Source organism: Vigna unguiculata, unplaced genomic scaffold, assembly GCF_004118075.2.
Source record: "Vigna unguiculata cultivar IT97K-499-35 unplaced genomic scaffold, ASM411807v1 contig_481, whole genome shotgun sequence".
Lineage (NCBI taxonomy): Eukaryota > Viridiplantae > Streptophyta > Magnoliopsida > Fabales > Fabaceae > Vigna > Vigna unguiculata.
The window spans coordinates 12617-84705 of record NW_021011195.1 but is presented as its reverse complement, the minus strand read 5'-3'; the positions used below and the strand labels follow the sequence as shown (position 1 = coordinate 84705).

At 31.5% G+C, this 72089-nt stretch overlaps 3 protein-coding genes across 4 annotated transcripts in view; 2 read left to right on the top strand and 1 right to left on the bottom strand.

The window, feature by feature from the left end:
- Positions 1 to 14168: 14168 nt before the first annotated feature.
- Positions 14169 to 14997, bottom strand: LOC114172057 (ethylene-responsive transcription factor CRF4-like). Its single transcript, XM_028056787.1, has one exon. The coding sequence runs from the start codon at positions 14967 to 14969 to the stop codon at positions 14187 to 14189; it is 783 nt and encodes a 260-aa protein (XP_027912588.1). The 5' UTR covers positions 14970 to 14997; the 3' UTR covers positions 14169 to 14186.
- Positions 14998 to 34487: 19490 nt separating this feature from the next.
- Positions 34488 to 54205, top strand: LOC114172061. The gene is made up of 20 exons (XM_028056790.1): positions 34488 to 34628; positions 35661 to 35774; positions 36951 to 37041; positions 37191 to 37268; positions 37348 to 37407; positions 37496 to 37600; positions 41409 to 41519; positions 44780 to 44821; positions 45305 to 45418; positions 45528 to 45682; positions 46123 to 46253; positions 46352 to 46458; positions 46559 to 46601; positions 46731 to 46822; positions 48939 to 48987; positions 51394 to 51464; positions 51880 to 51999; positions 52399 to 52484; positions 52889 to 52934; positions 53813 to 54205. The coding sequence occupies exons 2-20, from the start codon at positions 35695 to 35697 to the stop codon at positions 53843 to 53845; spliced, it is 1614 nt and encodes a 537-aa protein (XP_027912591.1). The 5' UTR covers positions 34488 to 34628; positions 35661 to 35694; the 3' UTR covers positions 53846 to 54205.
- Positions 54206 to 68973: 14768 nt separating this feature from the next.
- LOC114172059 (chromo domain protein LHP1-like) overlaps positions 68974 to 72089 on the top strand; it is an 11762-nt gene continuing 8646 nt past the window's right edge. The window contains exons 1-5 of one of the 2 annotated variants that reach the window (XM_028056789.1): positions 68974 to 69571; positions 70520 to 70545; positions 70711 to 70797; positions 71048 to 71803; positions 71924 to 72089. The exon at positions 71924 to 72089 is cut by the window's right edge and continues 2387 nt beyond it. In XM_028056789.1, the coding sequence (XP_027912590.1) occupies positions 69227 to 69571; positions 70520 to 70545; positions 70711 to 70797; positions 71048 to 71803; positions 71924 to 72014 (1305 nt within the window). In that variant the 5' untranslated portion in view covers positions 68974 to 69226 and the 3' untranslated portion in view covers positions 72015 to 72089. The remainder of the gene's footprint in view (positions 69572 to 70519; positions 70546 to 70710; positions 70798 to 71047; positions 71804 to 71923) is intronic. The other variant, XM_028056788.1, reaches the window with a different exon arrangement.

The window sequence follows — 72089 nt, the reverse complement described above, 5'->3', positions numbered from 1 at the left end:
GATTTTCAAGATAGAACAGTGCCGAAACATGAATAAAAATTTTAGGGGTAACCAATTTAATTTGTTTTATATATAAATTAATTCTCTAGTTATATAAAAGTTCTCATTTTCTTTACTTAAACCATTTTTATATAGTGATTCACTTATGCACTTTTCATTTCTATATTTCTAAATTATTGAATTCACACACAACAGAGGTATTTCTAATTTCTATTCCAAATAAGGTTTTCCAACTAATTCATTATGTGTAGTAGAATTTGTAATGCAACCCAATATATATCCATAAATTTTACCATTTCAGCAGAAACACAACCTTTAAATTTCATAATTTAAGGTTGTACTAATTTGGGTAAAATATAATTAAGGTTCAGGCCAATTTGATAAAAAAAATTCCTAAATTATAATTAAGGTTCATACTAATTTGGATAAACTTAATTTGGTAGAAACATAATAGGAGAATCATAAATTTAGATACATAAACCATAATAAATATTAATGATTTATGACAAATATTGAGATAATCATTTATCTCCTTACTTTTCTTGTTTACTTTAATACTTTCTTGATGACTTATTGAGAATAATTTTATTATGATCACAGATAGAACCTTAATTTCTTTTATCAACAACATCCCATCAAATTAATTTTTATTTTTAAACAATAAAGATATAAAACTAAAAATATATAAATAAAATTATTAGAAATTTTCTTAAACTTAATATAAATAATATATTATATATAAATATAATTTTAAAATATATAAAAATATATATAAAAAAAATTAAAAACAAAATTGGGGTTACGGCTTTTTAGGAACCGATGTTACCGGCTTTCAGAAACCGGTTTACGACTTTCAGAAACCGGGGGTACCAAATTTCATTCTTGGGGATGCGGGCTACGGAGATATTTAATTTATAATTTATTTTTTTTTTTTGAAGGATATAATGGTCTTCACAGTCAAACTTGGAGGTGTAGGAAGAAAAATTGGGGATGCAAGAAGAAAAATTGGGGGTGCGAGATGCAGAGATATTTAATTTATATTTATTTTTTTTGAAGGATATAATGGTCTTCACAGTCAAACTTGGAAGTGCAGGAAAAAAAATTGGGGGTGCAGGAAGAAAATCCTAAACACTGCCCCCTTTGATTATTATTTTCACTAAGATTGAGTTTAGATGAATTTTAAACTTTTTAAAAAATTTAAATTATTATGATATATATATATATATATATATATATATATATATATATATATATATATATATATATATATTCAAAATTATAATATTTTAAATTTTTATTTTGCACATAATAATTTAACTTATATTTGAAAATGACAAAAATTCTTATCCTCACGAGTATTTAAGAATAAATTCTCTTATAAATACTTCAAATATATATTTACGGATAATGAACAACTGATATTCAATACCTGTCACTAAATAAATAACGTGTGGGTGTCATGTCACTCGACTTAGGATTATCTACTACCTATAAATATTAAAATTGAAATTTAAAATATATGTAATATAATTTATATTATATTTTATTACTTTTTTGTAATTTTATTAAAATTTTATTTTAAAAAAATATAAATAATTTTTTTAAATATCTGCAAGTATGAATATCCATGAATTTTAAAGATATGTGGATATTTTTTAATTGTGTATCTAACGTTCCATCTCCGACTCAATATGTTGTTATTCCTACTTCTATATAATTAACAAAGAAATTAAAACATTAATTAACTTTATATATTTAATGCAACATAAGATACATAATTTAAGAAGGATAAATTAAAAGCATTTCATTTTTGATTTATAATCTTATAAAAATGAAAGTTTACAATTTTATATAGTCAAATATTCTTATAAATTTTGAAAAAAAAAATTTCTTCTTAAAGTACCTACAAAACATTAATGTTTTTCCTCCAAACCACTTATAATAGTCTCTTATATTACCATTGACTAAATTTAATTATGCATCCAATGGTTAGAGTTCAATCTCTCCAAAAAATATTATTAAATATGTTAAATATGATTTACAAGTTCACCACACTTTATTACTATAAAAACTTTCGTGTCTGCATATATAACTTTCCTGGCGAATAAAAAATTATCGATAAAATTTCGATTTTTAAAATTTCTATTATTTTTAAAAGAATTTATTATATCTATAAAATTTGTTGTTAATTTAGTAATGTTATTATCACGAATATTTTTATAAATAATAAATTCGTTAATAATTAAATGTTTTAATAATTTGTCAGTAAAATTAGTGTCAAATTTCTGTCATTTATTTTAGACTTTGACTATTTCAATAATAAATATTTTTTTTTGTAATTGAATGTTTTTATAAATTTGTATGTAACTTAAACATTAAATTTCCAGCAAAATTTGACGTAATATTCTATTAAATCCATTAAAGATGGATGAGAGGAAGAAAAAAGAAGGAGGAGGAAAGTCAAAGGAAGAGGAGAAGTTGAAGAAGTAAAAGAAGGAAAAAAAAGAACACTCAAATCGCTAAATTATTTATAGATACATAATTGTTAATACATACATATTTACCGATGAACTTTTTAGTGCCGCTTTTTTATTAGAAAATTCATTTTATTAACGGAATTCCACTATTATCGATAGAATCTTCCATTTGATAATTTCTTTTTTTTTTCTTGTAAACCGTATTAATTATTTTCTATTTATTAAATATATAATTATGAATTTGAGTTCTAAACTATAAAATTCAACAATATTTAAAAATAAATAAATAAATTTATTAGTTTAAAATTTAAAATAGAAAATAATGTCGCAATATTTTATATGGATTATTCCGTATTAATATTGATTTTTTTATATACATCTTTTTGAAATATTCAACATTCATAAGTGTGTCGTTGACATGGCATCCAAAGACTTAGTTCACCCGAATCATACACCAAAAAGAATCACAATTTTTTCTTCAATTTCCTTTTTTTGAATAAAAGATGTCAAATATAAGAAGAGTGCATTAATGTCAAACGTAATAAAAAGCTTGAAAATAAAGCACACCTACCCATGTTTTGGGTTATAAATTAGAATGTGTTGAATACATTGTGGTACGAACAAAAGTAATAATGGCTTCTAATAGAGTCTCTTTTATTTGGGTTCTTCTCTTTGTTTTTGTGTTAGGTTTGTTATTTGCTAGGGCATCAACACTTAAGTTAAGGTAGCTGATGCCTCCGGGTTTCATGCAAGTAAGTGAACTCTTTCATTCTTCTGGTTTTTTAATGTTGTTGTCTTTCCATAGACAAATATATATGTGTTAAATATAAATTGATTTCTACATTTTTTTCAATAAGTGATTGTTTTATACACGACTATTTAATCATATGCATGGAATGAAAATTCTTTCCATAAATATTTTTAAAGGTAAAAATAATTATTTGATAAACTAATTTTATTTTATGTATAAGTTAATTAACTTTGATGGAGATCTCATATTGACCAGAGATACAAGACAAATTTACTCTATGTAATTGAGTGTAAATCTTACCTCCCAAGTCAATATTTTATAATTGAATTATGTTTGTAGTTCATTACTTAAGATGGTAACAAAATTATCCAAAGTTTATTATAACAGAATTTATTTTTTGTTGGATATATTGTCTTATCTATTATCGAGTCATTATCATATCATCGTTAATATCATGTTGAAGATGTGTATGTTTCAACGTGAAGGAAATGTGTTAGAGATCTACATCAACTAAAATTAAAGTAGATGACTAAAACTTTTTAATAAGTAATTCTAAGGTAAATAAAAATAACAATACAAGAATAGTAAAGTTTTTTAATTTATATTAAGTTAAAATCTAATTTCAGAGATTGTAAATACCACGCAAAGAAGATAATACCATTTTGCATTTTTCTCCAAAAATATAATTTGTTTTTTCTATTCCAGGTAGTTATTCTAGTTTTAATAATCACAAACTTGCTCTTCTTACTTATTTAGTTCTAGAAGTTAAATATAATTTAAGTGACAAACAAAGACTTTTTTTATTCTTCTGGTACAAGATTTCATTCAATCCAACGTTGATAACTAATGATGGTTTTTTCTAGCTATCATTTATGTTGTGTTTGGATGAGGCAATTTAATGAAGTAATTAATTTATTTGAAGAAATTGAAATGCTTTGAAGTAAGATGACATGTTTGGATGAAGAAATTAAAAGGAAATTGAAACTAATGAATTTCAAAAAGGTATTTTAAATAACTAAAATAATAGAATTTGAAATTCACTCAAAAAAGAAGAAAATTGAAATTCCACTCCTAGAACGAGTCGGTCTAGAACGAAGGTCGAGCCAAGTCAGCACGAGCGGATGGTCAAGCCAAATCGACCTGGGCCAAAGGTACAGTCAAGTCAGCCTAGGCCGAAGGTTGAGCCATGTGGTTCGGGTCGAAGGTTAACTCGAGTTGGTCTAGGCTGAAGTCGAGCTGAGTTGATCCAAGCTAAAGTCAAGCCAAGTCGGCCTAGGTCAAAGGTCGAATCGAAGGTCAAACCGAGTCGATTAGGGTCGAAGGTCAAGCTGAGTTGGCCTAAGCCAAAGGTTGAGTCGAATTGGCCTGTACCGAAGGTCGAGTCTGTAACATCCCTATTTTTTTTAATAAACTATATTATTTATTTTAAATAAAACATTTAGAAAATATTCTATTTTTACTAACGTTTTGTATTTTATTATGATGTAGTTTAAACATTAAAAATATTATTAAATAGGTGTGTGTAAAAAAAAATATATATGGAGAATTTTCTAAAAGAGAAAAAAATAATAATAATAATATAGAAAAAAAAAGAAAAAAAAAAGAAGAAGAAGAAGAAGAAGAAGATAAGATTAGAAGAAAAGATAAGAAGAAGAAAAAAAATAAAAAAAAAATAATAAAAAGAAGATAAGATTAAGAGATAAGCATTATCTCTTTATTAATGTAGGTAATGATAGTTTTGAAAGAAAAAGCACATGGCTTGCTTATATATATATATACATATGAATGTTACGTAAAGGGAGGTGAGAAAGTGAGAAAGAAAGAAAGAAAGGAAGGAAGGAAGGAAGAAAGAGAAAGAAAGGAGAGAGAGAAAGAAGAGAGAGAAAGAGAAAGAGAAAGAAGAGAGGGAAAGAGAAAAATAGGAAAGAAAATTTAGAGCAAAGATTCAAAGAGATCCTAGTCTTCTACAACTATTAGTGTGCTCTTCAATCAATAAGGTAAGGGGGAGTGAGGTTAAGCTCTTATATATTAATCTTGATAAGCTCATGGGTTTTATATTAATCTTTTATTTATTTTGACTCATATATTATTCTTTTTACTTTCATTCAACTTATTTTCATTTATTATCCTCTTATATGTATTTTATTTAATCTCTAATTATATACTGATCCTGTTTATTTAGTTTATTTTATTTATCTCCAGTTACGCACTGGTCCTGTTTATTTATTTTATTTATTTTATTTATCTCCAGTTACGCACTGGTCCTGTTTATTTTATTTATTTTATTTATCTCCAGTTACGCACTGGTCCTGTTTATTTAGTTTATTTTATTTATCTCCAGTTACGCATTGGTCCTGTTTATTTATTTTATTTATTTTATTTATCTCCAGTTACGCACTGGTCCTGTTTATTTATTTTATTTTATTTACCTCCAGTCACGCACTGGTCCTGTTTATTTTATTTTATTTATTTATCTCCAGTTACGCACTGGTCCTGTTTATTTTATTTTATTTTATTTATCTCCAGTTACGCACTGGTCCTGTTTATTTTATTTTATTTTATTTATCTCCAGTTATGCACTGGTCCTGTTTAATTATTTTATTTTATTTAATCTCTAATTACGTACTGGTTCTGTTTAATTTATATTTTTGTTTATTTATAACGTTCTTACCCTTATCTAATTATTTACTTAAAGTTCTTGCTTTGATTCTTATTTTATCATTATTTTATAATTAAAAATAAAAATAAATGTGAAGTGAAGTGAAAGTAAATATTATTTTATTTAGTGAGCTTGGATAGAAGAAAATTGCATATCCATTTTATCGTTGTTTTATATCCTTTGTATATTGTTTATACAATGACATGGACTGATAGTCATCACATTTTATGACCTTTGAAAATACCCAAGAGTGTGTCAGTTAAGTAAGAGTTAAGTCTGGTTTCAATAAGTTGAGATTAAACCAGTGTCAAAGTGTTTGTATTTGGGAAGTCACAGTTTGGTACACTGCGGGATGAAAGGCAGGGACCATGGTGGGGTCTAAGGAAGTTTTACCAAGTAGGTGAATATCTGGATAGTTCAGAATAGCGCCCTGGACTAGGATATTCATAGGCCAAACTTGGGACTGTCCGATACTTGCTCGGCATCGCCAAGGTTAGGTAGTGAGTATATATCTCTTTTGTGAGCCGATGAATGGCCAGTATTCTCGAGAAAGAAATAATTATGATTGTACCAATGTTTTATGAGAAATACTCAACTACCTAATCACTTCCCAAAGCAACTTTTGATGTTCAGATTGGATCATCAGAAGTGGAATATGGATCCATATGTCTGGTAAAACAAGATCAAGTTTGGTGGTTATAGGTCCAAATCTAGGCCCCGGTGTCTGCATTGTTTGTTGAGTTTATTAAGATTGATATTTAAGGCTTATAAAGACCTCACTCCTTTCATATTTTTCTTTCATATGTACCTGTTGCATGAGCAGAAGAGGAACCTGCTCAGTGAGAGTTGTTCGGGATATTATTGGTGGATCTTCTGAAGATTGACTCATGGATAATTTCTATTAATATCTTCAGGAGATGTTAAAAATATAGAAAATCTTCTATTCTGATGTAGGACTCTTAATATTTAACAAATATATATTTTTGTAATATTTTATGAACAATTACATAGATGCAAACTACATATATGAATATGAAGTTATGTTATTATTAATATTCTCTCAAGGATAATCTTATGGAAAAAAAAAATTTGATTCCATATCTTTTTATCAAATAATAATTATTTAGTATAGTAGTCGGGGCGTCACAGAGTCGAGTTGGTCCAAGTCGATGGGCAAGCCGAGTCAGCCCGAGTTGAAGGTCAAACCAAGTCAGACCAAGACGAAATTGAGTTGAGTCAGTCTGGTCAAAATTGAGCTGAGTCTGGCTACCGAAGTCAAGTTGAGTCCACCTGAGCTAAAGTTAAGTCAATTCGGCTCAAGCTAAAGGTCGAAATGAGTCAACCCGGGTAGAAGGTCGAATCGAGCTGACCCAGACCGAAGATCGAGCCAAGTCGGCCAAGCCGAGTTGGTCCAAGTCAAAAGTGGAGTAGAGTCGAGATGAGTCATTCTAGATTGAAAGTCGAGAACTCAAGCGAAAGGATAAAGTTGAGTTTATCTTAAAATAGAAATTAAATTGCTTTATCCAAACAAGAAAATTAAAATCTAAAATATTTCAATTACTCAATAAAACAAACTATTTAATAAATGAAGGAATTCAACTGAAATATACATTTCAAATTTTTGAAATCTCTCATTCAAACACATGAATAGGATTTGCTTAAATGATCCAAGAATGTCCTGTTTTGGTTTTACTTTTCTAGTCATTTTAGATTCAATCATTGGACCTTTTTTCTTTTTTTCGATAAGTATTTATTGAAATTATTTATCCAATTAGAAATGCTTGCTTTACTTAGAAGTAAATTTCTTTGATAAAATAAATCCTTAACTATATTTTTCTTCACAGGTTCATATGAAAAATTTCAGAGTAGAAGGTTAGTGGACCAGAAACGAGCAGATATTCCTCGTGATGGAAATTATTATCCATGATTTGGATGTTGCATGTCTTGTGTTTGAAAGAATATTAAGAAATAAAAAGGTGTATTAGATAGCATGGTTATGCATATTTATAATTGGTTGGAATGTTCTATATGTTAAAATTTAAGTTATTTCTTTTATCTTGATAATTTTATTAGCAGAGAAGGTGAACTTATCATCTATCTTACTCTGCTTTTCAAACCCTTTAAATGAATTATCTTATATATTTCAAATATTAGTGTAAGAGTTGAATCCAAGGTCTCTCCAACCCTCCATTTCAAACAATGTGAAATCTTGTTTAAAATAGTGCTGAGTTTATGCTTTTATGTTTTAAATTTTACTTTGTAATTATATTTCAAATTCTATGAAAGAAAGACAATATATATTACAATCTTTATCTTTAAATTTTTTTTCTCTTATTTACTGTATTAAATATTAGTTTAAATACATCAAAATTTTGTAAGAAAAACTTAAAACGTAGAAACAACTTTTTCAAATATCAAGAGTGCGAAAAATGTTTACTTTTTGAAAGATAATAATAATTCAGGTAACGTTTAAAATGAATTCATATTATTTCGTCTCAGCTCTCATCTTAAAAAGTAATTGACGAGAGAAGTAAAAGATGGGTTTAGTCTTTCAAGAATTTTAAGTTAAAATTGAAAAATAAATTTTCATCTTGAAGTAATATTTAATATAAAATAAATTAGTCACAATTTTCATGATATTTGAAAGACTAGATAAACAGTTCTTTAAATTTTTTACTTGATATAATTTAAATTTTTTACTTGCTATATAATTATTAGTTCTTTAATTTTTTTTTGGTTCATTATTTTTTTGTCTTTTTATTATTTGTCGGTTCAATTTAGTGTTTCAATTATTTAAAAAGATTTAATTTGGTCATCTCTGTTAAGCTGAACTTGACATTCTGTCAATACATCACACATGTCAAATCGTGGAATTTTCAATTTTCTTTTAATTATTCATTAATTATTTTTTTCTAAAAATATATAAACTGTCACATTTCAGATTACAGTCAAGCCACGTGGTAGGTTATAGTTGTGCCACTTGCCACGTGGCAGTTGTAGTAGTTGTTTTCAATTTAGTCTCTAATTTAAATTTTTTATTCAATTTAGTCCTCTATTCTTTGAAACAATCCAATTTGATTCTCTGCTATTTGAGAACAAATTAGTAATTAAGTTTAATTACAAGTTATCTATACATGTTAAAATAATTTTTAAAATTCATACATCAAATTACTCCACCTAAATACTCAAATTATTTTAATTTTTACATTTTTACCCTTGTAATTTTTTACACTTGAAATTTTTTACACTTTAAAAAATAAAATAATTTGAATATTTAGGTGTAGTGATTTGATGTATAAATTAAAAAAAAAATATTTTAACATGTATATATAGTTGTAATTAAGCTTATTTACTAATTTGATATCAGATTGGAGGAGACAAAGTTAGATGGTTTTAAAGATTAGGGGACTAAGTTGAACCAAAAATTTAAATAAAGGACAAAATTATAAATAACTACTACTACTGTCACGTGACACGACTGTAATCTGTCACGAGGCACAATTGTAACCTACAACGTGGCACGATTGTACATGACACGTGACAGTTTATATATTTTAAAAAAAAATAAAAAACTTTTAAAAAAATTAAAATTTCCACGAATTGACACGTGGGATGTTAACTAATTGGAGGACTAAATTGAACAAACAAATAATAAGATACCAAAATAAACCAAACAAAAAATTAGAAGATTAAATCGATAATTATACCTTTTTTACTACTAAAGAAGTTGGATTTTTTTTTTAATTCTAAATCAATATTTATATTTTATAAACCAATAACAATATTGGTATATATTAAAATTAACGTTAATGGTAGAAGAATTTAAAATAATACAAAATAAATAAAAGAAAATACATTCTTTTTGTCTTGAATAGGTTTTATGGTAAATAAATTACTTGTAAATATCCAGAAAGTAGATAGCATGATGAAGGTTCATTGGATTGTATGACGATGAATAATTACCGTAATTATTTTCGTTTTGCTTTTTTAAAGAATGAATGAATTGTACGAATCTTCATATATAAATGTAATAAAAAAATGTTTAGCTTTTATAATATAGAAGATGGTTTATTCAGTTTAGACTTTGTTTTGTTTTCTTATTTTCATTTCAGTATGATATCTAATTCACTTTACACAAGAGTTTTATTATTCTTGGTGTAAGGCCCAGTTTTCTGCCCTAATGTTTTAAGGACTACCTTAAAACTGTTGGGCCTAAGGGTTGGTCCAAAGGATAAAACCCACTCCTAAGCCTGTCCTAACTCACACTTTCTATTCACTTTCAGAAAACCTTGAGCTGCAGCTGTCAATCCCTCTGCTAGGGTTCCAAAGTTCCCTCAGATTCACGTTTAGCTTGGCCTTGATTTTGCTCGCCTTGCAAGTCTTGTTCTAAAGCTGTTGTGCTCTGTGGTTCAATGTCAAAGTTTCGTACAAACCCCTTTCCAGGTAAAGGAAGTTAGGGTTTGCTAAATCGTTGGTTTCCAAGTTTGCTTTGTTGATATTTTCGTGATTTGATGGATTGTTTACTGCTCTAAGCTTATGAAATGTATTATTGCATGGTTTGGATTGGACTTTTGGTAAGCAGAGACTCGCCCAGGTTTTTTCACGCGAATGGTCGCTCAGGCGACCAGCTCAGTTTTAAGCGAGCAAGCGTCTCGCTCAGGCGAGGAGAGACTCGCTTAAGCGAGAATGCGTGGAGGCTACTGTTTCTTGTGTCGAGCTCTCGCCTAGGCGAAGGGAGCTCGCCTGAGCGAGGCCCTTCAGCCTGAGCGAAGAGCTGGGCGAGTGTGCGCTCTGATTTGATGTTTCTCTTTCTGTTTTTGGATGTTTGGCATGTAAGTGAATGGATTGTTGTATAATGGCATAAGGGGGATGAATATGCATGAGCAGGAGGGTGCACGGGTTATGAATGATGAACTTGGATAAATTCTTGGCATGTAATGAATATGAGATTGGTTGGTTATGAATATGGCATGGTAATGAGATGAGTTGAAACCCTATATTCATGGGTGAAGTATGACGAGTTAGTATGGATTTGACCTGGAACATGAAAGGGTTTGATTATAAGGGTTGACATGATACATATACATGCATGATAAATATTACTTGGTTGTTTGAATATATTTGGTGTGTGGTCAGTGCGTAATTCCTTGAAATCTCTAGGTGAGATTTCAGGGTCGTGCTTCAGTGGTCGGGATGTAATTCCATGACCCTTGTTAGTGGGTGTCCATGGTGGTGCCCTATCTATATAATTCGGTAAGGATTGCATCTTGACACTCTAAGGAGTCAGTTAGTCTCACTTAGAGCGGACTGACTCTTGTGGTAAGAGTAGCCGGAGGCCTAAACTCACTAAGGGCTAACCTTGTGTGGGAAGGATTGATTCATGGTAACACTTGTAACACATAGCTCGGGGGTGAGCAGAGGTATCCACCACAAGTGCAAGCATCCGCTGAATCCGACCAGATTATAAGTATCCGGATGAGTCGAGTCTTAGTGTATTGATTGAAAGGTCATAACATGCTTGGATGGTATATGTATATTGGAGTGTGAAGGTATGTCTGATTGCATGATAAAATCTTTTTGGCTCTAGCTTACCCTTTGCTTGTTTGATTGCTCTGTATGTTGTTCTTCTACTCTTGCGATGATCATCAATTTATTGATGGGAGCATATGCGAGAGGTACTCGTGGTCAACAGAGGTGAGATGATCCCACTGCTTAGTCTACATGGGTTGGACTTCATATTCTTAATGGGCTTTTCTTTAGGGCTATGGCCCATATACTTGTTTGTCTTTTGATTTCTATATATTATGTTAAACTTTTTAACTAGTTTCCTTTCGGACATCGTGGTGTGCCTTAGGTTGTAAGGAGTTAAGTTTTAAACTCCAGGACTACGCTGTTATGTTATCTTTATGTGACACTTCCTTTAGTTTTGTTTATTAAATTAAATGGGATGTTACACTTGGACTCAAACTATAGCTAGGTTCAAAACATATTCTATTAAATTATAACAAGGTTAATCTACAAATTACATTTTTCTAGTATATTATTTATATAAAAAAAATATTTTATCTATCGAATAATTTCATCAAGACACGATGAAAAAAAAAACACCACCATATGAAAACCAAATATTGGATTAAAAATAAAATAAAATCAAGACACATAGTGATAATATAGAACTGGTATTCTTGAATATCTTGTTGCTGATTCCGCAAATTGTGGTGTTCTTTAACACTCATATTTTGATATTTTCTTGGGACATTTTTCACTAGTCATTGACATTGTTATTCGATTTTAGACCAACCAAGCACTAACTAGGTTTAATGTTGAGTCCATGTTTGAAGTTCAATGTCAGCCACACATATATACCGGATGTTGAACTTTTAGCATTTTTGGGTACTTTTTTAGTCAACCCAATACATTTTCATCAACAATTAAATAAGTCAAATGTTTTCTTTAATATTAAAAGTAAATATAAATAATTTTTAAAATTTTTATTAAAAGTTCTTATTTTAGTTTAAAAGTGATTAATTTAAAAAAAAAAAGTTAAATGAAATTTTTTTAAAATTTAACAGTTACTTAAAAAATAAAAATCATAAAATAATTATTTAATTTAAAAAAAATATTTATTAAAAAGTATAATTGAAAATAAAAATGTGCATACAAAATTCCATGTGTATGTTCTTTTTTCAAAAGACAAAGAGTGGAAGTACATACAAAAGGTGTGCTATGTGAATTAGAACCAAAACCAATCTCCCAAGTAGAAATTTTGTCTAATGTGAATGAATAATTTGGGAAAAATATGATTCCTACACATGGCCTTTGGCGAAGTACTTAATTGAAAACATTAAAAATATTGTAACTAATTCCTTGACTTGATCCTTAAATAGTCACTGCTCATTCTTGATTCTAGCATACCCATGTGTTCTAGAAACCATGAATCTTAATTTCTTCGGACAAAAACATCGGAAAGGATGATGAGCTAGGAAGGATCATCCTACAAGTAGTTATTGTTTTTATCTAATTCTAGATTAAGAGAAAGGGCAAAAGTTACCTTTTTTCACGAAACTGCAACAACTTGCTTGTTGAATAAATCTTCTGTGAACAAAGGGATTTCAAGATTTCAAAGCTCGGTCAACGTTCTGCAAAAAAAAAATGGATTAGAGTGCAAGAATTAAAGAGGGGACTTTTTCTTTGTCAGATCCATGAACTACCCAAATCAGACCAACTTGCATGCCTGTGTTTCAAAAGAACAAAAAAATCAAAATCAAATTAATGATGGAAGCATGTCATTGGTCCCTTCTTTGAGCACCTTTTCAGAAGAGCCATAGAATTAGAACGTTTCCCATTATTATCTTAGCCATTTGGGTGAGAAAATTTCAAGTTGAAGGAAAAAGGCAAATTATGTTTCTAAGAACTCTATTGGGGTAAAACTCAATCTCTAAATTTCATTAAAAAAATCAAACCTTTCTGTGACCTGTTAATAAATGTTTCAAAAGGGTCTCTATACTTTTAAAGATTTCAACCTTGTGATTTCAAATTCATGTAAAAATCAGACCAACTTGCATGGCTCTGTTTGAAGATGTGATGTTGGAAAGTATCAGATAGAAGCCAAATTGATAATGCAAGGGTATGTAGTGTTTCAAACATGGTAAAGTGGATGAGAAAGTGACTCTAACATAAATTATAAACCTTCAAACATGCCATTGAAATGCTATTTGTAGACCATCACACCACACAAACATTTTAGCAGAAAAAGCTAAGAGTCCAAGATGCAGTATGTGTGGCCCTGAAGCACTAAGGTGGCCAACCATTGAACATGACATGTGGACTCACTTTATGCATAATGCCACATGTTTGGTCCAAAATCTTTGACAATACATGAAAACAAAAATATCTCAACCAAAAAAACTGGGGAGTTAGCATATAACAAAGTTTACTACACCCTAATCTGTTTATATATGAATCTCTTTAGAACAACCAAAAAAATCACCTTTTTGAATAAACTAATTTTTAACACTTATCAGTCCTGCCATGAACACTGAAATTCTCTCTCAGTAACATAAAACAGATTGGTCTTTGAGAAAATAAAATAAAATCTATCACAGTCTGTTATCAATTCATGTTTCATTTACAAGTTTCTTTGTGGAACAAATAAAGAAGCATCTTTTTTTAGTAAACTAAATACAAAGATGCAACTTTTTTGCACTATAGATTAACTCTACTCAGCAACACAAAATGAACTTATCTCAGAAAAAAAAAAAAAATCTAACCGAGTTAGAAACAATTAATCCACATCTCATTATTGAAAAGTATCATCAGTGAAAAAGCTATCTACATCCCATTTACATGATTCAAGATCCTCATCCAACGAAACATCAATGTTAGAAAACACAGTAGGAAGAGGTTGCTCATAAAGAGCATGATCAGAAAACAAGAAACTATCAACTTCATCGTTTAACCCATCAAACACTTCTTCTTTGAATGTTTCTTCCAAAGACAAAGGTTCCATCCAAGGCTGAAACAACAGAACCGAAGTGGGTGAAGCACATGCGCCACAACTCCTCCGTTTAACCCCACTTTCACACTCTTTCAACGGCGGTTTGATGAAATTAGTGACAGCATCGGCACCTCTGAGGTTTATAGCTGCTCTGTCGTAAACCACAGCTGCTTCTTCTGCCGTGTCGAAGGTTCCAAGCCACACTCGTTTCCGCCGTATAGGGTCTCTTATCTCAGCGGCCCACCGTCCCCATGGCCGCTGCCGCACGCCGCGAAACTTGTGCTCTTGTTTTTGTTGGTGGTGTTGCTGTTTCATAGCTTCCTTGTACTTGGTCGAACAACAACTATCGTTGTTATTGTCCATGTTTTTGTTGTGCCCTTTTGTTTTGTTTGCATGCACAATTCTTATCTCACTAACCACTCTCTTAACTCTGTGAAGGTGAATAAGCTTTTCTTCGTCGTCTTCTTCTTCGCTAGAGGAGTCTGTGGCGTTGTGATCCGTTGCTGAAATGCGAATAACTTTGGGGAAGAAGAATTTGGATTTCGCGAACTTGGTGATGATGGTTTTCTCCTCGTGTTCTTCCATGGCAAGAACACTAAAGACAAAGGATTCTTCTTTATAGAGAATGTTCTTTTGGAGAACTATAGTTGTTTTATAGCATGTTTTGTTTCTATTTCCACTCTCCTTTCATTTTTCCTTAAATATATTAATATTAATTCTCTCAGTTTTTTTTTTTTATGGATTATATATTTTTAAGTGTATTTGTTTATTATATTTAATATTGTAAAGTAACAGAGAATTTGTAAGAAGATTTTAATAAAACAAAATACAACATTTCCTCTTTTAATAATTAAAGAATTCAATTATTGTGAGTTCTTGGGATACAAGTAACATGCTTCCTTGGTCACCAAGAAACTCACTCTCCTTGGGTCATCATCAGTTTCTTTTATGGACTACTTTTAAAGCTATTTATTTTTCTGTTAAAAAATATTAAAAAAAATTTAAAATCAGTGTGGAATACCATTATGTTACCTGAAATAAATTATATATATATATTATCAATATTTGAAGAAATGTTAAGAAAAGATTGATAAGAATCTTGATGTTTGACTTATTCAGTTAAACTAAGACAGATAGAAGAGGAACGGTTAAATTTTAAAATATCAGATTTTAAAAATATATACTCTTGAAAGGTTTACATCTTTAATAAACTTCATTAGTGAGTCATAGGAAACTGTGAAGAGGTCAACGTCTTAATTAATATGTGAAAAAAGTTCTTTGGAACGGTGTTGTGTCTGCACAGTATTATATGCCGTTGTTGGTTTGATTTTGGGATCAAGCAAAGAAAACAACATGTTCCGATACTTTAATTTAATGATAAAATAATAATTGGAAACATTTAGTCATTTTAGTGTGTCGAATTGTTTTATTATAATAAAAGACTTTCATGTAATATCTTTAAATGTTTAAAATTCAATTTTAAAAATATTATATATATTATATATATATATATATATATATATATATATATATATATTTAAAAAATTATTTAGTGAAATTAGTATAGATTTTTTTTATCAAGGATAACAATGATAAAACGTATCTAGATAAGAGAGTAATTACATAACACAATTTTTATTAATTATCTTTATAAGGAAAGGAAGCACAAATAGTATATCCCTGTTAATTAATTTTATTCTTTAAATTTTTTATCTATTTTTTTAAATAATTTTTAAAAAAGTCTAAAATTTAATAATCTTTTTATTTTAATAATAATTAAAATAAATAAATTTTTTTATTTATTGTCATTAAATAAAAATGAACACAGGTGCACAAAAACACATATATATTTGCAATAATTAATGGTAAGAATAAATAACTTTCCATTCCAAGACATAAGAAAGTAAAATTTTCCCTCTGTTTTTTCTTTTTTTGTCTGAAAAAAGACAAAGTAAAGATAATGACAAAATGAGTTAGATTTGATTTGACCAACAAATTTAATATATATTTGAAAAACATAAATATTATTGAAAGTTTAAGTTTAATGTTTTCATGATGTATTTTACAGTGGAAGTATTTGTTAAATTATTGTTAATTAGTTTTACAATTTCAATTTCTGCAAAACTATGAGGAAAATTATTCAAATTAAAATGAAGTTAATTTGTTAATATTTTCATTCTTTGACCAAATTTATTTATTACAACTATGAAAAAAAAGCTAAAACTTTTCTTTGGAGGATGTTAACCAATACTCTATAAGACTAATAATTAATACATATTAGATTTATCATTTTTACATTAAAAGTTGAAATAATTAATTTTATTAATTAAAAAAATATAAATATACATAATTTATTTATAAAGATAAAAATATTCTTTAAAATCTATAAACAATAAAAATAAACATTTTGGAAACTCAATTAAATCTCAAATTAATTTTTTTTAATTCTTTTTAAATGTTTAATACTATTTTTTTTAGTTTTTCTGTTAATTTAAATTTTTTATGTTTAATTAAATTTTAATTTTTAATAATATTAAAATATAATTATTTAATTATTTTTTAACTTTTATTAATAAATATTAAATAAAATATTATAATAATTATATAATATTTATGGATATTCTTGTTTTTAAAAAGAAATTATATTAATGGTAATTATGTCTTATTTCATTTAATATTATAATTAATTATGAATATTTGTACATTTTAAAATGTATTAAGGAGACTCTTATTCTTTTTATAATGTTCTTCCTCGATATTTATGTCAGTCTCTTCCCATTCCTTTGTAAAGGACTGAGAGAAAGCAGAGAAAAATGGAAAGTTTTAATAAAGGACATGTCACTCATTTTATAGAAACAAAAATGCATACCAAAACGTATTGTCTAATTGATTTTAAAATAAATGAAAATAAATATATTTTTATTTTAATTATTTGGAAAATGTTTTAGAAAAATTTTTGCAAATAATTTTGAATCTTGAAATAACATGTTTACATTACACAATATCAATATTATGCATTTTCATAAATATATATTCACCAAAATGTTTAGGAAGCAAAACTAGAAAATGTACTGCAAGTTTTCCAAATTCCCCTTATCCAGGAGAGAGTTTCATGTACTGCGCTGATATATAAGATTTTTAAAGATGTAAACATATATTCAATAAAAAAAAAAATATACACGAAAATTGTTAAAATTTTGTAAATTTTATTAAATTATGAATAATTATAAAGATCTGGTGTACATCTTGGGTAGAGAGAACATCTCTAACTATCGAATATGCCTCAGACCAAAGGACCGAGTATACTCCAACCCAAGAAAAATGACACGGACAATGAGCGACTAAGAGGAGCATTGATATATTTGAATCATAGAAATGTACATTACTAACCAATGCTAGAAAGTGAGAGAGAAAACATCGGCCTTGATATATCTGAACAAGAAAGGTGTAGATTACTAAACAACAATAGGAAGTGGGAGAGGAAACCTCAACCTTACGTAGAACGAATGAAGGGCGAGGCAATAACAACCCTGAGGACAATCAGTATCTCTCCACTAAAGTACTGGAAAAGTTGGTTGACGGTACAAATCCTCGCTCGGCAAATTAAAAGATAAAAGAGAGATTTAAGATAATAAGAGTTATTAGGAAAATCTCAAAGCCAATAGTCGTCACAAACCCTGGACACATGAAGCTAGGTCCATACAGGTAGTATAAAAGGCATTGTTCACGAGATAAAAATAGACTATTCATTACTATTACTATTTTATATGTATTGTCTAAAAACTGACTTGGGACGTTGGAGTGGCTTTGCAGGCTCCCCACTGGGACTATCCCATGACATCGAAAGAAGATATTTCGAAAGTAAGGCATATAGTAGAAAAAAAGGAAGATCAGTGGACATGTGTCACCCCTAAACTCCTTGGCTCAGATATACTAAATGTTCCTACCAGATAAATATATACCCAGGTGAACACAAAGTATATCTGAGCCAAAGAGTTTAAGGTTGGATCAGGAGAAGTTGTAGTGAAAACAGTATTAGATATTGACTTTCTAAAGAGTCATCATATTGGGGTCAAGAATTTAGATGTTGAAGTAGTTGATGAAGAAGCATACTTTTATCATTGGTTTGCTGTAAAATACATAGAATATATTACCATGTCACACTACATTAAACAATTTCATGACCTTCGCAATGATATCGAGTATGAAAGAAATGACGGTGCATGCCAAGGTGTTTTTCTTCAACATCTTTTGGGCTTGGGAGGAGAATCACAAGAAACATCCTCAAATCTTCCAAATCCTTTTGCAATTGAATTAGGCAACCCTACAAAACTCAAACATCGATTTAAAGAAAAATGGCTATTTAACATTATGGTTATTGGCACACATGATAGAAAAAGTTTTACAAAGTGCATGTAAGTTTTTCAATCTCCCAAAGGACTTTTACAATGTCACAACGAACATTAATGGTTAGTTATTGTCTAGAAATTATAAAGGAGGATGCTTTTGTTGTCAAGATAATTTCCAATACAAATTAAGAAACAATTTTCAAGGCCTAACTAGAAAGCTTCCCTAAAATACAAAATAAGATGGGTTGATTGGAATGAACACCAAATGTATATTATAATTGTCTGGTAGAAGTTTTATTCTAAGGTATAATATAATTTACAAATGATAAGCAAATTTTTGAAACTCACTTATGTTACAAACAAAAAATTAGTCTATTAAGTTTTTAATGAGTAAGTGAATGACATAAAATTTTTAATTTGTTATAGGCAGAATATACTATTCCAAGAGTTCGTGAGAGTAACTCTCCTCGTGTTAAAAAAGTAAACATTTTAATGACAAAATGTGATTATCTTATATATGGCATTACTCATATAGACACTAGTATTGTCAATATTACTCTATATGAATAGGTAATATTTGATAATTTTTGGTGTTTCTATAAAATCTATATCATATAGATAAACTTATAAAGTTTATGGCGTTCAAATATTCATCCGTAATAAAATTTGTTGATAAATTATATATTGTAACAAATTAACTATTTTAATACATTTTCTTTTTTTTTTTCTTAACTTGGATGGAAGAGTTTTATGCATTTCAAATTCAAAATATGGAACAGAAAAAAAAGCCGAAAAAGAAAATTATGTTGTTGGAATAATGTCAGTTTTTCATCCAATACTTGGTTCTTGGTTCTTGCAAGATTCAAGATGATGAAAATCTAATAGTAGAATTTATGTATGAAAAGGATTTTAACACCAGAGACATTTCTACATTTACTTTAATATTTGATTTGAAACTATTTATTTAGTAGCTTATTTAATTTATAATATAATGGTATTCCGTAATATTATTCTAGATTATCATTATGTATACCAATGTTGTAAGTATTTTTAAACAATTTGCAAGTATTCTTAGATTTTATACATTCGTTATAGGGATAAATATATAATTTATTAGCCTTATATAATTTCTCTAAAACTTAAATTTTTATAAATTTCATATAAATACGTACTTTTTTCCTAAAATTCAATTGCAATTTATTTATTTTTTATTTGTTACAATTTATTTCCTAAAGTTTCATACGATTGAAATGACTAATCTATATTTACAAGTACAAACTAAATGAAATAAATTATTCTACTTTAACTTTAAAATCCAAAACATCAGTTCGTCAATTAAGATGGAAAATTAACTGCAACTAATGCTAAACAATAGAAATAACATTTACATGATAATTTTATCTCAAGAACAAAAAAAAAAGTTGCTTTTTTTCTCGTCAAGTATTGAAAATTTGACTTCTAATAATGAAACCCTTACATAACAGGGATAAACCCTGGAATAACAAGCCCATAATGCCATAAAGTTGTTCACATTATTTCTCAGAAAATCTGAGTTGCTTGGTCTGCATTTCAGGTTAGCGTTATTGTCACCTTCTTAGAGTGAAAAAAAAAAAAAGTGCTTTTCAACAAAACACTTTCTTTTCTTCTTCTTTTTCCATGCACATTCTTCTGATCATCGCCTTTTTCTACTTTTCTACGATATTGAAAAGCCTTTGTTCTTGTTCTTTCTTTTCAAGTACAAGAACTACTTTTCCTTTTTCATTTTTTTTCATTTCAATGGTAGCTGATTCTGCATGTTAAAGTTTTACTTTTGAAATCTTGCGATGATGATGCTATGGTCCGAACAAGATCAGTTCTTTTTCCATGAATGCTTGCCTCAAAGAATCTATAAAACTTCATTGTTCATGAAATTTGAAGCCTTGTTTTGGAAAGATCAAGGGATTCAAAAGCTTTCTTTGAAATGATGTTAGGGTTATTAGATATGGCAGATGAAGAAGCGAGGTTCCACATAGAGGTTAATGACATGATAGGAAGATGGATAGCTGATGTGGTTCGTGGTGTGGATCATTTTATCGGATATCTGAGGTTCACTTTGACACCCCTTGATGAGGTTAGTATTATGGAGGAGGCTCAGAGATTTGAGTTCTATGTATGGTGGACTCAGCCAACCCCGCCATATTATTCTCACACACCATCGTATTCTTCGTCTGATGAGGATTCTGAACGAACTTTCACCGACCCTTTGTGCCCGATTCCTTTTGAGGACAATCTTGCAGAGGTTCACCAGAGGGAGGAGTACCCTAGTGAGAACCCTAAGAAGGATGATCTTGATCACATTTCTTCACAAAGTTCCTGTTCTTAGGGTTATTCTAACCTCTATGGCTTAGTGTTCTTAGGATTCTTAGGGTTCTTAGGGTTTTTGGTGTAGTTTCTGAAGAGGGTTTGTAACTAGTGATAATTGATCCAAGTGTTTTGTCCTATGTGTATGGCAATCTTACTTCAGCCCTTAAGTTGGGTATATCCTTTAATGCAATGGTATTATAGTAACTTTAATAAGTAATTTTTTGTTTATTTTACGATAACTCTGCTAAAAATTTTCATATTACATAGAAATTTTTTTGCAAATTTGTCAAAATAATTTTTTCTTGTTATTTTTTCTAAGAATTTTAATTGACAGGTAATTTTTTCGTGGGTAATTATTTCTTATAAAATTATAAAATTCGTAAATATATCCTACAAAATTTGTTGCGAACAGTGTTTTATACAAAATATTTTTGCAAAAAATTGTAGCAATTTTCTGAAACTTTTTTTTTCATAACAAAATTTATAAACATTTTCTAGAAAAAAATTTCAAAATAAAATTGACAGAAAATATGAATTTTTTTAACGATGAATATCAATTATTACTTTTCACTTTTTTTTTTTTTTACTTTCAAGTAACGTTACCTTAGTCATTTATTATAAACTTTGATATTCCCGTTACACTGATATTTCAAAATTCATCAATTATTTGTTATTACGTACAAAAAAAATCATTAAAAGATATAAAATATGAAGAAACCATACCAAATCAAGATAAAAATTACATTTCATGCAATATAAGCAAACTGAATTTTACAACATTTTTATTCTTTTATTTATATATATATATATATATATATATATATATATATATATATATATATATATATTAAATAGTTGTTAAATGATGTAAATATATATATATATATATATATATATATATATATATATTTTTTTTTTTTTTTTCCTATTTTTTTGTATTGTTTTTTGTGGAATCATTCTAATAGAAGAAGAGAAGAACGATAAGATGAATTCCGTTATATCCTTTTGATTCATTTTGAATTTTCTAGTCCTTGTGTGTTAAACAATAAATGTATATAGAAAAGTTAGGTATGCTCGGAGTGATGTATGTATATGACCAGAACTTCGAAACTATAACTTGAACTTTCCCATATACTAATTATGATTGGGATAATTGAATTATTTTATTATAACAAACATACTTTTTTACAATTATTAATGATTGAGATTTTTCTTTAGACAAATGTACCTATTCTTATATTTACAAAAGACTAATCTTTAGAAAAATTTAGCTTCATATTTTTTACATTTAGCATCAACATCAGTAATGAAAGTAGCACTGGCAAATCTTGATTTATAATTAAAACTCATACATTTCATGGATATTAATTGTGTATTCTATAAAGTTCAAATTTGAGCCTCAATTTGTCTTCTTTTTATTTTTAGATAAGATTGCTTAGATATATTAGATGGATAAACAATGGGAAAATATTTACTAATGATTTATTTAAAAGTACAATAAGAAATATTAATAATAATTAAGATTTCTACTTAAATGTTGGCTTTACCTGAACCTCTTCCATAGTTGTAACTTAAATTAATTATTAATAATTTATTATTGTATATCATCCTCCATTTTAAATAACCTCTAAACACTCCTTCCAAACTTAAATATAAGATTTAAAAAAGTTAGTTGTCAACATAATAAAATATCTTGAACCATCAATAGGAGATTTATTTACGACTCATTTTGCTGACTGTCATTTTGATGAATTAATTTTTCAAACATTAAGGGGAGGAAGAAAATAATTGAAAAATAATATTGGTTGGAATGAATTATCATTATCTCATCTTGATCCTCGCACAAAAGAATATGAACTGGAAGTTCAAAGGATAATTCATTTGCAAAAATTGGCCAATCAATCACCAGATGTTTTTACTAACACAAAAAGGCTAACTAAGTCACATATACCAGCTGCTAATGCTCCAATTAGAATTGATATTTCATATGGACAACCTAATATCTCAAATGAATCCCAAACACACTTGAAGCGTGATAGGCCTATCAGTTCCAAAGATAAAAACCCTTGAATAAGAAAAGAAACAAAAAGGCAAGATGGTCTTATCGAGGAGGTGGAAATCCCAAAAGATTCACTTGACATAATTAATGATTCGGTTCCAGAAGAACCTCAAGTACTTGAAATTATTGAAAAAGATAAGATCTCAATAAATTATTTCATGAATAAGATAATATGGAATTGAAATGAAATCAACATTGACGAGACTTTTTCATATAATATAGTGATGAATGTTATGAGTGGAAACGAGGATCAAGAACCAAAGACCATTGAAGATTGTCGACAAAGAAATGATTGGCCAAAATGGAAAGATGTAATAGAAACATAATTAGATTCGCTTTCTAAACGAAAGGTTTTTGGACCTGTAGTTCACACACCTAAGGGTGTAAAACCCATTGGGTAGAATTAGGTCTTTGTGAAAAAATGAAATGAGAATGGTGAAATTGTTAGATATAAAGCATGATTAGTTGTTCAAGGTTTTTCACAAAGACTTGGTGTTGATTTTGAAGAAACATATTCACCAGTACTAGATGCAACAACATTTCGATATTTGATCAGCTTGGTTGCACAAGAATGTCTGCATTTACATCTAATGGATGTTGTTACAGCCTATTTGTATGGTTCTCTTGAGAATGATATTTATATGAAACTCCTTAAAGGATTTAATTTGCCCAACAATACAAATTATAAAGAGGATTATTCAATAAAATTGAACAAGTCCCTTTATAGAAGTACTTGTTAAAAGAAAGATATAAAAATGATCTTATTTGTCCGTGTATATATATGAAAAGATCAAAAATTGAATTTTTCATAATTGCGGTTTATGTTGATGACATAAACATTGTTGGAACTCCTAATGAGATCACAAAGGCAATTGATTGCTTAAAGAAAGAATTTGAGATGAAAGATCTTGGAAGACCAAAGTTTTGTTTGGGATTAAAAATTTAGTACTTAAATAAAGGTCAAAGGCTTATATAATGAAGGTGCTTAAAAGGTGTTATATGGACAAATCACATTCATTATGCACTTCAATGGTTATAAGGTCGTTAGATGTTGATAAAGACCCTTTTAAACCTCAAGAAAAGGATGAAGAACTTATTGGTCCGGAAGTACCATATCTTAGTGCTATAGGAGTATTAATGTATCTTGCTAATTATACTCGACCTGATATAGCATTTGCTGTAAATTTGTTAGCAAGATATAATTCTTCACCTATAAGAAGATATTGGTCTAGAATAAAACATATATTTTGTTATCTTAAGGGCACTATTGGGTTTATTTTATCCAAATGATTCAAAATCATATCTAATGGGTTATGCAGATGAAGGTTATTTATCAGATCCTTATAATGGTCGATCACAAACAGGATATTTATTCACATGCGGTGGCACAACAATTTCGTGGCGGTCTGTGAAACAAACCATAACAGTTACATCGTCAAATCATGCAGAAATTCTAGCATTATGTAACATCCCGTCAGAATATCACTTATGTTTAATAATAAATAAATAATAGCGCGTCAACTTCATTTATAAATGCATCATTTCCCAAAAACGCGAGAAATTTAAATACTTTTATTAATTCCAATAATAAAACCAAAATCCATAATTTATAAAAATGGAAATAGTCTAAAAGCATCTCATAAGAGTTTACAATTTATTTCAAAATCATAAACTCCCAAGCTATCCCTGCTTCGGCGCTAAGCCTCACGAGAACCACCTGCAACAACATCCTCTGCTCACGTGCACCACGTACACGATCTTCGCCAAACACAAGCAGAAGCAGATATGGTGAGCTTAACAGATAAAACATATAAAAATGCATACACATATACAACACATTTATATATGCAACACAAACATCCCAAATGAATTCCACCCTTTTATTTCATACCACATGGCCACAACCATATGAATCGTGTTCTACATCTTCTAGTGTTTACCTCAAGATGACTTGATGTCATACCTATCGACCACAACCGATAGAGCACGTACGGGAAACCATTGCTATGGATCACAAACCGTAATGTCAGGTGGAGTTCTCAAATATGAAACATAGTTCGCAACGTCCTAAGACTACCAAACTCGTCAGCTAACTACTGAGGAAGGCAATCTATCTGGACTCATCCGTACTTGCCACAACCAGCACACTCACACCGACAACACTTGCCAACCTGAGCTCAACTCAAGGGTTCCTCGTGTTCATCCGCCATCCCGAGCTCAACTCGAAGGATGTCATTCCGAGCTCAACTCGAGGAATGCCACGCGCTTAACCCCTATCCTGAGCTCCACTCAAGGAATAAGTTCCAAGCTCAACTCAAGGAACACCAACAACCCACCTTTGAAGCATCACTAAAATTATGTAGATCACGCATCCATCATTAAAACCCCAACATTGTTACAGTAGAAATCGCCTGGCGGGGGACACATACCGCCAGGCGCAGCCGCTTCCAGACCGCCTGGCAGGAGACACGTATCGTCAGGCGCATGGCACCTCTAACCCATCAATCCTTGCAGACACCGCCTGGCGGAACCACCCTCACCGCCAGGCGCACGAGTTCTAGGTTTCACTAATTTAGCAGCTATCGCTTGGCGGAAAGCTCTCTGTCGCTAGGCGCGAACAATCCAGACTAACCACTGAATCATCTCTATCGCCTGGCGGTTCGTATATTACCGCTAGGCGCCATGACATTATTTGCACAATACTGGTTTCTGCTCTAGTCCAGGCACAATTGCTCGCATACTACTCATTTGGATATTTCCCTAAGGTCCTATAACTTAGTTGGTTACTAACGACAGTGAGGTTTAATTATCACCACCTAACTTGATAACAGTGCATATCCTACTACTACCATCACAAACCAAGTCCAGCTTTCTCCCTTCAAATCATATTATCACTCTTAGAATCCTTGCCTTTAAGTTACTGCTAAGTTTGTTACCACTGATAAGGAGTCTACATCACAGTCAAATGCAAGCATTGCCAAAACCATATTCCTTATTACACAATCCCATTTGCCTCAATGCCTTGTTCTATTCTATAATTACCAACCCATAGTTTATCCTATGAACTCGTACATGCACAAGTCCTTGAGTACCTACTAATTGTCTCACCAATCCATTACAACTCTATTTTTGTTTCTGTATCATCGACTATCCTTCCATCAATACCATTTTACACTCATTTAAGTCCTAATCATTCCAATGCATCACTCTAGACCATATAAGCTTTTAACAACAATTTTCCTATTTAGACCACTCCCAATCAAATTCCCAAAATCACCCTTATATCACACCTGACCCCAAATGACTTTTCCCAACACATCAAAACACCTAGCCCTGCCACTCTGTTACGGCGCCTAGTGACAACCTGCGAGCCCCCAGGCAATTACTGATCAACATATCAACCTGCTGCCTAATATAATTCAATGCTTATATCATTTCGCAATCATGATCAACATATATTAAAAAAAAATATCACACAATTGACATACATAAGACTTAAACCTAAATTCTCTCACACAACCAAGTACTCTCAACCATTTAAGCTATTACTTTTCCACGTCATACAAATTAGAATTTAATGTCATAAAGGCTTCCACTACCCGTATTTATTAATTAATTAATTATTTAATTAATTAATTTCCACGAGTCTTACACATTATAGGAGGCGAGTCGTGAATGTGTTTGGTTAAGATCTATTATTCAACATGTGTGACAAACTTGTGGTTTATCATCTGGAAAAATGGAACCAACAACCATATACAAAGACAATAGTGCATGTATTTCTCAATTGAAAGAAGGATATATTAAAGATGATAGAACAAAACATATTCTTCCAAAATTCTTTTTCACTCATGATCTTCAAAGAAATGGTGATATAGAGATCCAAAAGATTCGTTCATGTGAAAATCTGGCAGATTTTCTACATAGTCTTTGCCAATGAGAACCTTTGAGCAATTGGTTCTCAAGATTGGACTCCATCATCTTAAAGATGTAAGTTTACATGAGAGAGAGAAATAAAAGATGTGATGAATAATATTATATCGAAGAATGAAAAATGATGTTCTCTTTCTCCTTAACTAGGTTTTTATCCCCAAAGGGTTTTTTCCTAGTAAGGTTTTAACGAGGCACATTGTATCAATGGACACCCAAGGAGGAGTGTTATGAAATTTATGGATGTCCATTGAGTTGTTAGCAGTTACATGTTACCTATGATTGATTGTTATTGATGTTATCATTAGTATTGTAACCATTGAGTTGTATCCCTTGGGTTGTCTTTTGTATATATAAATAAGGACTTCTCTTATTGATAATGACATACAGAAAATCGGTATCTACTATTTATTCTCTTTCTCTCCTTTATTTTATAATAGTTACATATTTTAAGAAGGGAAAACATGTTTTCATAATATTTAATTAATATAATAAAGATTTTGCTTAAAATAATAAATATTAAGCTATTGTGGTGTAGTGGTGAGCATTTCCTGACTATCATGTGCACGACCTGGGTTTGATTCCCGGCATAGTTAAAATTTTAGGTATTTTTGAAAATTCTAATAAAAGTCATTGGACAGTAGAGATGTCAAAATGGGTCTCAACTCGTGAGCCAACCCGACTCAGCACGGGTTCGAGTCGGGTTGGGTTGAGAAAAATTCAAAAACTTTTTTGAAAGTGGGTTGAACTCAACCCGGCTCACTTAACCCACGGGTTAAACGGGTTCGAGCCGGGTTGAGGGTGGGTTGACCCACTTAACCCACCAACAATTTTTTACAATATTTTTTTATTTTTTTTAATAATTATTTACTATTTCTAATTATATAGGTTCACAATTTCATATTTTTAAATGTTAGAATGTTGCTCAATAATATTTGAATAGTTTGAATGTTTTATTGAATAGCATGACAGAAAATGTGTAATATTAGCCATGTTTTCTTGGACTATATGGACACTTTCTTGAAAATATTAGTTCTTGATTTTATTGTGATTGTCATCTCATGGATTATTTAAAAAATTATATAAATATTTGAATACTTAAAAATAAATACATAAATAATTTTTTTATGTGCGTTGGTGAGCCAACCCACTTAACCCACCAACCTGTGGTGGGTTGAACCGAGTTGCAAAATTTCTAACTCATCATAAAGTGAGCCGGGTTGGGTTCACTCATTTTCAACTCGGCTCGTGGTGAGCCAACCCGTGTGAGCCAAATTGGCTCACTTCGACATGTCTATTCAACAACAATAACCAAATTAATTTTAATAACCACTATACAAAATAACTAAACTTCATTTCTTTTACTCTTTAATCTGCAGTTTCTAACATTCCAGCTAATTTATTTTATGATAATTAAGAAATTAAGAATATCTAACATAAAAATAGAATATCAAATTATAAAGTTATACAGATACAAGTATGAAAAATTGTCAGAAATTTTTATGGTTATTTGTTAAAAAATGATTGGAATCAAACGCGCTCTTTGATTTGCAGTTTATAACATTCCAGCTAATGTATTTTATGATAATTATGAATATCCAACTTAAAATTATTAGAATCACGCTTAGTATGTATAAACTGAATTTTAATAAAAATTAGAAAAAACACAAAAATTTCACTGTTGCCACAGTTCGAACCCAGTCATACGAGTGACAAGCAGATAATTACCACTTCACTACAATTTGAAAATCAAGAAAATTAATCCAAATTAAATATAGTTGGTTTTTGTAAACTGAATTTTAAAAAAAATTGGAAAAATAAATAACTTCGCCGTTGCCGGGGATCGAACCGGGTCGTCCGCGTGACAGGCGGAAATACTTACCACTATACTACAACGACTTGATGATTAACAATTAAGACTATACATATTTAATAAATATTTAAATTGTTTATCAGCATTCTTAAAAACTGATTTCTGTTTAATTTTTACAGAGAGATCTTTGAGAGATTCTTTCGAACCTGAATTTGGTAATATTCTTGCAGTATTCTGTGTTGTGTATTATACAGATTCTTATAATATTGAAAATTAAATTTTTATTTCTATATTCGTTTTCTCTTCAAAGTTCGACTAATTAAATTTGGTTCTTTCAAGGGTCTAAAATGGGTTGCGTGTTAAAATTTAAAATTCTTTTTAAAGCTTTAGAAAAACATTATTAAATAATATATTTTAATGAATGAAATATATCAATAGTAACCATGTTTGTTCTTTAGAAAATATTTTATACAATTTTACTACACTTTTTCATCTTTATTGTTTTGTGATTAGGTAGTGATTGAAGTTGTGTAAGTGCTCCGTTAAATCTCATGCCAAATTTTTTTTATCATTCTTTCGATTATTTTTAATTTCATCTAGCATGAAAAAAGAGAGTACAAAGGAATAATTTTTCCCATTTTTAGCATAAACTTACTTTTTTTTATTAATAGTAATAAAAATAAATATTAATAAATAAACCTATATTTCATTGTTCATATAATTTTTTTTTTACTTATTCCATCTTTCTTATATTTTATTTCAATAAATCTTAAAATAGTTTCATGTCCCATTTTTAAGTTATTTTCATATTAATATATTAACATATTATCTTTAAAGCAATAAAACATTTTCACACAAAAGATGGCTAGGAACACTAACTCATTCATCGTGATGTCTTAATTTTTTTGTTTATTTACTATTTTTTTTCCACCTTTTGTTGTTTTTATTCGTTTTTTTTTAATTAAGTTCTATTTTGTGTTAAATTAATTTAATCCAATCATTTTGGTTAGTTTTTTTTCACATACTAATGCCATCTTTTTGTAAATATGATTTTTAAATATCATGTGTCACTTTTTATTAGTATTTTTTCTCCTAATTCAATCTCTACCTTTATTTTTTTTACTCAATTGAATCCTAATTTTTTTAATTTTAATTATACCTTATATCAATGTTAGATTTTTTAGAATATATAAATTAAATCATTCTACCTAAATATTATAATTAATTTTTTTAATTTAATTTTTTTTAAAAAGTGCTTATTTGAAATTATAATTTTTAAAAAAAATTAATGAAAATTTTCTCTATCTATTATGTCTACTATGGCAATGAAGATTATTATTGGCCACACAAGCCAACTCACCCTAAACAAAAATATAAATCTTATCACCTAATCACTCATAAGGTAAATTATCTTCGCACGTACTTAGGATTTTATTAAGTTCAATGACTAGGACCTCCTCATCACATAACAAACTTTACTCTACTTGAGCATGAATAGTTATTAGAGAAAATATATCTCCCAATAATGAATCCTTATGACATTGTTGTTGGAAAAAACCCCCGAGAATCATTTTATTATTAGAGAAAAAAAATAAACAAAAGGAAACACATAGACAACTTTCCCATGCCCTTTGACCTCGAGTACATCCACACTATCCAAAGCAATAATTTAACCCAAACCTTACAACACTCTTATTACGAGAGTATAAGAAATAAGAAGATAAGAAGACTTAAATACAAACTTGAAGTGTCTTTGACTCGGGGCGAGGAACATCATGGACTTAGAGCCTCACTAACACCCACCCCTTGGTTGTCCTATGCAATGTGGGACTTTTCAAGGCATGTTATTTTCATCAGTCCAACATTCTCCACCCTGATTAAAATAAACACATCTTCATTGTTTGTACCAGCAATCATACTCCACCATAAGGAATCAAACTATCCCAAGAATTTCCACTTGGAATCAAACCATCCCAATAATTTCCACTTGAAATCAAACTATCCAAAGAATTTCCACTTGGAATCAAACCATCCCAATAATTTCCACTTGAAATCAAATTATCCAAAGAATTTCCACTTGGAATCAAACTATCCAAAGAATTTCCACTCGGAATCAAACCATCCCAAGAATTTCCACTCGGAATCAAACCATCCCAAGAATTTCCACTTGGAATTAAACCATTCAAATAATTTTCACTTGGAAGCAAACCATCCCAAGAATTTTCACTTGGAATCAAACCATCCTAAGAATTTCCACTTGGAATCAAACCATCCAAAGAATTTCCACTTTGAATTAAGTCATCCAAAAAATTTCCATGCATCATGCATCAATGCTAACCAATGCCCGTGTATAATCACCACACACCTTGCATAAATATTAGCCAATGATCGCGCATAAACACCACACACCCTTCGTCTGACGGAACCATGCCGCAACCTATGACGCAAAACCACAAAACATTGCGAAAAGAAACAAATCGCACTTTGCAGCCATCGTGCCATTTGACTCCCTCATTGGAGACGCAATACCTGTCGTCGTAACGCATGTTAATGTAGCACCACCATTGACTCTCGTCGAAATAGATATGTAAACCACAAAGCACTTCCTCCACGCACATGCCGCAAACTGTGACTCCCACAAATCAGATCTCCATCGTACATGACTCACCAAGCCATGCGAGCACCAACTGCGATGTCCTATGCAAATCCAGGAGCATCTTGCAACACGCGAACTCCACTACATATCCAACATGACTCATAGTCCTTGTACCACCACGAATCCAATTACATATTCACCGTGTCAACACAACACCGACAATGATCCTTCCATCTAATTTCTTATTGCAACTTCAACAACCAAGGATGATTCTCCAACAATAAGGAATTAATCTTTTCTGATGTAGAACATCATACTACGCTGCAACCACAAAGCATACTAAGAAAAAATCCTACCGAACCATAACTCTTGATACCATTGTTGGGGAAAACCCCTGAGAATCATTTTATTAATAGAGAAATAAAATAAACAAAAGGAAACACATAGACAACTCTCTCATGCCCTTTGACCCTGAGCACATCCACACTCTCCAAAGCAAATTTAACCCAAACCTCACAACGCTCTTATTACGAGAGTATAAGAAAAATGAAGAGTCAAATACAAGCTTGAAGTATCTTTGACTCGGGGCAAGGAACATCATGAACTTAGAGTCCATTATATAGTCACTAACACCTACCCCCTTGGTTGTCCTAGGCGATGTTGGACTTTTCAAGACATGTTATTTTCATCAGTCCAACAATTGCAAACACTAAAATATCACCATTTATAATTTCTCCTTGAAATTCTTTCATCAACAACACAATTCATGTTCATTATCATATAGTCAACTCAATTTATAGAATTAAGGACTATAAAATCCATTTCAAGTATACACAGAACATCCAAAGCAACCAAAGCAACAAAAATAAGAAAACGGGGCAAATGGTGTTATACATAGAGTACATCCAAAAGGTGAAAATCATTTCTCTAATCACAAACTTCAAAACAAAGATCCCACCAGTCAAAGTGAAAAGTCATGTGTCTAGGATCAATTGTCAAAATTTCAGCTTAATTGAACGGTTAATGAAGCAGAAATCTTCATTTTACCTAGAGGACACAATGCTAAACAACTGGGTAGCGCCCAACCAGAAAGTGGTGCCCAACACTGATTAATTTGTAAAAACTAGCGCTCAACGTTGCCATGGTGAAACGTTGTGTCAGATATCAACAATATCAATTTTAGATTTTTAGAAAATTAGGACCTATTTCATAGCTCAAATTGGTACTCCTCCTTTAGGTATTGGTCTAAAATAGTCTTTAAATCATAAGAGTTTGTGGCAACTTGATCAATAACTCAAATCCTACATTTTCTCAAATTCCTTCTCAATCAATCAACTAATCATACAAAATTCATTAAATAGTTTTATACCAAAATACCCATACAATTAATGATAATTACCAAACTCAATCAATGACAAATGTACACATATCAATCTTTATCAACTCACTCACATAGACAATACAAATTAGTTTCCCTTACCTGACCAAACTACACAAACAACCTTAAGAAAGCTCAACACCTTTAACTCCATAAGATGATATATGTACACATAGACACATCACAAAGATGATCAGGACATACCTATGATCACCGATCATTAGAGAGTCATCTTGATGACTTAAACGACACATGCAACCAAAAAAAATTGCATGCAAACCAAAACAGAGAAAACCCACAAAAAACAAACAGAAGTTCAATTTACACGGTTGAAGAAATTTATCGAACAAAAAAAAAGAACTCACCAAGAGGATCATCATAGTGGTCTCTAATCTTCAAACAAACTAGTTGAGAAAAATAACTCTTAGAGAGAAGTCAAAGAATTTTAGAAAAAATGAATTTTTAAAAATGATATGTTTTAAAATAATAAAACTCGTTTATAACAATTCTATTTATTCTAAATCTTTTAATATTAAAGTAATGCATGCTCAATATTTTTAAACTTTCACTTTTAAAACACTATTTTATAAGTTCTTATAGAAACACGATACAATATTATTTATACAAGATTTTTTTTAAGAGAAGTATTAGAAACATTTTTTTTCTGCAAAATACGCTGAGAAATAATAAGAACACATCTTGTAATGTTGGTCGGAATTTATTAAAAATTACAAAAAGAAAATTTATAGATCCAAAATTGTATTTAATGCATCTGTGTTATTTTTGGTTGTCAATAAATTCTCACCAATAAAAAACGTGTCAGAAAGAGTTTCAAGCATTCCTCTTTTATTTAGTAATAACATAGTATCCGAGACTAAGCAACAATATAAGAATAAAAAAAATATATCGAGTTAAAATAAAATAGACATGGATATTAGTTTTATATTTAGTTTTCAAATAAACTTATTTTTAGCATGCAAATTTCATTTATAATTTATTTTTAAAATGATTAAAAGTATCAATATATCAAAATGAATAAATGTAGAGATTCAGAAAAATTTATAAGGCAACTTCCACATAAATTTTTACTTTCTTCTTTTTATAAGAAGACCGTTGCAATTTAGAACTATAGATTCGGAAACCTATGTTCAATTGTACAATTTAAAACCTACTCTTAGAAAAATCACACTTCTTAATTGTACAATCTAAAAAAAAAAAATACAATTAAAGATATCCAACGTTAATTTTAATTTTTTACATATTCTCATCAAGTACAATTAAGTGCTAAATGAAACATCTTTCTTTTGTTTTAGGCTCTCTATTTTCCGATAATTTTTCTTTTTCTTCAACGCAATTATTTTCCCTGTTTCAAGCATAACATAACCACATTATTAATTTATTCTATATTAAAAAATACTTAAAAAATATTTAAAAAATCTTTAAAATTACTCTTCATCTTTTCTTAATTATCCGTGAAAATTAAATAGCTTGTTAGAATTATTATATTATTAAATAAGTAAATATTTTTTAAATTAACTTGATCCAAACTTTATTTTTATTTTTTATTCATTTATTTATGTATTTTTCTCTGAAAATGTCTCACTTTTACTATTTTCTTTTCTCTAATTCCCTTTGACTTGCATCACAAATCCACATTTCCTCGCTCCTTCTCTCTCTGCCCCGTCATGTACAACTTCTGAGTTCCTTTTCCCATCCCTCAAATTTTCTTACAATCTCTTTTTCTCGGAGGTTGGCGACGTTTTGAACTTGCTGTCGGTGAGTTTCATATTCTGCATACGCGTTTCTCTTCTTCTTCTTCTTAATTTCATTTTCCCAATTTATTGTGTTAGTTTGTTAATTTGGTTTAAATGCTTTGTGTTTGATGCAACTGTGTTTCAAGTTGTTGTAGTTTTCCTTTCTTGTTATTTTTTACATTGTGTTTTTTTTTTTTTTTGCACAGAAAAACGAGTGTTTACAGAGTTCCCGATCTTTGGGAATTGTGGTAGGATGATAGGATGATGTTCATGATTGTGTGAGAAATTTGGGATGTCAGTAATGTGGTGAAATGAAATGGGTTAATTTTGAGAGTTTGTTTTGTGGTGCTAATTCGATGGTTATACTCATAATTGTGTATTGTAATTTGTAACGAAGTTTATGAGCATAGTTCTTATTATACAGAGAAAGTCTGTTTCATTCAAGAGATGAAGGTGAATTCAAATGATAAATGTAACTGCAAAACTAATGATAGTAGCTAAACTAATTATTTATTCTATATAACAGCAAACTTAATATGACAGAAAGAAATTCTGTCATGCGAAAATGTTATTGTGTATACTGCTTTGAGGTTTGTTGTTAGAACAATATACCACTATGTGTAATTGGCTTGATGATAAAAGTGAAAGGGAGGGAGGGATAAGTAGCGGGTTTGAGTATTCCCATTAACAAAATCTAACATATTAATAAATAACATTTAAAAAAGGAAAATTGTGTGCGTGTACTTGGGGTGTATTTGGATTATAGCTTATTGTGGTATATTACTACCTTCTTTTAGTGGTTACTGAGAGAGCTTTTAAGAAAAAAGTTTTGGAACAAAGGATCATGTAGTTATGTGTGAAGTAATGTATTGTGAATTAATAAAGATATGCTTTGCGCATTGAATAAGTTAACTCCTTGGTATTTGTTTCCTCTTGAATCGTTCCCTGGTACGAAGCCGATCATTCAGAAACCTTGATTTGGACCTGAATAAAGGGATCGTATGAAGGAATTTATTGTTAATAATGGATTGAATCAACTATCATTCAATTGCAGGTTATTTTGAAGGGGACCTTGTGCAGGCCATTCTATGTCTTCTGTTACAAATTCTTCACATGTACTACATAAAAATGATGGGGTTCCTGGCCAAGGCTCTAAGATTCTAGGAAGGTAATAAATTGATTCTTATAATACAATTTTTGACAAAAAAATCCATCATTGTCGTACATTGACCCTTTTTAAGATTGTCATTATGTTCTGCAAATGTTGTGTTCATTTTCATACTTTATTTCTACATTTTTTAAAGTTTAAAAAAAAATGATTGTTCTAATCTCTAGTCCAATCAACAGTGAATCAGTAAAATTTTGACCTTAAGTCTCCCAAGCATGGTTACGACCTATCTGGATTTGTTAAAGGTCTTGGACATTCAATGTCATTTTCTTAATAATAAAAGAATACACTTTTAACTCAAAAGTCTCCTAAAGTGACAATTGTTGTTTGGAAGTCCCCTGATATTGGGTATATTAAATGTAATATTGATGGTGCGACTTGTGTGAATCTTGGATTGGTGGCTTGTGCTAGTATTTTCTATGGTAGCAAAGGTGAATTTGTGGGGGGGTTTTATTCCTTTCTTGGCAATGACGTTGCGCTTAAGGCTGAGCTTCTTGGAGCCATGTTAGTCATTGAGCTTGCAGTAATTAGAGGATGGAATTCTTTATGGTTGGAAAGTGATTGACAGTTGACAGTTGGTGGTTGAAGCATTTTGCAATCCTTCCATGGTTCCTCGGTTTAGCTAAGGAAGATGGAAGTGTTGCGTGGCTTTGTGTAATATTTTGAATTTGAAAGTTCCTCACATTTTTAGGGAGGGAAATAGATGTATTGATAATAGACATGCTAATTTGGGGGTTGAGTTTAAGATTGAGATCGTGTGGCCATGAATGCTAGAGTATAGATTTTCTTGTGTAAGTTTTGATTTTTCAGAAATAGGTTTGGACTGCTAGAGTATAGATTTTCTTGATTCATAGGTTTTGTTTAGGTCCTCCCATGACTTTTTTTGTATTGTGGTTCCTTATTCTCTTGTATATACGTATCCTTGGGAGAGCAGGTGATTGGTGAGATGTGAAGTGTCAACCTAGTCGGGATGTCATATTCTCATAGTGATGCTTTCTTGAGTGATACATTATTAGAAGAAAGGTCTACACTTTTAACAATGAGTGTATTTACAAATAATTTGGAGGAAAAGGGTTCCACCTTAAGGAAGGTGATGTGGTGTTTCTGAGCTATCTTGAAAATTACAATCTGTTATGTTCAAGTTGTGATGTAATAAATTTGATGCTTCCATTGTAGGCACAATTTTGAAACACAACTGACTCAAAGAAATTTCAAAAGCAATGATGCACAAAATCACATCCAGGACCAAGATGCCACACCAGCCACGGTAATAAAGTAAACTAGTAAATTTTATACAGGAGATTCTGGCAGAAAAAAAATGCTAGAAGGCGTCACAATGCATTCATGCATTTTTTTTTTCTTTGAAAGATACAAGGTGCTTCATACAATTCCATCATATTTTAAGTTTGTTTGTAGGAACTTTATTCACGAGCAAGGGGGCAAGAAGAGGAGATCCTCTCCCTCCGTGAACAGATTGCTTTTGCCTGCATGAAGGTACAAAATATACACGTGTCAGTTATGTCTATTTACATCTTCAACTTTTGAGGAAATTAACCAAATTTAATGGAAGCAGGAACTGCAGCTGTTGAATGAGAAATGCAAACTGGAGAGGCAATTCTCTGAACTAAGAATGGTTAGTAAATGTCTTTGTAAATAGTTATATTTTAGCATCTTACTTATATAGCATCAGTCTTAAACTTTGAATGTTACATTTCTATTAGGCAGTTGATGAGAAGCAAAGTGAAGCTATTTCATCTGCTTCTAATGATTTGGCTCGAAGAAAAGGTTATCTTGAAGAAAATTTAAAACTTGCTCATGATTTGAAAGTAAGTATTGTTTCATGATGATATCAATATTTTATTGACCCTCTTTTCATTATTTTATTGTGTTGTTGCTACTTTTATGGCTATTTATTATTGGTAGAGATGGAATGCTACCATTACCTATATAATTAAAGTTAGCTGGTGTGTTGATTCTCTACTGTGGTTGTTGATGTCGATTAATGGCTTTCTATTTTTATTTGAATTCATTTTAGAATGGACCCAAAATAATCTCTGCTTAACTTAAAAGTTCCCAATTTGCACACTAATTTTATTTCTGCTGGTGCAAGTATAAATTTTCATTAAAACGCCTAAAAAAGTTAAGTTGAAAGAAATTTTGATATAAGAAACAATTTACATCAAGAAAGATTTAATCAGGTTACACTAATCATTTGGTTGCTGTAGTGACACTCTCATGGACTTGGTTTCAATATGACAAAAACATATGCTGTAGTTCCCGTTAGGGCATATAGGGACTAAAACTTTAAAACCAAAGAATCATAGTTACAGCAGGAACCAATGTGTTAGATGGAGTCAAACTTAATTTTTTCCCATGTAGGGACTGATACCTAAATAAGTGTTACCCATAGGGACCAAATGATTATTTTAACCATTTAAGTACCCCAAAAGTTATACTCATGCGCATTGGTTCTCAGGAGACTGTTATATATTTTTATGTTACATACTCACAAAATTGAAAGCCTGTTAGGCCTGAATAATGCATAAACGGAACAGTAGCTAATCATGATCTATGGCAGCACATTGCCTAGACCTGGGGAGCAGGATTCTGTCACTATGCAAAGAGCGATTCATCTCTGTTTGGTGAAGTGGCAGGGTGAGTGTAATCCACTCCTGGAGCGGTTTCTCATCCACTACAGTGAATATGTCATTTTCTCTATCCCCCTCTTTGTCCCTCTCTCATTGTTCCATGCTATCTATCTCATGCAGTAGCTGCACTTATAAGCCAAAACCACCCACATGTTGACATTGGTCTGTATTATAATTAAAAAATATTAATAAATATATTATAGCATTTAAGGGAGAAATAAAAAAATATTGAAACTGCATATTTCTAAAATTATATGCATCATTCTAGTATTTTTATAAAAGAGAATAGACCACTAAATATTTTTTAATGATCTATTAATTGTGTTTACTTTTTGTACTTTGTTTCTCCATAGTGATGAATACAATGATATTGTAAGATTTTAAAGAAGAAATATGATTTAAATTAATTTTTTAAAAAGTGTTTGCTGATAAAACTTTTAAAATATAATGAAATTTAAAAAGAGTTTGAAAAACAGACTAGTTGTTGAAAACTTTTAAAACTTTTAACAAGAGTTTTGAAAATGCTTTTTGACTTTTAGATGTTGTAAGCACTTTTTCCTGATTATCTACTTTTTGTTTTGTTTAGATATACTATCAGATTTTATTATTAATTATGAACAATGACTAGTACACGAATCTTGAATATTTTTTCTCTTTTTGAGCATATATATGTAGTAATAATTGTTTAGTAGGTATGCAATATATTCAAATTGAAGTCTATCCCATTTTGGGGTCGGGCACTCCATGCTGCATTCCTGGATTGACTACTATGGAAAGGACAAACCATCATTCTTGTGTCGTTGTGTATATGTAAAATGGGATATTAATAATGAAAACATCTTTTCATTTACTAGGTTATCAGGTTAAGGTTAATAAAAACGCATTTATTAGACAATTATCTTCCGTTCACATTTTCTCTCAAATGACAAAAATTATCTGGCCAATTTTTGGGCTTTGAGCATTATGAGCTTTATTATTAGGTTAAGGTATAAAGACAAATTCATAAGGAAACTATCTTCCATCCTCATTTCTCCAAAATTTCCAAAACTTCCTCTCTTTGACAAAATAATCTTGGCCACTTTTTGGGCATTGAGCAATATGATCAAACCTAAGAGGCAAGAGAACATCAAAATATAACTTCCAGAATCCAACTAGAGGCATGATTGACCTCCAGTGTCCATAGATTGGACAGTACATTGTGACTGGCTGGTGCTCAAATTGATATTAATGTGTAAGTGAATAACCTAAAGAATAGGCATAATGTAGGAATTCATCATAGTTTTCCAAACGTTGTAGCATAGTATAGTGTAGTCAGTACAGTTCATTCCTGCAGAAAATAACTAAACAAATTTTAAAGCCAATATTAATGACGCCTTATGGAAAAGAAAGTAAAGTAAGATAGAATAAAATAAAATAAACAAAGTAAAGCAAGATTAGTGAAGGCTCAAACAAAAGACACTAAAGATAAGGTTAAAAAAAGCAGTATAACTCAGTACATGAGAATTCTTTACAGTGGGTTTTGGGAAATGTAGAATTATGCAGCTTTACCTTATGACCAAACAGATTAATTCCTTGATTTGAACCTATGACCTCCGAGTCACTCGGCAAGTACCTGGTTGTGCTGTGCCTTGGAAGTAAAATGCTAATTAGTTTATGGAGATTAGATACAATGTATAAAGACAGACTAGTTGAAGGAGAATGACTGGAACTTTCTTTTTTCTCCTTCTTTCAATGATAAAAAAGGTCAAGCATTATAATGAAGAGAATCAAGTGATTGAAAAATGGAATATTTTATTTAAATGTCTTGAATCTCCGATATCATCCTTTCCTTCACTGTTTTTGTTATAATTATAGAAACAAAGAGTTGATCCTATATAATCAGGAATAACTAGATTATATATGCATTATTAGGAATATTTTTATTTATTTTCGTATCATATCTTTGTTTAGAGGATATTAAATCTTTTCTATTTATTGTATTGATTCTTTTTTCTCAATATAATAAAGCACCCATGCTGTCACAAAAACACAGTTTCAGCTCAATGTTTGTTTCTTAAAATGTAATGATGTTATATATTTTATTATTATTTCTTTTGTGGATACCCAGCTTTAGGGTTAGGGTTTAAGGTAAGGACCTCACCTTACTTTGTAAATCCTGCATATACATCAATAAAAAGCAAAGCACTGAATACACTGTATTTCCTCCATATTATTTATTCAAGTCTGTCTTCCCTAGAGTTTAACAATTTTTATATATGTGGAGGACCCTGCTCTATCCCTAAGACGGCTCATTGATGGCTCTCCCCTTTTGTTCTAGTTCTCCTCTAAATGATTTTATCTTTGATGGCTCCAATTACTAACTTACAAAGGAATGTATTCTCTATTACATTCGTCTTATCATTACTACTAAGTTTCCCCCATACAGTTCTTTAGGCATTGCTTCTTTAGTTTCTGTATTAAGTCCACTGCCAAATATATGTTTGATTGGTCTATTTTTATAATTGGGCCATCTTCTTTTGAGCATAGTTACTCATTTTACTAGTGGTTGTGTGATGATGTTGTACTGTTTATGGTTGAATGTATAGCCTGGCAATGGACGTCATAGCATTTTCTTAGCTTTGCAACAGCTGCCAGAATCACCTTGTTCTCATTTGTAGTTCAAGTTCCCTACATTACTGCCATTTCTGAAACAACAAGGATTTATTTTCTTGGAATCTTTCATTGAGTCTTCACTTAATTGAGCCAAATCTGTTATTAAAAGATCTAAAATAACAATGATCAATTCATTATAGAAAAGATATTTTCTCAAAATATGTGGTTGAAGTCATATATTAATAGAGATTATTTCCTTAATTATACCAAATCAAGCGCTAGTTATATGCTTATTTTGCAATTGATCAAATATTATATGGATTTGATACACACACATAACTTTTCTTTATTCCTGAACTTCTGATTACTATTCTTGATGTACATGTTCTTATAGGCTGTAGATGATGAGAGATATATCTTCATGTCTTCTATGCTGGGGTTGCTTGCTGAATATAGTCTTTGGCCTCGTGTTATGAACGCCTCTTCAATATCTAGCTGTGTAAAGGTATGAAATATGTGGTCTTGTATATGATAGGTTAAACATTATAATGCATTGATCTTTGCATGTCCTGTACTCGTGTCATGTCACTTGTTTCATGAATTCTTAAGTGACCTTTGAATGCCAATTTTTTTTTTGAGCTGACGAAAAATTCTTGGACATGGATTAAGAAGATTGAATGATCCTGAGAGCATAAAGCATTCATCCGCTGACTGTTGATATGTATTTGGTGCAGTGTGTATCTTTTTGTTTCGGAATTTTATATTTTGGTACAATATTTGATTTATAATGGGCAGATTCTGCAATTTAGTTTTTTAACAACAGAGAGAAGAGATGCTCAAGGATTGTGTTAATACATATGCAAGTTGATCATTTGATCCGACAAATTCGATACAAATTTCTATGTGTTATATATTTTTAAGATATTGTTAGTTACAATATCTTATCCTAGTTACAATATTGTGTATTTGGACTTAACCCATATTTTCTGGTATTATTCTTTATTATAAATATATTATCCTATGTGTATTTTCTTCACAAGGGGGAATTAATCCTATACCTAGTTTTCACTATTCTCACACTTTGGATAACAACTTTTCCTGAATAAAATGACAATCAACTTCGATGTGTTTAGTTCTCTCATGGAACACTGGATTGGAAGCAATGTGGAGAGTAGTCTTGTTATCACAATACATTTTCATTAGCTGAATATTACAAAATTCTGATTCTGGTAAGAACGTAAGAACTGTTTTACCCATATAAGCTCACAAGTAAGAGATGACATGCTCTATACTCAACTTCGGTAGATGATCAGACAACAACATTTTGCTCATTACTTTTCCAAGAAATAATATTTCCTCTAAGCAAAACACATTATCTTGTAGTAGAGCATCTATCCATAGGATAACCAACCCAATCAACATCCCAATAACTTAAATTTTGGGTATTCCCTTTATCTTCATAAAGTATTCCTTGCCCTTGAGCTTTTTTGAGATATCTTAGGATGCGAATGACAACATTCGAGTGATCAATATATGGTTTTTGCATGAATTGACACAACACCAGCTGCAAAGGACATTCTGATCTAGTAATAGTGAGATAAATAAGTTTTCTAACCAGTCTTCTATATCTTTCTGGATAAGAAAGCTTGTCCTTGTTCTGCCATTAATTTTTTATTTGGATCCATGGGGTAATTTACTAGTTTACAATCAGACATATATGTTTCTTTCAGGATATGAAGAGCATAATTTCTTTGAGAAATTACCACTCCTTTGATTGAGCTACTTCAATGATTGCATACATGCTCCTTTAACTGATGAATTTTAGGAAACATCATTTCTTGTGATAACTATATCATCCACATACTTTATTAAGTATACACATAGAGTTATGACAATAGAAAACAGAGTGGTCTGCCTCGCTGGATTTCAGTCCAAAGGATTGAACAATGTGGCTGAACTTTATGAACCAAATATGTGGAGATTGCTTGAGACCATAGAGAGAGCGGGATAGCTTACAATTCCTTTAAAACACAATTGAACCTTCCCTTCTTGTGTTTTTCCTATTTTCGAAGCATGTTTCTTTGAGAAAGTTTGGTAACCTAGAGAAGCAAATAACAAGATAGTATCCTATTCTAGTGCAAAAAGATTTATTTTGAGCCCTTGCTCAAGGTGTGTGAAGGTTTGGATGAAAGTTATATTTGATGACCTTAAATTAAAGTTTGACATCCCTATACAATTATATTGTGATAATAATTCAGCCATGAACATTATAGTACAACATGATATGACCAAACATATTAAAATTGACATACATTTCAATAAAGTTAATCTTGATAGAAGTGGTTACAACCTATGTCCCTAAAAGATTTTAGATAGCAGACATACATCTTCACTAAGGGGCTTCTTCAAGGCAGATTTCAAGACCTCTTATTGGGAATGATTGATATTCATTTACCAACTTAAGGGGGAAGTGTTGTAAATTAGTATTATTAGGATAAAAATATCCTCAATATCTCTATAGTAATTGGAAGAAAAATATTTAGAATCTTCCTATTCATTTAACATTTTTATTTCCTTATTTTAGAGTTTAATTGTTACAAATAGAGCTGATGGGAATGTAATTCATGTAATTGTGATCAATGAAATAATTCAGTATTTCCTTACACAGTTTAGGTCCATCAACTCAAATGAATGATGACAATTTATATCTCTTCATTACATTGTTCATAATGATGATGAGCATTGGGGGAATGAGTTGGTTTTTGATGATGATCTCTCTCTTAATTGGGCAATTGTTTATGAAGCTTTAGGTGTTAGTGAGCCAATAATTTATACAAGGAGTAAAGCAAACAATAAAAGAAAGCAACCATCAAGTAATGGTATTGGTATGGGATCTTCTCAAGCTTCCAAAAAAGGAGGTGCAACTTTGGCCTCAAAACAAAGCAAGGGCAAAGAGATGATTCAAGTTGTGGGTTGATGATGAATTGGAATTTGATAGTTCTAACTTTGAGTCTAAAAATATTGAAGAGGACGAGGGATATACGTAGATAACATCGAAGATAATTATGTTGGAATTGAGGAAGAGCTAAATGATTAGAAATCTAAGATATTTATCTTATATTTTGTTATTTTAAGTTTTGAACTTGAAATTTGTGGTGTTTTTGATTTGATGTAATTGTTATTTGAATTTCTGGAAATAATATTATTATTAGTTATGATTGTCTCTTTTATTATTCTTGCTTTACACTTATATTTTTTGTATTTTTTTAAACTATCTATCTATCTGTTCCTATCTCGATTTCAAGGATCAAGATCAAGAACGAAGTACTCTTTCTCACCCTTCAATATCAACAAGTACCCGGTATGATTGATTTAGTATTTGCCTATACTGCTTATGAGAGAAGAAGAGAAAGAATGAGAAAAGTCATTCTTTCTCTTCTCTCAAAAGCAGTATAGGCAAATACTAAATCAATCATACTGGGTACCGATTGATATTGAAGGGTGAGGAAGAGTGCTTTGTTCTTGATCTTGATCCTTGAAATCGAGATAGGAACACTTTCTATCTACCTATATATATATATATATATATATATATATATATATATATATATATATATATATATATATATTGATATAGGATTTTTGGGGTCCCCTAAATTTTCCATTGTTCGATATCTAGTTCTTGATAACACGTTATGGTCCCCTACATTGGGGTCCCCTTAATTCTTTTAGATATTCTAAATTTTTTTATTGGTCCTTGTCCAGCATTTACATGATCAATTACAATGGAGGATTCGAAGTTCACATGTAAGTTTCTGCACTTTTGATGATTCACTACCGGTCTTCAGCATTATAATTTGTGTCACTATCTTGGCTACATCCTTGTGAAAAGCAGTGTTAGAAATCTCTACTGAAAATTATAATATCACATGTTCATAGTGTAGAAACGGATGCTATACATAAAACATTGTTCACATTGTTGATTACATGTTCCTTGCTTCATAAATTTTAGGCAGTCTTCATATCTAGAGGCTTCTTTACATAAATATGTGCTTTTACTGTATTCTCATTTATTTTTCCACCTAGTTATTCATTTTAATATTTGTTTCCATTATATGGGTGATTAAATATTTCTTGACGTGCATACTTTCAGTCGCATAATTGATTTATCATTATAGCTCCTTTTGGTTCATGCTTTGGTTTTAAGTGAAGTCTCTATTTGATTTTGTCAATTTGCAGTCAATGGTTGATTGATTATTTAAAAGATCAGTGGCTACTCTTTTTGGACAGGATAGAATTGGAGAGTTGAGCTCTGTGCTAGAAACCCGTGCTGATAACGGTAATCATGTTGTTGAAAGTCCAGGTTCTGGAAATTTGACAAGTCACAATCATAATGATTTCATGGTACTATTGGCATGTAATTTTCTTTCATGCTTTGTCCTTATATTTTTTGTGTTTGTCATCTTATGTTTTTGTTTTTGTCCTCATTAATTATAATTTAACTTAAATTCAGTTTCAGCATAACTTCTCCCAACAAAATCTTATCGGTAATGAACAAACTCATCAGTCAACAAGCAATATGGCAGGATATATGCACCCAGCACTTAATGCAGATGTAAACTGGTCTATCAAAGCATTCAACTATCAGCAGATTTCTAAGGCTGATAGGTTCGTATTGTTTGTCCACTTGTGATGTTTACTAGTGAATATACCTTAACTGTCAATGGTTAGGAGCAATGTGTAGCATGGCATCTTGAGCTGTAGTTATGGGTCTGCAAACACTCATGGCCATCTCGTATTCTTTTAGTTCCATCGGCAGTCTGAAAAGATTATTGGAAAATGGTCAAGAAATTTCGACTGGTGGTTTTTTGACCTAATATGATGGGAAATGTTTACTTCTATTTTACCATTTGTCTATCTGCACTTTCAACTTTGACAGACACATTTACACACACAATAGAAAAGAGGAACCAACTTGACTATTTGATCTAACTTGAATGTTCGTGATCAGAAGTTTAATTTTAAGGTGACAGCTATTTAGAGAAGTAATGTGACTTTACAATTTTATGTTGATCATACTGTATGATCCTATGGATGGATTTGTTCAGGGAGGTATTCCCGCATGGTTCAATTGATAAAGTTGGAGTGCAGGACAAAAACATGGAAAGAAATTTTGTTAATGTCAACATGTATCAACCTCAACCTGAACTGGATGAGACGGCTTCGTCTGTTTCTGAGGGTAACTCATGTTTTTTATTTTAATATATATATATATATATATATATATATATTATAATAGATAGTATATCTTTTTGTACTGACGACTGATATTTCTAGATGGCCCTGGCATTGAGAATTTTCAAATTTCTGGTGATGCTATTCCGGGAGAAAAGCTTCTTGGATGTGGATATCCAGTTCGTGGAACTTCTCTTTGTATGTTTCAGGTGAATTATCTTTCCATTAATTTTGAAAACTTGGCATATCGTCCATAATTTCCATCTCTATTATTTACTGATATCGCCATTATTCTTGGCTTCAAACCAGTGGGTTCGGCATCTTGAGGATGGCACTAGACACTACATTGAAGGTAGATTGGACTTATACCTCTGGTCATTTATGTTTGGAATTTTATGCCTGTTTTCTTAGTGGACTGTTCTAATAGAAGTTTTAACATAAACATGATAATTGCTTTTCATCTATGTTTTTCTTGAATCAGGAGCCACAAATCCAGAGTATGTAGTTACAGCTGATGATGTTGATAAATTGATAGCAGTTGAGTGTATTCCAATGGATGATAAAGGCCGTCAGGTTTGAAATAAATTAGTTACATGCCCAGTCTATCATATATGTTGTGTATGTTATTTGATATACTTATTGCCATATCTATGGATGCTATAAATGCATCGAGTTTTATTATTTTATATTAGGATATGCTTGTTGGATAAGACTTTGCTATCATGTTGCAAAAGCAAAATATGGAATTTGTGTTTCAATTTTGAACCTATATTAGTCTTCTACGCTAAAGTTTTGTGATTCTATATTTATAGAAGAAAATTACATCAGAAATATTTATATAAGTTAATGCTGACAGCTCATAAGTATAACATATAACAATTTTCCAATACAACTACTAACTACCTACAGTAAATATCCATTCTAACAACTACCTATATTTAATACATATTCTAATTCTAACACTCCCCTTAAACTGAAGCATACAAATTGTATGTATCATGTTAAGAACAAATAAATTCAATTTGAGGTTCCTTTAGAGATTTTGTGAACACGTCTACAAGTGGATCATTGGATCCGACAAATACCGTACAAATTTCTTTGGACTCTTGGATTGAATGGTAGTCAAGTTCTATGTGTTTAGTCTTCTCGAATTGGAAGTAATGCAGAGAGAAACTTGGTTATCACAAAATATCTTCATTTGTTGGATCCACAATTTTAATTCTTGAAGAAATTGTTTCCCTATACAAGTGAGACACGCCATTACCCTATATTTCGCTTTAGCACTAGATTGGGCACCCAAATTTTGTTTCTTGCTTTTCCAAGAAATAATGATTCCTCCAATGAGAACACAATACCTTGTAATGTCTATCCATAGGAGATCTTGCCTTGTAAGTATTACAATACCCAAATATTTGGGTATTCTCTTTATCTTTGTACAACAGACCTTGTCTTGGAACCTTTCTAAGGTATCTTAAGATGCGAATGATAGCATTTCAATGGTCAATACAAAGGTTTTTGCATAAACTAAATATAAACACCCATTACAAAAGATAGATCAAGTTTAGTAATAGTGAGATAAATAAGTTTCCCAACAAGTCTTCTTATCAGAGAGAGGTTCACCTTGATCTGCCATTAACATTTTATTTGGATCCATAGAGTTATCTACTAGTCTGCACTCAGTCATGCATGTTTCTTCCAAGACATCCAAAGCATATTTCCTTTCGCAAACTACAATACCTTTCTTTGATTGAGGCACATTAAAGCCTAGAAAGTGTGAGACTTCCAAGATCTTTTGTCTAACTACTACATATATTTAATGCATATTCTAACAAATGAATAGTAGACTTAAGTATAATGCATAATTGAGCATCAATTTTCAACCAATGAGAAAGTGAAAAACAACCCTAAAAAATGTAAAAAAGTTTTAACCAACTTCGATCACAATGAAAGTTGCTGATATGGGAAGAGGATGGAGAAACAAGTCTAAGAATGGTGGTCAACACTAGAGAGGAGTCCTGACAACCGGGGAAGCAGCAGTGACAAGGGCTTGGGTAGTGTATCGGAGCTTCAATCATCGTGATTTTTGTGGCATAGTGGTCGCTTGTCCAGGATGATCACAACCATGGTGTCATCGGTCCAAACGGTGGTGGCGGCAACAATAGTAGTGACAGCAACATGACAGGGGTACCAAACTGGGTGGTAGTAGTACAGGGGCGGCCAAAATTCCCCTTGGGAAAAAAACCTAAGAATAATGTTGGGAATTAAAAGAAAAGTAGCAATTTCTGGAAAAAACATTTAGCATAGTGGGTTCACCAGAAGCAAGAATTAAACCTATCTCTAGATACAATGTTAAAATAAAAGAGAGAGAGAGAGAGAGAGAGAGAGAGAGAGAGAGAGGCATAGGCTAAATCCCTAATGTGTGTAGAGCACATAGGGTTACACATTTATAAATAGGAAAACACAAAAAGATAGGCCTAAGCCCATTACATCTAACACCTTTGACTTTTCCTCCTCTTTTTAGCATAAATCTAATAGTCTTCTCTTTGAATTTAAGTATGGCTCATTCAAGACTTGATATATTTGAATTTACACTTTTTTATACAAAATATATAATGGAATTTGCATATATGTCTCCTGTTTAGTAGAATGTTATTCTTGACTTACTTTTGTCAATTTTTTTCTTTGTTAGGGGGAACTGGTGAAGCTTTTTGCAAATGATCAAAACAAAATAACGTGTGGTAAGTTCATTTGCAATTTAATGTATAAGACCTACTTTGCACTTTTTTATCTATTTGATGCTCAGTAATATTTTGATGGCCTGAATTAGATTACTACATGTTAGATATTGTAGAGTTGAGTTAGGCTTAAAACCCACTTCTAACATGGTATCAGAGCCAAGTTAGAGCCTATCCTAGCGAACTTTCTTGGACATTTTGTTTCACCCGATATCGGGCCGCTAAAGCGGACCACCCACTAATTTCTTGTCCCATGCACGAGATGAATATACCTCGGCGTAAGGGGATGTGTTGGAAGTCCCACATCAACTAGAGATAAGGTCAATTCACAATATATAAGTGGGTGCAATCCTCACCTTACAAGCCGGTTTTGTAGTGTTGAGTTAGGCTTAAAACTCACTTCTAACATAAGGAATTAAATAATTCTCAAATCCTTTAAAATAAGAAAATAAAAATATGTTGAAATGAATAGAAAGATTCTAAAGAATGTTTTCCTAATTACTATAGGGATATTGAGAATATTTTTATCCCAAGAATATTTTATTTACAACACTCTCCCTCAAGTTGATAAATGAATATCAATTATTTTCAACTTGCCTACAAGATCCTAAAATCTGCCATTAAGAAGCCCTTTCGGTGAAAATGTCCACTATCTGAAATCTTGTAGCAACATGGGTTGTAACCACTAGACCCCTGTCTCAAAACCAATCCAAACCAAATCGCAAAAATTGGTTTGGCTTTGTTTGGTTCGGATTTTTTACGTTCAAACCAAATCATAGTTGTTATGGTTGGTTCAAATGTATTTTTATCCAAAAATTGAACTAAACTGCACCACGAAACACCCCTAGTTCTACCTTCCAACTTACCTATTGAGGAGATTAAGTACATATTTTCCCAAATTTTCCACCCGCATTAGGTGTAGGTTCAGGTGGAGGTTCATGTGCAGGTTCAGGAGGTTCAGGTGCAGTTTCAAATGTCCTATTTGGAAGCTTGAGAGGCTCATCTTCTCTTATATTCTCCCCCTGAAGATAAGGCTGCTTGAAGTAGCTCTCTTATTTATTGTAGGTGACATCTCTTGACATAAAGAATGTTTTGGATGGTGGGTGATAACTGTTGGAAGTCCCACATCGACTAGAGATAAGGCCAATTCACAATATATAAGTGGGTGCAATCCTCACCTTACAAGCCGGTTTTGTGGGGTTGAGTTAGGCTTAAAACTCACTTCTAACAATAACATTTATATCCCTTTTGCATGGTTGAATATCCTTAAAAAACACTGTAGTTCTAGGATCCAATTTTTTCCCCTTCCATTACTATGGACATGCACAATGGATACACACCCAAATATTCTAGGTTGAAGTTTATTTGTAGAGTCTAGGTATGGATAGAAAGAGAATAACTTCCATGGGACTATTTGATTCTAAGTAGTAGTAAGAAGGGCTTCCCCCAAAATTTCTTAGGAAGATGATATTGAAAAAGTAGAGCTTTAGTTTGTTCTAGTAAGTGACTGTTTTTCTTTTGAACAATCTCATTTTGTTCAGGTGTGTTAACACATGAAGATTCACGAATTATCCCCTCTTTATGACAAAAAAGAATTGAACTCAAGATTAAAGTAGTCCTTGGCACTATCAGATTTAATTCTCTTAACATTGACTTCAAATTGATGCTTAATCATTGTGACAAATTGAATGAAAGCAGAACTAAGCTCAGATTTTTGTTTAAATAGGAAACCCCAAGTCACCAGGTACAATCATATATAAAGGTAATAAACAATCATATAAAGGTTAAAAAAGGAAATCATATATAAAGGTTATAAAGCGTTTAGCACTTGACATATTTGGGACATTAGTTGGACTCCATACATCAATATGAACAAGATTAAAAGGGACAAGACTCCTCTTGTTTCTAATGGGAAAATGTACACACTGTGGTTAGCAAAGTCAAACACCTCATGATGGAGACTCTACACATTTAAATTATTAAACAAGTAAGGAAAAATCAATTTTACAACTAGAAATGAAGGATGTCCCAGTTGACAATGGTATAGTTTATCTTTCTCTTTACTGGTCATGGTGGATTCATATGAGGGAGTGGCTCTTGATAGACTGATTAGGATCCTCCATCAAATCCCGGTAGCTAGTCACACACTTAAAATGTCCAATACTCGATAGTGTATTGAAAATTCTACATCAAATTAAGTTATTATATAGAAACAGGTGCAAGCCTTATCTACAAGCTAATTTTATGAAGTTGAGGTAGGCTTAGATTCACTTTCTAATAGAGCCACCAACTCTTGCTAATAAAATTGCATTATATTCATGCAAGTATGGTATAATATTTGTGATATTATTATAGTATGTTCTCCTTTAATGTTCTCTAATCGTAGTTTTCTTTCGGATTACTTTATAGATTCTGAAATGCAACATGAGATTGACACATATCTGTCTAAAGGAGAAGCAATATTCAGTGTTCTACTGTTGGTAGGTCTGGTTTATTTGAAAAACCTTTTATGATCTGATCTTATTCATTATATCTATGCATAATTTGTGGTTCATGATGTACATTAAGAGTTCTTGAGCAATCCAATATATCTCATGAACCAGCTGATCTTATCTTTTACATAACACAAAATATCAAATATTATTAAACAAGGTAGAAGAATACTTAATTGTACACAAACGAAAATCTCCTTTCAAATAACCTGAAACTGTTCCATTTGATAGGTTTGGCATTTCGGATCTTTATTAGTCTGCTAAAATTAAGTTCCAAGAATTTGAAATCTACTCACTTTTTATTTTCTTATTTGGTTCAATAGTATCTCTTGTATAAAAATATTCCATGTTCTCCTTGCATCTTAATATGCATCCTTACTTTTTCTTGAATTATTTGCAATAGATGGATTCATCCGAGAATTGGGAACGAGCAACCCTATACTTAAGACGATCAGGATATCAAATTAGAATTAACGGTACTGAAGCTACAGTAGTTGCTGAGAAATTCTCAAAGGACTTATCGGTATGTCATTCCAACTTCTAGTGGTACAAATAACTATCATAAGTGCCATTAGTGTATTAATTACCAATCATAAATGTATAAAACCATGTACACCACTTCCTAGGAACTTTATTCATATCATATAACAATTTGTGCAAACAAATGTGATTGGAATACCTAGAGTGGAAATCAATCTGCCCGTCATTATATTAATTTTTTTTCTCTATTACTATATCTTCCCGTCATTATAAATAATAATACTCATGTTTCTACATGGAATACAATTACAAAAATCCTTTTTATATATTATATCATTTCTTGGGTTCAATCCCCTCTCTTTTTCCTCTTTTTTTTTTTCTTATTTTGCACAGTCAGTGCTTACGTGACTTACATCACACTTGCTTTATGGATTTTCGTCAGATTAAGGTTCCCTCTGGTCTCTCAGTGCAATTTGTGTTAACATGCTCAGATGGGTCTTCTCATCCTCTAAGCACATATAGTGTCAGGTAATAACATTGTTGTATTTGGCTTTAACATTAGAATGTTTGAAGGATATTGATAAATATCACTGGTCACTCCAAAAGTACCCTTCAGGATGTCTGACTTAAATTTAGTATCCAGTGGATGCTTCATTAGGTAAAAACTGCTACTAGATGTTGTATCTGTGATGTCATTGAAAAAAATTAACAGTATTATAATGCTCTTTCATCTGTCTTATCTCATCGTGTAGCTGATAGTTGTTTTTTTCTTCATACCAATTGTTCCAAAGTTTATTTACTTTCATCTTTGATATTTATTGTGCTCAGCGGTTATGCATCTGGTTTCAATTTCCAGCACGACAAACATAAATAAGAATGTTACTGTATTTTACAAACATGATTAACAGTGTTCATTACCCTTTTCTTTGTAGAATGAGAGACACACTTGTGTTAACTATGCGATTCTTCCAGAGTAAGGTATTCCATCTGCTGCTAACAATTGCCTGGGCATCAATTATCAATGACATGTAATATTAATCCTATTATTGTCAATTTTAGTTGTAAAGATGTAAAGGAGTGGCATCGAAATAGTGTATTCAAATTATATTAGCAATACAATTTATAGCGTCTTTTCTAATGGTTAAACTTAGTTTTCTTTTACATGGTCGAATTTTAGCCTTCCTCCATCCACTGATAACATTGCTCTTTGGTGACCTTTTGAACTATAATTCTCACTGGACCTCCCCAACACATATGCTTGTCTAATTGTCAGTCCCTAATTGATCTACCTCCCCAACACATATGCTTGTCTAATTGTCAGTCCCTAATTGATCTACGTAATGAATTCCTCTTCGTAAGATAAGAATCTTTTTTTTATCCTTCAGAATTTGAAGACTGGTTTTGCATGCAATTCTTCTACATCCCCTAAAAGCTGTGTTATCAGATGATACAAATATGCAACTTTCATGATTTAAATTTGTATCATTTTTAAACACATCGCCAAGTTGGTTGATCATTTTCAACGTGATGAAAATGTGTTACGGCAGGTTCAATGACTTCGTTCTTGCCTTTGACTAAACTGGAGCATCATGCGCACTTCATTTACCAATATACCATAGTGGAACCATTCTGATACACTTTTTTAACAGCTATCTTAAGTACAGTTTGTTTTTTCCTTCTGACTCATTTCGCATTCTCTTGTAGTAACTGCACACTAAGTTTTATCGTGGTTTTCAATTATCCTTTTTTACTGTCATTTTTAACATGTTCTATGCGGAAGTGTTTTAAATAAATTCTGTAATATTGTGTGCTAGCAGTGTTTCTGACAACATTTTGGACCCTGTTTTGGTGGATAGGCATTGGATGACAAAAGGAAAGGGAGAGCATGACCTCAGATTGCACTTCTGTATGGAAGAAAATAGAAATTACTGCGCAGATGAAGATTTTACTGTCATTTATTTATCTATTTTTGTAATGTAATATCCCATGTGTAGTGTACTGTTGTAAAATCATGAGTGTAGAGGCTAAGAAGGTGTATCATGCGAAGAAAGTGAAAACAGTGTTAACATTTGTTTAACCTAAGTTAACAAGATAACATCATGTGCCTGTGATTGTGGGTAGTAGAGGGAGTTTCAGTAGTTAAATAAGTGCTATAGGTTCTGTTTAACCTACCCCGCTCAACTTTTATTTGTTCATGATTTTCTCTTAGTACAGAAACAATAATTTGTAGCTTCAAATTTCTTGAATTATTAAGTCGCATTTTGTTTTATGCACAAGAAATGTGTAATATGATTCATGTTAACAGATCGTTGGAACCATGTTTTACATACACAGGTTTCTTCCTGTACTCTGTAGTCCACACTTTTCTTCTTGCACCCTATAAATGTATTTGATGGACGAAAATAATTACTTGAAATCTTTGACACATTTTGAGAAAAGTTATATGGGATATACTATAAAAAAAATTAAGGATAACGCGTTTTGGATAAGATTTTGTGGGGTGAGAGGCGTTTCATATATATAATTTGAAATAGTGTCAAATAGGTTTTAGATTATCTATTTTAAAATCAAATCAAATATCTTTTTAAATAATTATTCTAAAACAGTAGTAAAGGACGTTTAAGAATGTAAATTTTGAAATTATATAAAATAAGTATAATTTACATAGTTTTAAATAAGGCATTTAGAAAAAGAAAAAAACAATATATTTATAAGAATTACAATAATTGTGAAAAAAATTAGTTATTTTTCTGAGTTTAATACATTAATTAATACACAGAATTAAATTTTTATCTTAAACAATTGTTTTTCTTAAGAACCAAATGTACGTAAAAAATATTAAAATGACAGATGTCAGAATAAAAGACTTTCGACACTTACATTTAGTGTACTTTTGTGTTTCCCCTTAAACAAATCCATCTCTATTAGGATTATTTGTTTTTATCAAATTTACTTTCTGAAATATATATATATATATATATATATATATATATATATATATATATATATATATATATATATATTGAAATGATTAGAAAGGTAAAAATGATTTTCTTTTTCTATAAACATAAGATGCAAAAAGAAACTATTTGTTAAGTCCTAATTTTTATTGTTGTATGTCTATGCATATTAGAAAAGCCTAAATGTAGTCAATAGTATACTTTGGATTAATCCATAATATATTTTCAAATCTAGAAATAGATTATAGATTAGGTTGCATAATGTGAAAATGTATTTTGGATTATCAATCTAAAAGGATTCAAAAATACATTTCATATTATTCGTTTGAAGGATCTGGAAAATAGTTTAAAAAGTAGAAATGGTTTTATATATGATATTAAAATATTTTATTAAAAGGGTATACCATAAGTAAGATTTTTATTATTTGATCTTCATTTTATAAGAATCAACATCTCTCCAAAATTATTTTCTTATTCTTTTATTCTTTGTCTTTTCTCTAGATTTTCTACTTCATCCTTCATTTGTTTAACGATAGGACTATGTCATAGGAGTCTTGGCTAAGAGTGTTGCAATCCTACTCGAATAGAATCTTAAACAGAGTAAGTTTATCTTTTGTCCTTCTTTTGAGTCTTTTAATGAGGTTTGTTGCATTTGAAGCTAATGCCTTGCATGTGAGGTTGAATGACTCAAAATGAATCTCTATTCAGTTAGGATTGTTAGGGTGTGATCAGATCATTGATTTGACTTTTCTATGTGCAGATATTGCACCATGTGTGAGTATGGTCTATAAAGGCAATGGGGGCTCTTTTGGTAGTGGATCAAAATTCAAATAAGGGAAGTTATTTAACACATTTAAATTTGGCTGATTGTGATGAAGTATGATGTGATTGATAATAAAATTGATGATTGAACTAGTATAATCAGATGTTTTAGAACTATTGATAGAAATTGATAGTTTTAAAGTTGTTATGTGTTGCTCATTCTAATTTAACATCTAGTAGTTGTGATGTTTAATCTATTATTGGGATCAAGTAGTACTATCTGAGGTATTTTTGATCTAAAAATTTGAAGTTTTAACATGATAAATAACTAAATTGACCCAGATAGTCCTTACGTAGCATGATATATCAGATTTTGCATATGAAAATTATACAAACTCAATGAACGAGTGATCTGGCCATTAGGTGAAAGTATGTTTTATGAAAATTAGAGAAGCATGGGTGGCCTTACTCGTTGAGAGAAATACGGCTTGTTGAGTGAGTTTGTGAAAAATGCTCCCAATGGTCTTATTTGTTAAGCTAGTGAGATACTCGCTGGATAAAAGGTTTTAACAAAAATTCAGTGAGCCTGGGATAATCATGGTCGTTGGGCAAATCATATTGCTCGTTTAGCGAGCTAATTTATAGGAGGGTCTTGTATGTGAGAGTATGGACATTGAGTGAAAGTAACCAGTTTAAGATTTAGGAACTTCAATTTGTTTTCTTTTAATTATTTGTTAGTGACAATGCTTGAGACGAACTAAGTAATGAATGAATTGTTACAAGAATGATTAAGGGTATGTGGGTGTGATGATAAAAATGGTTTGAGTTGAGATGATAAAAATGTATTGAATGTTGTTTGAATGACAATGTTGTGTCTTTCTGGGGAGGAAGCCCTTCACTCAATCGATTTTAGGGTGTACTGAAAGGGGATTAAGGACATTATTTTGACTCTACTTGTATCTAACTCATGTAGAGAAAGATATCTAGTTGGAAGAGTTGAGGGAGGTTCCTATAATTTGGTGCTTTGGTATGAAATTGGATCAAACCACATGGGTATAAGGAATTTACCTTTTCATAGTTGAGGGGGGCACTGGTCCTAACTTATTGCTCAGTGGGAGTGAGCTCCGATGGAGCATGAGATAGTATGACAGGTGCAAAATCTATGAGTTTACTCAATATGTCTTCTATAGTTAAATGTCTAAGTCTTGAGAGCTAGTGAGTCGTGATTATGTATGCCAATGATGGCGAGTTTTATTTGATTCTTGTTGAAAATGTTGATAAATTATTTGAGTCAATTGATTTGAGTCGTTCGACTCTTAACTGTTTTAGTTATTTATTGTTGGACCATGTGGATTAATTAATGATGGGGTAAATGAGCTATGATGATAGTATATTATATGAGAAGTTGAATGAGTAATTTAGAAGATATAAATTTTTTTTGAGATTGAAAATTATATATATATATATATATATATATATATATATATATATATATATATATATATATATATATATATATATATATATATATAAATTAATTGTACTATTTCTGTCATAGAAATGATTATATGATGTTTATTCTCACTTCCTTCCTTTTCTCTTTTATGATATCTCTTCTTATCAATTAAAATGATAAACAAATTTTGAATGTGTGCATGGCATCCCTATATGTTGAGAAATTTTCCTTAGTTATAAGTGCTACATTCTTAAGACTGCAGCGGAATACAGATACATAAAACAATATATTGACGTTTAAAGGACAACGATCGTTATTTGATAACAATACTAGATTGAACCGTAAACAATTTCTATCGCAAGTCCCATTACTACCATCTTCACTATTTGAGCAACAAAGATGCATGTTAATCCATTTTATATTATACCAGTGGATTAAATTCCTTAGAAATGATGTAGTTAAATTTTAAATTTTGTAAACACACACGTATATGCTTGTGTATAATTATAAATATATGTTTTATGAATGAGACTAGCATAACAAGTGAAATGTGGACCTTTAATATCGTTTAGTAGTTATATTAAACATCAAGGAATATAGAAGCATCTTAAGGTAAACGTCTAGCATACAAAGTTCATCTATTGTCTTTCTAAATAAAAATGTCCATGAGATGAAAAGACTTGTGTGTGAACTTGTTAATGATATTTTGATAGACTCAAGAAAGTGAGATATTGCCTTAATTTGTAATTGTCGAGAATAATCCAAGCATGAGTCAAAAGTCTCATATTGAATAGAATAGACAAAGTTAAACACTATATAAGAATAAAAGCTCATAACATCATTGCCTTATGGTGTGTTTGGATAGGGTATTTTTTTGAAGCAATTCATTTTTTTGAAGCATTTCAAATGCAAACATTTTTTTGAAGTATTTCAATTAGCTAAACTAGTAGTAATTCAAAGACCCTCAAAATAGGTGGAATTTGAAATTCTTCTCACTCAACCTCACACTCTGACTCTCTGGTAGAGTTGTCAATTTGGCCTAGTCCACATACAGGCTCGACGAGCCAAACGAGGCGTGTGGGTATAACGACCCAAATGAACCAGGCTGGCTTGACGACACAAACAGGTCGGGCAGGTCCAATGACCCAAACAAGTCTGGCAGGCCCAACGACCAACACGGGTTTGGCGGGCCCAATGACCCACATAGCTCGTGTCGGCCCGATGACCCATATGTGTCGGGAGAGTATGTTAACCCAGATGTATCGGGCCAGCTCGACGACACAAACGGTTAGGACAAGCCCGACGACCTAAATGGACTCGATGACACAAACGAGACGGGAGAACTCGACGACCAAGACGAGACAAATGGGCTCGACGACCAAGATGGATCGGGAGGGCCCAATGACCCAAACAGGTCAGGCGGGACCTGCAACCCACACGGGTCAGACGACCTAGAGATGTCAAGCGGGTTGGATGATCAAGACATGTCAGACATGCCCAATGACCCCTACAAGATTGACAACCTAAACGAGCCCGACGACCTAGATGGGCCCGATGAACTAGATGGGCTTGATGACCTAGACGGGCCCAACGACCTAGATGGGTCGGACAAGCTTGACGACTTAGTGGAGCCAAGTAGGGCCAATGACCCAAACGGGTTGATCCGGTTAGGTCGACGAACTTGACGGGTACGACCGACCTGTATGGGCCATCATGTTGGTCAGGCCTATTTGGATCGTTGAGCCAACCACGCTCATCGGGCTTTCCTAGTCGGCCCGACCCATCTGGGTCATCGAGCCTATTTCCAAATTTATCATGAATTCAAAACATAACTAAGCATAAAATAAATATTGTTAAAATGAAATTTTATCTCACACGAAATTCAATTGTTTTGTCCAAACAAGAAATTGAAATGTAAGATATTTTATTTCTTTATCCAAACAAGTTATTTAAAAAATGAAGGGAATTTAATTACAAGCAATTCAAATACAATGCATTTCAATTTCTCAGCATTGTTGAAATGCTTCACCAAACACAAGGTTAAGGTTTTGGGGTTAAAAGTGGTGTCAAATGTCTTATATGTGTAAGACAAATGTCATATGTATAGAACCACAATCTCTTTATAATTATAACCATACATATAAGAATAAAGGGTCATAACACCACTCCCTTAAGATTTTGGGGTTAAAAGTGGTGTCAAATGTCTTATATATGTATGACAAATGTCATATATATAGAACCACAATCTCTCTGTAACTATAACCATATATGAAAAATATATAACCCAATACTAATTTAGTTTATATATTTAGTCATGATCCACTTGGTCTCTATTTTTTTTCCTCAATTGAGTTCCAATATTTGTTAAATAAAGTCAATTTTTAGTCCCTTATGTTAAATTAACATTAACACTACTTTGGACCCCTTTGATTTGACACGTTATTATCTTTATAAATCATGCATTGATGATCTTTTAATAAAAGCATAGCATAATTGAATTTTACTGTATTTATATTATTTTGCATAATTTTAGCATTTAGACATACATATATCCATCCACATTACATTTATTCATCCATAATTATTAATATATTATTTTGTTAGCACTAGAAATATAATTAAGGTTAAATCATTCCAGAGGTCCTCATTTTTGTAACAAAATCTTAAGTAGGTCGGTCCCCTTCTTTTTATTTGACTCAATTGGGTCCTATTTTGGAAGATTCGTTGCAATTAGGTCATTTTCGTTAATAATACACTAATAGTGTTAACTATGTGCTACGTGTCAGCACGAGTTTTTTTTTAATTCTTTTTATAATTTAAAAAAATCATAATTGACATGTATCAATATAATGTTGTGCCACATGGCAAAGATAGTGTGATGTGGCAGTGACAATGCCACATGTCACAATTCGATGTGAAAAGTCTTAATGTAGTTCCTGTATTTGTTATTTTGTCACAATGCCACATGTCACTCCAATGTCGCAACTCCTTAGATGTTTTGTAAACAAAAATTTGAAAACTTGGGAAGAGTGGTTACGTCATGTGAAGTTTGCTTATAATAGGGTAGTTCATTCTACTACTTAGATGTCTCCTTTTGAGGTAGTATATGATTTTAATCCTTTAACTCCATTAGATTTGTTACCTTTATCTGATATTGATTCTATGACTAACAAAGATGGACTTGCCAAAGCAACCTTTGTCAAGAACTTGCATAAAGAGGTAAAGGCCCAAATAGAAAAGAAGATGGAGAAGTTAGCCTCTAAGGCTAACCAAGGGAGGAAGCATATCAAGTTTGAACCTAGCTCTAATACCATATGATACAATGTTATCCAGGAAAGAGTATGATTGTTTCTGAATTTGAATCCTCAAGAGGCACAACATGAATTAATCAGAGAAGAATGCGGAATAAGACAGAGATGGAGGATGCCACAATCTAGCACATTGACAAGTCAAGTGAAGATTCGTCACAAAGATGTTAATCTTTGATAAGAACTGGAGGCCTAAACCAAGAACAAAGAGAATCCTCTTTTTAATGAAATCAAATTCAATATATGACTAAAAGTCCCTACATTATTTTTGGTACGTCTATATATAGGCACATAAGTTTAAGGAAACCTGATAACTCAACAAGATGGCCCAAGTCCAAAACATCAAAACATAAACTAATTTATAAAAGAAAGTCCAAAGCCCAAAAACATAAAACATAACTAATTTCTAAGAGGAAACCTAAAGTCTAAAAACATAAACTAATTTTCCTAAAAACTATCTTCAAGTGTGCTTCAAGCCATGACCTTCATATTCTTTGAATTTCAGAGTTCTTGTAGCATTAGGAGCCTTGAATAGTTTTGATCTTTCAATCTCTTGCTCCTTGCCCTTGTCATAGGTCCTTTAAATTGTAAAGGTTCATCTTCAAGTTCTTCTTGTATGGAATCTTGGGATAGTCCTCTATCATTCCCTCCTTCTTGAAGATAATTTGTCCTCAAATTTGTCTCACTTGAAGATTCTTTATCATTCTCTCCTGTTTGGAGAGAATTCGACCCGAATTCTAAAAGGTCCTATGCACAAACACAAACATAAATCAAAGACACAAATCGAAAATAAAATAATAGAAATTCTACTAAAATGAGATTTGGATCATAAAAGAGGTCAATCTCTTATTATAAAAGATTTTGGAGTTTTGCCTCCAGGGTCAAATACCCACTTGCACCAATCATCAAACAATTTTACATTAAAGATAAAATGCTCAAAGAAAAGAAAAGGAATATTGCTCAAACAAGCAACCCAATTATAAGTATGACTTTGATCACCCATAGGTTTGTTAGAAATGGGTAAACAAGCTAATTCATGAGCATATATTTCTAAGCTTGTGTCTTTTTTTATCATCATTTCGTCTTCCCATTGTTGATCTCCTTGTTGCTTGATGAATAAGTCTTCCCTAAGTATCCTTTCGTCTTTCCATTGTTGATGCCATTGCTCTTTGATGAATAAATCGTCCATAGGCAATAAAACAATAAGAGGAAAGTTAGTACCTTTTTTCATTGACAATTCATAATACTCTCTTATTTCTTTTTCTTTTTCTCTCTTTTCTTCCTTCTCTCTTTTTCCACTCTCTTCTTTCTTTACTTTTTCTCGCTCTTCTTTCTCTTTTATCTCTCCTTCTTCTTTCTCCTCTCTCTCGCTCTTTTCTTTCTCTTCTTTTTCTCTCTTTTCTTCCTTCTCTCTTTTTCTACTCTCTTCTTTCTTTACTTTTTCTCGCTCTTCTTTCTCTTTTCTCTCTCCTTCTTCTTTCTCCTCTCTCTCACTCTTTTCTTTCTCTTCTTTTTCTCTCTTTTCTTTCTCATCTCTTTCTCTCTTTTCCTTACTTCATTTTCTATAAGTGTTTCCTTCTGATGGGCTCTTTTTAGCTTTCGCTCTTGCCTTCTTTTCAATACATCTAATTTGTACATTGTCCTTTCTTCCTCCTCTTTCAAGTATGAAATGTTCTTGAGGTCTTCATGAGTCATGGGACTTGCATCCCCATTAGAACATTGATGAGTTTCATGCCCATAGCCTTCACATTTGGAACATCTTAGTGTACTTGTCTTTGGCAATGATTTTCTATCAAGATTGTGCTTTTGTTTAATGCTAGAAATCTTGCCAATTAGCTTTATAATTTTGGATTCCAAGGCATTAATGTCTGCTACCAAGACCTCATAAACACTAGGTGTATCTCTACATGCCACTCTCGTGGTACGTTCAAGTCCTTGAACCAAATGATCTTGGTTAGGAGTAGGATAATTTAAACCATATGTTAAACCAGTCCCAGAAGGATGCCTCTGTGAAAACATGTTTCATTACTCAATATTTGCTAATTCCTGCAAGAAAATGTTAGTATAATAAAATATATTTAGGACCTCACCACTCCGCTAAGTGTTTCACTCAATTTTCCACTCGTGTATCACACTTATAAGTTTTTTCTTGAATGTACTCTCTTGCCTTTTACCACTCAAATTCCCTTTAGGGCTTGGCAAAGAACTCTAGTAACTTAAGCAAAGAGTCAACAAACCATGTGAAAAATGTTGCGAGATCTAAATCTTGACTTTAGAGGACAAAGAAAATCCAAAACTCTAAACAAAACTTCAAGGAATTTTAAACACACAAAACAAGAAAATTAAAATTAGAAAATAATAGGACTACCAAAGAGATTTAAAGGAGACAACATATAGACTCTAAGAGAAAGACTGATTACAAGTAGATATCAATAAACCACAAATAAAATTGTAACAAAAAGTTGTGTTGAACTCCCCATTTTTTTTATCCTTTTTTTTTCAATATATATTGTTTCCTTTTGACTTTGATCAACAATATTTTTTTTTGTATATATATATATATATATATATATATATATATATATATATATATATATATATATATATATATATATATATATTTGCAGTTCAACACAAAAACAAACTAAACAATTTATCCTTCAAACCCTCATACTCATGTAAATCAAAGTAAGTGCATTTAAAAATCCCAAATACAAAACCAAATAATTTCCACGAATCAAATGTAGAAATACACAATTTAAACAGAGAACATAAAAGAAAGAAAAAAAAATACGCCAAATAAAAAAATTCAACCAAATTGGAAACAACCTTAGGGATTTTACTCCTTACAAATGAAACAAACAAAATTTAAAACAAAACACTGAACAAGCAGACATTGAAAAATTGTAGTTTTTTTTTTCATATGACAGAAAAATAACATAGAAGAGGAAATTCAAACCAAAACCTGGCTCTGATACCAGATGATACGATCCTATCCAAGAAAGAGTATGATCGTTTCTGAATTTGAATCCTCAAGAGGCACGACACAAATTAATTAGAGAAGAACGCAGAATAAGACAGAGATGGAGGATGCCACAATCTAGCAGATTGATAAGTCAAGTGAAGATTCACCACAAAGATGTTAATTTTTGATAAGAACCGGAGGCCTAAGCCAAGAACAAAGATAATCCTCTCTTTAATGAAATCAAATTCAATATATGACTGAAAGTCCCTACATTATTCTTGGTACGTCTATATATAGGCACATAAGTTTAAGGAAACTGAGAACCCAACAAGATGGCCCAAGCCCAAAACATCAAAACATAAACTAATTTATAAAAGAAAGCCCAAAAACATAAAACATAACTAATTTCTAAGAGGAAACTTAAAGTCTAAAAACATAAACTAATTTTCCTAAAAACTATCTTCAAATGTGCTTTAAGCCATGATCTTCATATTCTTTGAATTTCAGATTGCTTGTAGCATTATGAGCCTTGAATAGTTTTGATCTTTCAATCTCTTGCTCCTTGTCCTTGTCATAGGTCCTTTAAATTGTAAAGGTTCATCTTCAAGTTCTTCTTGTATGGAATCTTGGGATAGTCATCTATCATTCCCTCCTTCTTAAAGAGAATTTGTCGTCAAATTTGTCTCACTTGAAGATTCTTTACCAAAAGAGTTGCGTCTCCGACGATTTAGAATAATGATATTTTGACAAACTTTTTTCACTTACTTATAACTTATAACTCCAATCATCTTTCAATTATCACAACACACCACTAAAAAAAATAATTGATAAATAGTTACAATAATGGATTAAAAATAAATCAAAATAAGTGGGTTAAAATATTATTATTCAACTATTAATTATAAATTTTGGACCAATAATAAGTGTTTGATCCAAAATTTAGTATTATTTAGTATTTATGAGATCATCATGAATGCTAAGGTGACTTTGAACCACTAATTATATATATATATATATATATATATATATATATATATATATATATATATATATATAAATTAATATAGATTTTAAAATATTTTTATAAATTTTAATATATTTACCCGTCAATATATTTTATATATCTATACAAATATTTTGACACCTTCACAAGATATGCCATTTGTTACAAGTTTATTTCCCAATGTGCAATTATTCCAGGAAAATTATTGCAGTTTAAAATATATAATAACTTATTATTTTCTGTTGTTATTTTTTAATAATTTTTTCAACAAAAGTATTTATTTTACATTTATTATATTTCCGGTGCTAACTAAATAATATATTAATAATTGTGGATGATTATCTACGTTGAGAATTAATTTAGTATTATATTAATCTATCTTGTTCTTATTTGAATTTCAAATTAAAAATAAATAATTGTTTGTTGAATGATGTATTAATTGCCTTATGGTGTTTGTTAGGTAGGTCAAATTACATTGAAATTATGACACTCGAATATTATATTTTGTAGTAAAAAAGTTGTGTTTCTCAGTATTAATTATAAGGTTTAAATACCTTTTTGGTTCTCATTTTCGCAGTGTTTGTTGCGGATGGTCCTCATTTTTACATAATGTTTAAAATGATCCTCATTTTTACCGAATGTTTAAAATGGTCCTCATTTTCACAATTCGTGTTTTATTTGGTCCTTTTTCTGTAACGCCGTTTAAATCATTAACGGAGCATTGTACAGGTGACACGGTCTGTATTAGGGTGTGTTACGTGTACTGTACATATGGCTAATTAACCAGAACACTAAAAAAGACACAGAGAAAGCTAAGCGGACATCCAAGTCCACAAACCTAAGGAATGACCACTCTGATACCATAAATGTAACACCCCATTTAATTAAGTACACGAAATTAAAGGAAGCGTCATAAAATAACATAAAAGCGCAGTCCGGGAGTTTTAAACTCAACTCCTTACAACCCATGGCACACCACGATGCCCGATAGAAAACTAGATAAAGAGTTTAACCAAAAGTACATAAATCTAAGGACGAACAAATACACGGGTCACAACCTTAAAGAAACTCATAAAGGAATTATAAACCAGTCCACGCGGACTATGCAGCGGAATCTCCACCCCTTGTTGCCCACAGGTGTTCCTCGCATCTGCTCACACCAACAAGTTGATGATCATCGCAAAAGAGAGTACCACACAACATATCACACAACAAAGAAAGTAGGGTAAGCTAGAGCACAAAGATTTCGTTCATCGAAACAAATATAATTTCACAATATCATACACTCAAATCAACCAAGCATGTTATTACTTTTCAGGAAATACACTATGACACGACTCAACTCATCTGGATACGTATAGCCTGGTTGAATTCAGCGATTGCTTGCACTTGTGGTGGATACCTCTGCTCACCCCCGAGCTATGTGTTACGAGTGTTACAATGAATCAATTTCCCTCACCACAAGGTTAGCCCTTAATGAATTTCAGGTCTCCTGCTACTCTCACCATAAGAGTCAATCTGCTCTAACTGAGACTAACTGGCTCCTTAGAGTGTCAGGATGCAACCTTACCTTGAATCCTTACCTAGTTATACAGATGGGGCACCACCATGGACTCCCACTAACAAGAGCCATGGAATTACGTCCCAATCCTCATTCGTATCACATGTTGAATCCATACCACTGGTCATTACCACCCCATGAGTCCAGGGCCTCATCTCATATCAATATCATGTCCTTTTAATTCCAACCCACTCATTTATTTCACATGCCAAGTTCTTACCATATCCATCATTCACCATTCATGAATTATGTCACGCATACATGGCAATCCATTATATATATTTCTCATCATAACAATCATACCCAAACAAATACCATTCATCCAAAAGCAACCAAGCAACCAAGCAACCAAACAACGCACTGCCTCGCCCAACCCCTCGCTCAGGCTGAAGGGTCTTGCACAGGCGAGCCCCCTTCGCCTAGGCGAGGGCTCAAAAATGAAACAGGAAACCAACGCGGGATCTCGCTTAGGCGAGACCCCTCTCGCCTAGGCGAGACACTCGCTCGCTCAAAAACTGAGCTAGTCGCCTAGGCAACCTTTCGCGTAAGAAGGGTTTGGGCGAGTCCCTATCCATCTCGCCTAGGCGAGATTGGCTCGCTTGGGCGAGATTGGCTCGCTTGGGCGAGATTAGCAGGTCTCGGCACTATTTTCCTACAACAGTCACCCACACCAAAACCAGAACAAGGCATTCATACATTCACAGTTAACATATCATCGCATCAACCACATGAACTCGAAATAACAACCAACAACATGGAAACCAGTAATATAGTAGTAAGCCAGAGCTTCCCTACCTGGAATTGGGTTCGTACAGGACTTCGACACAGAACCAAGGAGCACAGCAGCTCTAGAACCCGACTCGCAAACTGGAACAGCAGATAAAAACGAGTTATTATAGAGTTTCCACTGTGACTACGAAAGCTATACTAGACCAAGGCGGTAAGGATTAAAAGGTACTTACGTGAGCAAAACAATGGCCAAGCTAAACGTGAATCTGAAGAACTTTGGAACCCTAGCAGAAGACGACAACAACAGCAGCTCTAGGAGGTGTGGTTTCTGTTTACGAAAAGTGAGCATAGGTTAGGGTTTGGGGCGGACTAGGTCCGTTTTCCCTTTCTGGGCCAACCCTAAGGCCCAATAGTTAAGGCAGCCCTAAGAAAAGGGGCAGAATGGAAAGTGGGCCTTACAGAAAACAAATGTGTAATTAAAATTATGATAAAATGAAAAATACCTTAAAGATCTAAGAAAACTTTTCAAATATCAATCTAGAGGGTGCAAAAATTATTTTAGCAAAACAAAATAGTCATTTAGATGAAACAAAAATTAATAATATAATAAAGAAGATAATTTGTTTTTATATAACCTAATAAATAAAATGTTTATGTTATTAAACCCTTAAATTGAGATGTTAAACATTCTCACGTGAAAAAAGAAAAATACTCAATAAATAAAAATATTAAAAAGAGTACAAATATTTAAATGTGAAAAATAAAAAATATTTAATTGACTTACATCCTTAAACATAATTGCATCAAAGTTGTGATAAGACAAAAAATCTCTTAAATATGGAAATAAATTTTATGACAAACTAAACAATTAAAAAGAAATAAAAAATAAAAAAATATGTAGTGTGTATATATAACATTAGATTCGTACAAGTGCTCAATCCAATGATATCTATAATTAAATGAAAATTTATTGAATTTATAAGTAATTTTTAAAAAACAATACGTCTCTTTATTTAATTAATTTTAAAAAAAATTAACAATTTTTCAGTAAAAAGTGTTTAACAATTTTATCATAATAATATACAAAAATTAATTCAAATCAAACTATAAAACATTGGCTTAATAGTTAACCTGCTCAAATAAACACAAAAATTATAATTAATGAAATAAAAAAAGGGTGTGGGTGACTTGTAAGCCACTCTAAAAGAAATTTCTACTCTCTTATTATGTTGACACTTATTTTTTTATTTAAATAAAATCAAACTAAACTATACTTCAGTTTTATATTTAGTTTAAATAACTATTTAATAAATTTATCAACGCCATCCCACCCATTATAATATGATCATAGCATTCTGGATTAAAACTTTTGTATATATAAAATTTCTCTTAATACCTTATTTATAAAAGAAGTTCATGCATTCAATAGTTTATTTGTTTAACGCATAAACATAAATTTTCAATTAATACCTTATTGATGACTCAAAATAAAAGTATAAGCATTAATTAATTTTTTCCTGAACTCATTAAATATATATTTTCCATTCAATGCTTTATTTATAAAACAATACAAAATTATTAAAAGAATATAAGACTTTTTTTATTTATTTACATAAATACTAAAGGAAACGCATGCCACCCACTATGCATTCACAACAATTCAAAAATATAAATAATTTTATAACAATAAAAAGTAAGTTATATAACTTATTTTAAGTTAATTAAAAATGAACAAATTATGTATTTTATCAAATATGAAATGATTTTAATTCAATAAAATATAAAATTGGTTAATAAGAAACACATAAAAATATTTGCATACGAAGTGTATCTTAAAACGTGTCTAATTCATTCTCTTGTAATTCTAAGAAAGTTTTAATTTAATTTAGTTTCAAGTTATTAATAAATTTTCGAATTACATTTTTTGTTGTTTAAATTTTTTAATTGAATAATGTAATTATTTTTCTACATTGCTTATTTGTCTTTATATGATAAAGAAAACTTAATTAAAAATATTTAAACTTACAATACATTTAAAATTTCACTAACCCTTAAAAATAAAGTAATTTATTTTTTCTTACAGAAATATTTAATTTAAATTATATAATCTTGAGTAAAAAATAAAGACCTTAGAACAAGAAAAAGACAAAAAAGAAGAAAAAAAGAAGTTTCATGAAAAAAAAAAAAAAGGCGGGGTAGGGAGGGAAACAAAATTACAAACCCCACCAAGAAATCCAGAGAAGAGAAAAAGACTGAGAAAAAAAAAATTAAAAAGGAAAAAATCTGAATGAAAAAGAAGAAAGAAAGAGGAAAAAGAGGCGAAAGAAGAAAAGCGTTAAATAAAAACCTGAGCGATGGATCACGCTTTCAGGCATAGATACACATAGATTGACAGCTCATCACCTCACCCCAGGGTGGACACAACTTTTGGTGCTTCCTCTTCAGTAGAACAAGATTTTTTTTTTCTTCATTCATCAGCAAAACCAGAACAACAAAATAGAGAGGGCACTGCTCAAGGTTGCTGCAATGAAGGGTGGTGCTAAGAAAAAGGCCACGGCGGATGCTCCGCCCGAGGTGGTGGAGCCTTCTGGTGCTGCGGATTCGGGAGGTGGAGAGGGTGGGAGTGACAAAGTTCAAAGCTTTGAGGGGAACGAGGGGACCCAGTTGCGGAACGGGGAGGATGAGGAACCCCAGGTGGGGGATTCTGACGGGGAGGGTGAGGAAGGAGAAGGGGAGGGGGAAGAAGAGTATGGTGTGGGGGGAGATGAAGAAGAGGAAAATGCTGGTGGTGCTTTTCCAGGGGCTCAGGGTGTTGTTCTGGCTGAGAATTTTTATGAAGTTGAAGCTATACGTCGCAAGAGGGTGCGCAAGGTAAAAAGTTCCCATCTTTTCCTCTTCTTTTGCCATTGGTGGTGCTGTAATGGAGATTGTTTTTTTCCCTGTTGTTTTGCCTGTGCTAATTTTATCTGTAGTGGGAATGTTTTAGAGTTTTTTTTTTTTTTTTTTCTTTTCGTAAATGGCTTGTGATTCATGTAGTCGACCTTGCTCTTAGATAGACTTTTTATTGCTGTTCTATGATTGGGGTTTATGTTTTTCTCCCTCTTGTTCTGCTTTGTGTTGTGTCTGTTTTTTTTTTTCTTTTAAATGATTTTATTTTCCATGGCTGTTTTTTGGCCTAGTTTAATCTGTTATGTGTTTTTTTTTGAGTAATTTTTTGGTTAATGGGGTAACCAGTTGCCGAATAATGTCAATTATGTCGAGCTATTCATGTAGCCGACTTTTTTTTATGGGTTTTGTTGTTGTTCTACTTATTTTTTTTAGTGATTGAGGATCGCCTGTTTTTTCCTCGTTTTGTGTTGTGTCCGTGATTTTTTCTTTTTTGAATAATTATATCTGCAGTCGATTTAGTTTTGGTCCCGCTTCCTCTACAAGAGTGAATTTTTTGATTTTTTTTAGTGGTTTAAAGGGCCACCTAGAATGTTGTCTGATTCATGCAGCCTTTCATAGGATTTGTTGTTGTTCCTATTCTTTGGTGATTGAGGGTTATGTTTTGTTTAATTATTTGATATGTAATGGAGTTTTCTTTTTATAGTTGTTGGTCTAGTTTTATCTGTAATGGGAGTGTGTTTTTGGTCTATTTTTATCTTAATAAGGATTCTTTTGAGTTACTTTATGGTTTAATTCGAACTTGATTCGAGTAGCCAGCCAAACTTGGAGAGAATTTGCTGTTGTTGATGTAGTTCTTTGGGCTAACTTGTTTTCTGTCCTGTTGGGGGCTTTCCTTTACGATAATGTGGATTTCAAATGCTGCAAATACAGGGTCAGGTGCAATACTTTATCAAATGGTGAGTACCCCTTTTGCTCCTTTGTCTTTTGTTCTTATTGATTGACTTGGTTGTGATGCAAATACTTGAAAGAAAAAAGGGTCTAGTGTGAAAATTTTATGTATGTATTTTTGCTGATCTGTTTATTGGTTTATTGCTGATCTGTTTACTGGTTTATTGCTGAAGGAATGGGTGGCCTGAGACAGCCAACACTTGGGAGCCACCAGAAAATCTGGTTTCTGTTCCTGATGTTGTTGAAGCTTTTGAGGAGAGGTATTCCCTTTTTCTTCCATAAAAGATAGAAGTTTTTATATCTTTCTTTGGACCCTGTGTTAAATTATGAGCTTAGATGTGAAGGTGCATATATTCCTATCATATTTTATGTCTGTGTTCTGTTTTTCCTGTTATTTAGAATGGGTTGCTTTGCTTATAAAAAGACTGTAGCTGCCTGAAACTGGATGGACGTATAATATGTCTAGATTGTGAAAATCACCTGTTCACTTATACTTTTGTGGTTTCAAAGCTTGAAGTCAGGAAGACACCGTAAGCGCAAACGCAAGCACGTGGTGCATCATACTCAACCCAAGAAGAGGCTGGAGCGTTCTACCACTCCTTACAGTCTTCGACGCTTTTCGAGTACCGTTGGAAGCCATTCACAGTCTGCTCTTCCTGTTCTTAGTGACGCTAGCCTTCCTGTTATTCCTGCCTTTCCTCAGACTGTTCTTTTTGCTGATGAATTGGGAAATGGTGCTGGCAACAATCTTGAAAGTGCCATACCTGTTAATGTTAACAAATCTCCAATTGTTTCAGAACAAAATGTTGAAAGGAATGAGGAAAATGATTATGATCCTAAGCTTAGTGAGCTGAAAGCCTCTTCTGCCGGTGGGAATGAAGCTGACAGGCTTGCAATACGGATTCCAGAAGCAATGCCTTCTGGTCCTGGGTTTGCTGGCAATAATGGTCAAACAGTTGCTAAGCCAAAGGGGGTTCGCATGGAAACAAGTGAAAGTGGTCGCTGCCGAGGAGCCAAAAGGAGAAAATCTGGTTCTGTAAAGAGGTTCAACAAAGAATTATATGCTGGTGAGCCTGCCAATACACAGAACCCAATTGGAGCAGCTGTTAGTACAGATGAGTCAGCCCTACTAACACGGAATGTTGGTAGTGGTGCTAATCATGCCAGACCTGCTAGCAATATTGTAAAGATTATAAAGCCAATAGGCTATTCAGCTTCTGTAGCCAGCGGAGCGCAGGATGTTTTGGTAACCTTTGTGGCTTCAAAGTAAGTAACTCAGCAATTAACATTAAGTTTCACTGTGCATTTGTTTCCATAATATGCATTCTAAGATTAATTGACCTTGAGTCATGTATGTTTTTATGATATCTTTCTTCTTTGATACAGCTGGTCGGTTCAGGAAAGGAGAAGTGTTAATTTTGGTTGCAATTGTGCACTCCTCGATAATGATTATTTTGAGTTAATGAAATTACAGTAGTCCCTTTCTATTGCATTTTATAGAGACAGTTGTGGGAGCTTCTGGTAATAAATGAGGCCAGTCACAGATATTTCC

Bases quoted from the DNA above. Each gene is read 5' to 3' on its own strand.
- LOC114172057 (XM_028056787.1), bottom strand. From the start codon at position 14,969: ATGGAAGAACACGAGGAGAAAACCATCATCACCAAGTTCGCGAAATCC.
- LOC114172061 (XM_028056790.1), top strand. From the start codon at position 35,695: ATGTCTTCTGTTACAAATTCTTCACATGTACTACATAAAAATGATGGG. The intron at 37,601-41,408 runs GTAAGTATTGTT...ATGTTCTTATAG, and splicing joins AACTTGCTCATGATTTGAAA to GCTGTAGATGATGAGAGATA. The intron at 41,520-44,779 runs GTATGAAATATG...GTCCTTGTCCAG, and splicing joins CAATATCTAGCTGTGTAAAG to CATTTACATGATCAATTACA.